This window comes from Polypterus senegalus, chromosome 5 (genome assembly GCF_016835505.1).
Source record: "Polypterus senegalus isolate Bchr_013 chromosome 5, ASM1683550v1, whole genome shotgun sequence".
In the NCBI taxonomy this organism is placed as follows: Eukaryota; Metazoa; Chordata; class Cladistia; order Polypteriformes; family Polypteridae; genus Polypterus; species Polypterus senegalus.
The window spans coordinates 69,497,858-69,569,946 of NC_053158.1; the positions used below are offsets into that span (position 1 = coordinate 69,497,858).

Consider the following 72,089-nt stretch of genomic DNA (forward strand, 5'->3'; position numbering starts at 1 on the left):
TCTTCTCAACCACTCAGGTCTGTTGTTGAACTTTATCTGGTGATGCCACCTCTGAGTGCTTTCAAATTTCAGTCCAAAGTGTAGCTCCTGGCTAAACAAAGATACCAAAATAAGGGTCTTGTGCAGGACAGCTAGCCAGATCCTTCATGACAAGGTGAATAATTAAGCAATTAAGGAAAATCTCTGAACAGAACCTCTGCTTTCCTAGATTGAGAGAAGACACTGAAGGTAGTCTGAGCCCATATATTAGCATAGCATCTTGGTGGTGTTCTTGGGAGGCCCTAACCCTAACCCTAACCCTATATCTGTCAACTTCCCTTGGAGTGCCTGGTGATTAACCCTAGACATACTGTAAGAAACTGCTGAGGATAAGGTGACTTGTTCTGTCCTACTCAGTGTGTTGTCATCACAATAATCTCTAAAATAAGTACAGTGAAATTACCAAATTAGAGTAATTAGTAAAACCTTTGTTAATAGCATCTGTTTAACATTATGTGGAAAGTGAGGACATCATCTGTAAATTGGGAAATTGAGAGAAGATACCAATTTTACAGTTAACAAGCAATGAAAGTCTTTCACCTTGGCAGGCTGGAAACAAGACTATGGCATATAGTCGGAAATCGGATCCAGAGAGAGCAATTCTACCCTGGCTATGAAACAGTGAACCAATTCTTTGTTTCTATTCATTTATACTTGAAAGCTTGGAGAAGTGGAGAATTTGTGACAGAGAGCAGGTGTAGTACAAAGTACACTATCAAAGATGGATCTCATCTCCACTTCTGTTGCTGATTTTTGCACCTATGTCACGCTTAGAAAGTGTACCTCTCTTTGCATATCATTAGGCTTCCTTTGCTTCTACAGGTCAAATTTCATTATAGCGAATACTGAAGTAATGAAATTGTCAGAATAACGAATACTTTTTGTTGGCCCAAACAGATGTTCATAATACATCATTTTAAACTAATTTTGTTTTAACGAAATGTAAATTTTCAGTATGACAAACATTTTTTCTAACCAAAAATGGCCACCAAAGATGATAATGCAATACAAAATATGATAAATGCTGCACCAAGTCTCGGGAACCCTACAACAAGCTGTCTCAAAGAAAGAGACAGTCTGTTGTGAAATTTTCAGTCTCGGTAAGGGTCCGCGAGAGTACAGTCGCGACCTCATACATATAGCTGCATTCTGAGTCAGTGCTGCATCGAACATCCATGTGGGTAGTATTGTGTGCAGATTCTGTAGTGTTCATGTTTCAGAGTGGTCCTCAAACCTTTCTTTCAGATGAACAAAAAAGCGAAAAATAGTTTGTTTATACTAAAAGAAAAATTAGCAATCCTGGAAAAAGGATCCAGCTGACATTTTTTGGGCAGCAAGTAAAAATCCTCCTAGGCACCTCCTCCGAGACATAAGTTGACACAAACCCACTCAGAGGATGTTCTGAGAGTTCAAATTTCACCACCTAGACAATTCAAATTGTCTTGTCCTGGTCACTTCACTGAACGATGATTTGCCTAAAACAAACAAACAAACAAAAAAAAATAGAACATAAATTATGACAAGGTAAAGGATGTTTTTGAATACTGCAATATGTAGCAGATCTTTTTTTATTCTTAGGTTAATGCACAAAATAAAAGTGTTGTGGCACAAAGTAATGGCAGATGCAAAATATCAGGAGCATCAGCAAATCGTTGAGTATGCAAAGATTATCTATAACCAAAATAAAATTAAAACACAATGCAAATTTGTTTTGCTGATAGCCTAAAAGACAGGGAGATTTAATCAGGCATTCTTTGTATTCTCACTGAAAATATCAGCTAGATAAAATATGCAATTTTACAATATGTTGTAAAAATGATGAATCTTCCAAAGAAATGACACATTTTGGAGGTTAGTGAATGTGCTATGTTAAAGCCAGGATTAGTTTGCTTGCTTATGTTTTATTACTGCTTTACAGGGTTTGTGGGGTAGAGATCTTTAGGTTGTATTAGTGTTTCCTTTAGGGTTCAATATAGCTCCCTAATTGCAATAAGTTCTTTTATAATTGCGGCATTTCAAGTAACCGAAAAAATATAGAGATATGATATTAAAAGGCGATATCCCTCCCATAGTAATACGGAGGTACAAATCACATAAGAGAAAATAACTTAGCTTTCTTTACTGACGATTTACGCGGCATTACAAACGGAGGAAGCCATGCATGACAATACCAAGGTGGGAACTTGATGTATACAATTTTCCGTCGCTGCGCTGAAAGGATTTTCAGGACGAATGATGATATCACCCATTCATCCTTCGGCTTCAAAGTGTCTGGCTGCTGTCCAAGTCTTTATATACTGTCTTCTCCATATGTAGGCCCTTACTTAGGTTCCAAACAAAGAAAGGAAAGGATTCAATTTCATCTCTAACATACAGGAATAGTACAATGCCTATTTTCGCAGTTGTCCCCTTCACTCTCCAAATGCTTAGACTAGCAGCTTCTAAATGTTGACTGCCCCTGTGTACTAACTTTGGCCTGGCCTGCACATGTGAGTGGATTTATAGAATAATTCTTGTACAGAGCACAGTGACATTAAACTTACATTCTTGTTACAATTAGATAATCTGATTTTTTGAATTTTTGCTCTTGGTTATTAGATCTTTTAATGGTCTGTGACTTTGAACTTGTTTGCCTTGGATTGCCTTTTTATAGGAACATCCTTTTGTCTCATTTTCCTCTTTATTTTGTTATAGTTTGTTCTTCTTTTGCTTATTTAATAAATATTTTTTAATTTAAAGAACATAGTTTTATTTTCAACCTTCATGCCAGAAGGCTTCAAGGTTTTCCTCTATTGTGAATCACATTTTTTGTTTTTGAAACAAACAATGATGCACATCCTGTCTCTGACACACTAACGCTACAAACTTTCATCCAACAAATCATTCAACAGAAGTGCATCAAGAAACACTACTGGGGCTCCTTTATACCAACAGCAATATGCCTACATAACGCCTCACTGTGACTGGGACTGCCCCAGTGGTGTCTGTGCTTCAAACCGGTGCCCTTTTTCAACCCTGTGAAGGCTTTGAAGCCATCCAGTTAAGTCTGGGGTCTTGAAGTCTCTGCTGTAGTTCTGCTATTTTTTGTGGCCTTACAAGCTTTTTGTCCACAACAAAAAGATGCTTTTGTCATCCTCCATTGTTTTAGCCAAAGTAAATTGTCTTGAAACCCTGCACTTCATGTATAGATAAATTTACTGTTTAAAGGAGACATGGATCACAGCAAATGCCTAACAAGAAATGTTCATAAAATAAGATGCAATAATGAAATCATTTTTTGTGATGGCTTGTTATTAGATTTATGGCAAGAAAAATATTTTTTATAAAGGCTGACAATTATTACTAAATAAATATTTTAAGTATACACAAATATATAAGTCAACACAGGGTTGTCTTATCATTTTAATGAAATTTAATCTTTCTGAATAATTAAAGGATGTATATGTTCTGATATGCAATCTGCACACCAATATAAATCTGCATTTAATATTAAAAAAAAAATACCTGTTGCTCATCTGTCCTGAATGCACAATTTTCCCTCTCCTGCACACTTTCCAAATACACGTCCACCATAACAATGTGTTGGTGCTTAAGAGCATCTTGTGATAACCTTTCATGGCTCACCCATCTCATAGGTGACCTTAGTTCATCACAATCCTAAATTATATTTTTCAAGTTTATAAAGACGTTAATGGGTATCATTTACAAGTACTTCAATCTGCCAGTATTTCGGTAAACTGAAAATGCTAAAAGCTTACTAAGGTAATAACATTAATGAAATTAATTCTCATATCAAAAGAAATCATTAAGTCTTGTCTAGGCTGTACCAATTGATTGTTTGCAGCAATTAACTTTCCTGTTTATACAAAACGGCTTTTCACAATCTTACTAATTACAGTACAGAAGCTCGACAAAAAACAAACCTAAAATAAATTCTACATTACATTCTCCTTCAGTGGAAAAGTATATTTTGGAAATTAATTTAAAAAAAATGACATTTATGTCTACAAATAAGCTGTAACAAGATGGCAATGTTTAAATTGCACTTTTCTAATGGGACAATTATTAGTTTCATAAAGCATACATGAACAGGGCCCATATTTATCAAGCATCGCAGAATGAATTCTGGGCATTGCAAGAAAAGTCTCACTAGTATAGGAGTCTGTCCCACTCCGGGGTAGGACTTGAGAAGTATTTATGAAGTGTCCTACTCTTAATACCAACTAAAAGTAAGGGTTTATGCTTGGGAATAAATAGCGTCACAGTTTCACAGCACCCTGAGCCACAAAGTGTTACTCACAATGACATTTTGTAGTTTCCTTGGAAATCATGTTTATGCTTTATAATTTTCTAATACTAAAACTAAGGCTTCACCACAGGTAATATTCAAAGTAGAAAAACTTAATAAAATAGGATATTGCTGTAAGCAGCACATAATTGTTACCATCAAGATTAATACTGGAACAAGCACCAAGATGGCAATCCCAAGACACACACTCGTAATGAAAGTAAAGCCAAGTAACAGGCACATTTATTTAACAATGAATAATCCACAGCTGTACTTTCAGAAGAATCACCTTCCTGCTGTTATGGCCACAGGAAACACCTTGTGAAGCACCAGTTACTGAAACTAGCCAAGGCTTGCAATGTTTCTGAAGTCGTATTGATTACTCTTGCAATAATTCAGTTAATGAAAGACAAAATTAGCGTAATCAACTGCTAATACATTGGACTTTACAGAATAAACCTGCCAGATGTTACTGATTAGCTGGTAGCAAGTGATCCCCTCCCTGCAGCACCTCAATTGTGAAATTATGCAAAATAATGTAGTAATTGTTAAGTTGCTGAGTCACCTTGGATTCAACAGTAGTGATGAGCGAGCATGCTCGGCCGAATCATGCATGTGTTCGTGCGCTATGCTCGAGTCTCCGCCCCGCACGTTTCCCGGATTGGAGACAGCCAATCAAGCGGCAGGTAAGTAAAGCCCTCACTGTAATGCCAGTAGCCATGTCAGGTGCTGGCATTACAGTGATTGGCTGGCCGGAACACGTCATCGGGTGCTATACAGCGTGCACTCGCATATAATGTTTTAGAGCGTCAGCTCACCTGCAGGCACTCGCGTATCATGTTTTAGAGCAGTGAAAGGCAACCTTTTTCAACTTTTTCGAGTTGCGGCGCACCAAGTCCAAAAACGTTCTTTCGCGGCGCACCTGTGGGACTGCCCATAAATAAAGTCGTGACAACACAATCTATGGACCATCGCCAATAATTGGTTAATTTTACAAGTTTTAAAGACATTTTATTAATAAAGGAATCAAAGTATAAATTTTAAATTTAATGAATGTGAACGTTGAGATTGTTTTTAGCACATATGAGATTGATGCAAGGATCAATTTTCGAAAGACAGACGCGCATTTCCTTGTCGATCATTTGAAGTCCCTCGCGTTTCTTAGACTTCATTTCCGTAAGTGTTCCGCTATCTGTTTTTCCAACATAATTTTTTTTAAAATATTATCTTTTTAATCAAGCAAAAGTTAAAACACTAGCAATTTTAAATATTTTACAAAAGTTTTCGCGGCGCCCCTATTAAATTCCACGGCGCACCGGTTGCCCGACAATGTTTTATAGTGTCAGCTCACCTGCAGGCACTGGCATTTGTTTTAGAGCGTCATTCCTGCAAAATTGATTTTTTGGGGTGGTTTTGGGCGTGTTTTTGTCACGTCTGTAAAAGTGACGCACAACTCGGACAAACTAGTGCCCAGCAGCGACTTGGGAGTCCAAGATGCATCCAGACATCGTCCCCATGCTGTTCCCGGTCCATTTGGGTGGTGTTTGTCACTTTCTGACCTTTTCCAATGGACCAGGCATCCTCCCCTCTTCAGAGCAGGGGGTGCCTGGTTGTCTCCCATTGACTTACATTATACTCGAGCGCTCGGTAGAGCACACGAACATCGCAATGTGTTCGGACCGAGCACTTTGGTGCTCGCTCATCACCATTCAAGAGGCAACTACATAAATAGGTAAATATGCATATAAATAAATAATAAACAAAATTCCGACATGTTCTTTTTCATTTTTCAGAACTTTTTCCTTATCTTCTGTGAGACTTTATTTATCCAGTACCTCAGGAGTCTGTACCTGACTTCTTCAACATTTGTGGAATGCAAAGCTCAGTATAACTGTCTATCTGACATTTAGCAATGATCACACATCCAGCCCTGCATATCTTCAGGGTAATATGCTGGTTAATATACAGCACAGTTTGAATTCATGACCACCCTTGTGTTGGTACTGCGATATATCTTGCCGTTTACATATGCATGCTCATCCACACTTGTGGTAAAGATCTTTATGTGTATCTCAATTTGCATGAATGCAGCTTTGCTTTAACATTACCTCATGTGGAGTGGTGCGGAAATTTATTAACTCTTTGAGGGCTGAATATTTTTTCCAAAAAACTCAGTTTTCTGAAAAACATACATAGCAATGGTTTCACACATAAGTCAACATAAAACATCGGTTGCTATGTGCTGTGACTGCTGTTGGCATATATTAGGCATCTCTGGCAGCAGTGGCTGCATGGGGGAATGTCAATGGTTAGTAGGAATGCACGATGAGGCAGCTGCCCGACTGTCTTCACACAGCAGGTGGGTGGCAGTGGCGGTTGTAGTGTGACACACTATCTCTTGACATCATAAGTGGTGGTCCTACCAGGCAAACGCTTTTGTAGGCGCATCAGATATCACAAAAGTATGTATGTATGTATGTAAAGCACTTTGAGCTACTGTTTGTATGAAAATGTGCTATATAAATAAATGTTGTTGTTGTTGTTGAAAAGTGTTCAGCATCACGATCAGCTGGGGACCATTCAGATGATGCTGGTAGCTCACTTTTGTTTTTGATATCCATCTCCAGATCACTTGCATCATACTCGGAGTCTGACGAGTCCTATTCAACGAAATTATGTAAAACGTCAATGGAGTACTTTGCTTTGCACATTCGCTTTGGTCTCTCGCCAGATGTCAGTGCTATTTTAGAGGTTGTTTGCTCTTCGCTACTCATGCATGCTTAGGGAATCGAGGTTAAATCAGCAAACCTATGTAACTTTCCTTCTAGCAAGGAGAGTCAAACTAAAATGTAAGAGTGAGTTTTGTTGCAGTTTACAGCTGATTGCTGTCCTTCTACTCCTGAATTTTGACAAAAGTCAACATCAACCCTGAAAGAGTTAATCTGTGCATTGCCTCATTCATTTGGTGCATAGTTCAAGAAAAGGTTGGTTGTGACGTACCCAAATGATTTCTATTATAAAGTTGCATTTTACATTTAACTTATCAGGAGTTAAAACTTGTTAAATCTTGATGAAATTAGGAGTAGTTTACTAAATTGAGGAAATTCATAAAATGCTTTTACTCCCAATAGTATGGCCAAATTTGTGTCACTCTGAGATTTTTTAGTCAGTTAGGACCGTTTTCCTGCTCTAGGATGCTTGATAAATACGAGCACAGTGCTGGTTGGCTCACACAGTACACAGAACTGCTGTCAATGTGGCTGGACTCTACCTGGGCCTGGCTCCTCATTTACGGTAAGTCAGGTTTCTCATTTGTTACCAGATTAAGTTTATGATTACACTCAATTTGACTGGGTAGATCAGAAAGGGAGCTAATAAACTTAATTAAGGTATAACTACTCTTATAATTGCTTGCAACAGAATATTCAACAATAATATTTATTACTTGATATATAATTAAGATTTGATTTTCTCTGAAGCTCATTCATTCATCATCAAACCAGCTATCAGCTAACTAAATGAGCTTGACTGACTGGTCTCCTCTTGTTTGTCAAACTTGAATTGTTCTTAATCCAGTTTGAGGTTTTGGTGGTTGGGTGTAAAGCAGGAGTTAACTGTAGAAGAGGTACCAGTACATCATTAGAGTTGGTAATTTAGAACTTCTAATTAACCTTACAGTATGTATAAAATACACCAACAAACAAAAAAATGGAATACTAACAAAACCCACAAAGATACAGGGAGAACATGCAAACTTCACACAGACCATGAGCAGGCCAGAATCTAAGGCCAGGACTCTACCTCACAGCTCCAATGTGTGGCCAAACTGTCCTCAAAAATGATGCACAAAAATATTAAGAATCTGAAATTTTATTCAGTGGTAAAGATTAACATAAAGTAATAAACCCGCGCCATACACCATGAAAACAATACATTGGATAATTAATCAGCAGGGCAATTGCTTTATAATGCACTTAAAAAGACTGCTAAGAGGTATCAAACTTTATCAATTTTGTTCTCACCTGAAAGACAACATGAAAAAAAGATTTATTTGTTTAGAAAGATTAGCAATTTAAGTATATTGGTACAATAACACACAACAATCTGTTGATTTGTAGTAAAGTATAATATGCAACTTATTTTTGCCTTTCATTAGATGTATTACCTCAAATATCCATTTAACAAACCCTAATTAAACAGCAGCTTGACGTTGTCGTCATTTTCTGCACTTGCACCGCTCTGGTAGTACAAGGCACTTTTCTCTGACTGACAATTTGAGGCCAAAATGAAAGCAAAGAATTAAGCAACTATGATGAATTAACTGCACAACACATGGAAATGCACTGACACTCTTACTTTCAATATTTTTAAATGGAGTTTTCTACTTAAAAATCAGTTACAATATTTTAAAATGAAAATGTATAAATGCAGTGTTCAGTGCTGCGTAACCTTTATTTCTATTCACTTGGCCATGACGCTACAAATAAACAAATTCATGTTAATTCTTTACTCTAGTGTCTCATTTTTAACAAATAATTGCACACAGCACCATAACATGTTAAAAGCAAAAAACTGTTATAATCCTGCTTGGCTTTCTTACCTAATGATGTATTCTATATTCAGATTCATACTCTGAGGCACACAGTATAAGATGTAATTCCAAAACTGTACCTATGTGCATCACCTAAGTCAGAGTTCTACAACAGTGCCCAGCACTGTCATTTATTCAAATATCTGGTGTTCACGTAAGGTAATAGTAGGTCTGATTATTAAGAAGAAGAACTGCTCTGACTAGTAGCCTAAAAGCAGCATTTTGTAACACTTAGGCAGAAAGTTAGGGAAGAGGAATGGGGTATTAACCACAATGTTACAGGTTGAACCCCACAGTTAGCTCACAGTACGTTCCTGAAAAAGTCCTACAGTATTAAGCCATTCACTGCACCTTTAAATAGTTTTTATAATAAAGAATATTGGATAAAATATTAATTGATACCATTGTTATGTTTTGCTATAAAGAACAGAACAAAGAGTTCATTTTTGAAGTTAAGATTTAAACCTTATTTCATCAAACACTTAATCCCCCCTGATAGGGCAATACATGATTGTGATAGGGGAAAGAAATAACAAACTGTTGCCCATCATTAAATGAATGTAAAAAAAGAAAGACTTTGGTCAATATTCTAATCACTGGGGAAACTTTGACTTTTGAGGAAAAAAAACAACATTATGAAGTATGGTGCTTTTATCTTTCATTATATTTTCCAGACACAAAGAAGTATACACAAAACATTTACATACATTATAATATGCTGCATCACAAGCATGTTTCAGTAGGGATCCAGCCCCAGTAAACTTCAAATGAATGAATAAATGAATGATTATAGTTTGTACCTAATATACCTAAAAGCAGGAATCTTTGTGTAAAAGAAAAAGATTAAAACAGAATAATGCTATGATCAAAAGCATTTATATCATACATTTTAGCTCATGCTAAATGGATGCTTTCTTTAATTTCATTTAAAGTGGTGAATTAAGTGGTAACTCACTTATACTAGAAAATGCTAAAACTCAAAAGTATTTAAATTATATAATTTTTCACTACTTTAAAACGATTTGTTCATGACCTTTTTTGCTAAAACTGGTATTAAACATACATTAATGTATACAGCACTGTTTCCTATATAATACTGTATATAAACACCACAAACTGAGTGCTCAAATTCCCAGTCATTTTTAACATAACATTCAGAAAGATGCTCGGTCTGATTCAGGGGTGTGAAGGGGGCTGGAGCCTATTTCAGTCTAGTTTCAAGGCAGGTTAATGCAATTAATACTGTAGTCCAGATTTTAATGCAGTTATTCACTAGCTAATTGATTCAGTAATTCCGGGATTATTTATATATATATAATTGTTTTAATATATGCAAAAACAGTATAAGTTTAAAGCAAACTTTACACAATCTAAACTGGCTTAGAGCTTCTGTTGCACACTCACTTAAGATGAATGAATTCAACAAAAAAAATTGACACAATAAATATATATGGTTCATGGGAGGTCTTAAGCAACCTAATGGGGCAAAAGTACAGTAATAAAAGCAGATTCCTTACAAGGATGTCCATCTGACATAGACTACCACCACCCAACATTAGCTTAACTTGATAAAGTTCCCACAATTTTCACAATATCACATAGGTAATATTTATTGCTTTTTGGGATTGAAGTAAGTGAGGTTCTCAATTCTTTATAGACTAGAACAAATCATCTTTATGTGTAAATGGCGACAAACTCAAAACAGGCAATATTTTGTGGTTTGTCTACTGAAAATCCAAGTCCATCAAAAATTGCCCACTGGTTTACAATAAAAATTATCTCACCTTAATGAGCCAAAATGAACACCTAGTGCCCCCAACAGGGGATTACATTATAGAAGCAAAATTTATTTTTGCAAGCACTTTTCTAATATGAGGAATACTGCATTATTTATAAATAAAAAAGGCATCTAACATTAATCAGAAATGATAAGCACATTCCTGGATGCGCTAAAATACAAAATAAATATAAAGTAAATTTGTTTATTGTACAGTATAAATATGGTTATACATAAGAAAGATGCACACAATTACTATAGGAATGACTATCAATGTCGCACAACTAAACTTTTGCAATTAGTGTTTTTACTTTTTTGTTGGATGTGCAATTAGTGGACGATTAGATATTACAACTAGGGTTGTGTCAGTATCAGGCCTTTCAATACACCACATTGTCATATACAACAGTTTATAAATAAAACACGTTTTCCTTAAGTAATGACTTTATTGATATAAGTATTAGTTTGAGAAAACATTACCAACTGGTAGGAAACCACTACTTATTAAATTGCTTCTATTTAAATCTTTAAGCCTGCTTCTGTGCCAGTTTATATGTACCAGTAATAACCTAATAAAAATATCTATGTATTGTGCAATTAAAACCATTTTCACTTTTACCAGAGTAATACTAGAACCTGAAAACATTCTAATTAGTTATTTATGGCAACTTCATAAGGTTCAGTTTTATTCTTCATTGGGTGATATTGTGATTTTCATGTTGATAAAACTGGTTCTGAAAGCTTAGGGCACTCTTTACTTAATAATCAAATACTAAATAGAAATTATGTTCCAAAACTGTAACTGTATGTCAAGATACAATTAATTTTTTTTTTTTATTTCTAAGTCCACTATGATTCCATGTACACAGCTACCCCTTTTTAAACCTGCTTTGACCACGCCTTTAGTAATATGTTTGTTGAATTAATTTAGTCTTTATATTGAAAAACTATAGAAATAAAACTAGTTCAAAACAAAGTCTAGACTTCAAATTCAAAGAAGAAGGTGTTTAGAGGAGAGGGCGTACTGTGCTCTACACCAGCAAATTGATAACACAATTGATAGTTAAATGAAACTCAACTGAAAACTCATTCCTACTACAAGTTTTCAAGAGCCACCCACATCTCATATTTTACAAGCATGAGAAATGCTATGCATAGAGTGCTGAAGCTCATCCTAGCAGAGCTCAGTTGAGGAGTTTTGGTTCACAGTAAGATTTTTCTAGTTTGAAAAATGCCCTTTATTCAATATAGTTGACTTTACTAGCAAATGCTTGAAAGAGAACTAGCCTGCCTCACTGTGCTCCTATTTCTAGCACCAGCACCATGGCACACCTCCTACCATGGCTATGAAAGCAGCAGCTGGTAAGTGGAATAGCAATGCCACTGCTTGTAAGACTAATTCAATTAACCTTTCAAAATGACACATAAAAATGTCTGTTACAATCATTCCACAAGAGAATTCTCACAGTGGAGACACAGTTACATACTGTAGTATGCCTAGAAAGGGCTGGGCAGTCTTTAGCCCTAGAGTCTTTTGAGGTTGATTTTCCCTAGTACCAGCCAGCTACAACTTTTCTTCCTTTCGTGTCTTAACTGGCCATCTGACCATAGCATTTGTTTAAGGTGGATGTTTTGTTTCTCATTTGTACCATCTTAGCCTCTCTGGCATTATATTTGTCCTGGAAAAACGAGCCAAAAACATCGTTTTTTTTTTTTTTTCCCCAACAAGAAAAAACGTTATATAAAACAGAAGCATGTAAATATGAAAACATTAACATAAATACAGAGGAAAGGCATGTCTAGTGTCCACTTCTATATTAAAGCAGATTTAGTATGTCCAACATGTAATAAGTTTTGAAAAAGTCACCAATGCACAGCTCAAGGTTGCAATTGGGACTACAGAAGTGATTCTTTGTACTTATAACACTTTTTCTGTCCTTGTGCATGAGATTGTAGATTTTCGTGCTTGATCTGTACGATCGATGGACCCACTGTGTTATTGTAGACTACTACATTTATATTTGTGACTTCCAAATTTCCCTTTATATGAACATTGCCAGTTGCTACATTGTGAAAAGTACTTGGGAGTGACGAGTGCTAACATCTTGCTTGTTCTTACACTTGATCACAATTCATTTTGATTTTCCTACTCAGCAACTGTTACAACACAGTGAATCGTCACACAACCGAAGTCGCCAAGCATATCATAGCAGTTTGGTTGTACAGTGCCACATGCAAGAGTTTTGCTTTCTCTGTCAATGTCTGATGACCAATTTACATTTCATCACTAGCTCTTGATGCAAGGAATGGTTCAATTTCAGTTTGATCTAAAACTGGCTTTATGGCTTTTCATTTGCTATTGTGTTTTTGGTTTAAGACTCAGCCGCACTCACAAATATTTATAATTTACAATAGAGTTAACATAAAGTGGCAGAACATATAGAAATATTTCTGATTTTATGCAGCATGATATTTAATTTACTAGATGGCAGCAGAATATTGTCCATTGTCCATATTGTCCAGAACATTATTCAGGCTTTACACTAACGTGAATCATTACACTCACCCCGAGTCTGACTGGGACTTAACTGCACACAGAATTCCGGGCCAGAGTCATGCTTGGGGTTATTACCAAGCAAGTTAAACAACCTTTTAGAAATATCTTTTTTTTAGTTTTTCACCTTTTTCGTAACTCACTTTTAGTTATTACTAGCTGTCCCCCATGACTCCACCTGCATAGTGGTGAAACAGGACAAACTTTAAAAATCAATTAAAAAAAAATAATTAATAAACTGTATTGAGAAGAATTTATGTTGATAGCTTTCGTATCTGAGGGCCTCTTGATATAAAATATTTTTGGCTTTGCTATCAGAATGTAGCTGTGAAATTTGGCAAGGCACCTCTGGCCAAGCGGAAGATAGGTACGCTCCAACGTCAAACGTTGCTACTGTATCTGATTGTGCTCATCTCTGATGGGAGAGCGTCCCCTGCGTGAGGAGAACAGCATGTGGCTGAGATATCTCTGCCAATGAGCAAGTACCCTCTAAAACAACCGTAGCTGTGATCTCAAAAATGTCAAACACTACTCTTTAACAATCTTTTGATGATGTCTGCTGAAAAAAGAGTTATCACTAGCTAAGCAGAGGCAATGTATGTTCTAATACATGGTGAGAGGCAGAGCGACTCGAACGGAGGCTGGCACATAAGTGAGGAGGGCCCCACCCAGCTCCATACTCCTGAGGTCCCGCCTCCTCCTTCCCGCGCCTGCAGACTGTCTCTTGGATTCACGCAAACAAATCAGGGTCACAACCGAACAATAATACTTAGCGCGATGAAAATCAACCAAAATGTTTAGTTCTCTCATGAAAAGCGGGCAGAAAGACAGACGGATGTTGAATTATATATAAAGATATTTTATATATACATATATATGTATATAGATATACTAGAGAGAGAGAGAGAGAGAGATTATATTAAAGCATGTATAAAATGTTGAAAATCATGCTTAAGCTATTGGCTGGTCTGTGAACAGGTATAAACATTAAAAACTATGAGTAACTTAAACAGTAGCTATTTCTGCATTTAAGTTGTGCACAGCAGATGTAAATTTGTATCCTTGTTTTTTCTGTTTTTTGGATGCTATTATATTTTAATGTTGTCAGTCCTGGTATAATTTTGGGAAACTAGCACTTCTTCAGTATGGTATGCTGCACTTGTTATCATGGCATGTGTCACACATGTGTGAATAGGAGACAGCTGAAGGGCTTGGAGAATAATGGTAACACATCTGCCCAGGGGGTGGCGGTGTGCACTAACGCTCTTTCTAAGTTCCCTGCAGACCTTTCCCAGGAAATCCAACCTGGAGCCACTGCCTTGACTCGGGACACTCCACTTCCGGCTCCGAGGATGGCATCACTTCCGGCCCTGGCCCCAAGGACGGCATCACTTCCAGCCCCAAGGTCGGCATCACTTCCCCCTGACTTCCTATAAAGCCTCACTCCCATCCTCTGGAATTCAGTTCTGTTTTGGACTCTGTCTTGTAAACTTTACTTGCTACCAACCTTTTTACTTTTTGCAGCCTGGAACACATTATACGTGTGGCTGCCCCAAACCTTTGCAATGTCTCAGGCCTCTTCTTGTCACACATGTTGCATTATTACCTGTGATTGTTCTATTTTGAAGGTCATGCAAAACCATTAAACTCCTCCAATAATACAAATTAATTAGCAAAATTATTAAATAGTAGTGCACAGACATTATCCATTTATAAATGATTATAATGTCACAATAAAGAATGTTCTTCATAAAGCACCTTACTACACCTATGATCTTTTTCCCCATTCCAAGTACTGTAAGTAAGTGGAAGCTATTTTTATTAACATATATGGAAGAGCAGGTAAAGCACATGCAGAATTTCATGTGGTGGAGCACACTTTAATTAACTGTTCCCATTCAGGAGGACAGAAAAAACACTGAGAAAAAATGCATCTATTTCAAACAGTGCTCCACTGTTTTGAAAGGTGCAAACTACTCCTTCCCAAAAGCAGAAGACAGAAATCTCACTTGCCTTTTTTTAATCATAAAAATCTGCAAGCATAAGCACATCATCCATAGACATTTCTTCCATCTGCCCAAATGTCCAATATTAAAAAATATTTGTAAAATTTCTAAATAACCAGTTCTTTATCCATGTGCTCATATGATTGATATTCTGAAATACTCTACCTAATCACTATTTCACCAGGAACTACTTCATTTCTAGTGCAACTGTCTATATCTTGTTATTAATTAAAGAAACAGAACAACGAAATGTCAAACTCAGTCAGCCCCTAGTATGTACAGTGAGCATATATATATATATATATATATATATATATATATATATATATATATATATATATATATATATATACACATACATATACACCACAGGTACATGTTGTCCAGTGTTTACCGCATTGGTATCTTGGAACAATATAGAAACAAGAGTGTTAGTTTGTTGTTGCCTACAAAATTCAAACTGATATTGCTCTACCAATAAAAAAAATTGTCCTCCTTATAATGAGACACTGCACAGTGCCTATATGACTGTGTTAAAGTTACTACCTTAAAAGAACTCCTATTATGGTGTGGAATTCTATAGAAAGTGATGAGACTTGTGGAGCAATTACAATATACATTAGCATGTTCCCAGATTCCAAACTGCTTCAACTAGAAAATTTTAATGACTTTGAATAACTATGGAAAATTAACAATAATAAAAGCAAGTATAGTTAGTACTGGCATACACACGTTTGAATCGGTTTACGTTGCTTAACTACTTTTTTGATTCGGTTTATGTAAATACTTTTCTTCAAAAACAATTTCTCCACTCAGTTAACAACATGCTAAAAAGGAACTTTTTCTCATTCCAAAAGTAGCAAAAGCAATCTAGTCTGCAAAACCTTAACACATAAAAATATAAAAACAACAATAATAAAGAAAACAGTGGTTTTCTTTTACATTTTTCAAGTAAAAAAACATTTCTGGAATTTTGATTTTTGTGTAAGCTATGGTAAATAGTATACTGATGTACTGCACGTATCCAAGGAAAAATCGGCAACTATATTGAGAATGCAAAAGTTTAATTAATGTAGTTGTTGTGCATTGTTCTATTACTTTTAAGCATCGTCTTTTGTAATAGTAAATTAAATCTACCAATACAAGGTCATTTTATACAGTTACTAATTTAATTAAGGGAAAAAAGAAACTAATTGGTAACTTTTTTTTAAAATACTGCAAGATAAGAATAATATATGCTCAAAATGGATATAAAAAAGGAAAGAAAAAATCAAACTCTGCGGTGTGCGTTTATACTAAAATATAGGGATAAGGAATGTAACACAAACACAAATCTTTATTTAATGACTCTTCCAATTAAGACTATGGAGTGATTTCCTCACTGTAATGCCTTTTAAAATTTCCCTTAATTGAAAATGCGGCATTTAAGCTTTCTAGCTACTTCACAAAGGAATGCAAAGTAAAAACCCGTGACTTCAGAGACACTTTGTGTTGTTAACAGCATCGTTTGCTCGATGCAGGTGGTGGCCGTGTCAGTTTAAAGGCATCAGTCTTCTCATACTCTTGAGGATCCAGTGGGGGAATCTGACGGCCTGAAACAAAAGTTATGAAGATTAAAGATTTCAAGTTACTCAAGTTAAACTGTAATATATATTCAAATACTGGAACAATCTTTAAACTTTATATATGTGCACTGATGTTCTGAGTTTTATCTGCAATTTTCAAACAATAACAAATAAATGATAAAATACTACAACTAGAAATGGGACTGAGATCCGCACAGTATAATAAAAGAAGGATGAATAAAAGGAATTCCCACTTCAAAGTGCTTGAATTTTTTTTTCCAAGTTCAAGATGTTTTTAATACCAAGTACATTAATTAATAAAAAGTGAAGGTTAATAATTTCTTGCAGGAATTTTTCGTTATCATATAATAAACAAAGAGGTCTACCTAATAATTCATTCATTTTCTGACTACATTTAATTCCATATAGAGTTACACAAGTCAGTATCACCCCTGGAAGTAAAGTAAGTACTGGTCCTTTGCTAGGTACATTGCCATTCACTTACTCGCGCTCTCTCTCTCTCTCTCTCTCTCTCACACACACACACACCTCACCCTCCACATTCATCTTAGGTAAATTTAGACTCTGTTCAAAACCTCAAAAGACACTGGAAGAACATGCACACTTGACAGTGATAATGTCCAGGAGTGGGACAGGAACTTGGATTACAAGTGGTATAAAGCGGCAGTGATAACCTGACCATCCCTTTTTAAATTAGCTGCTTATAATTTTTTAACTACCACCATCACAATCATAGAAAGCGGATTGTGATTAAAACTTATAATCTTGATAAAGTGCCCAAATTCATCTAGGATAGGATTTAATGCTCACACCTTTAACATAGTACAGTATGTATTCCCTAAAGCTTATACTGAATTAGATATGATAATGAACATTAAAAATAATTCACAAGTGTCTTTACTCTTGTTAAATTAATGTGGTTTAGAAAATCACTATCATAGGCAGTGGTGTTTTTGTATTATGGGTGAGTGGTGCAAAGTGAGCAATTAACTTTCATCAGGATTTAACTTATTATTAAAATGTTAAAAACAATCCTCACTTTTGTCTTCTTAAGCATTTTTTTCAATCTTAAAAAAATATTGATGTAATAATAAAGTATGTGAAATTGTTTTCATGCTAATTGCACCAAGCCAGTGTCTAGCTCTATTTGCCCTACAGCACTCTAGGTTATGGCTTTAAGGTGATGGCCTCCTCCTCTTGACATTAAAATGAGGTGAACTTTTTTGAAAAGTGCAGGATAATTAACTCTCTTAATGTTATGTACAACAATTTGAAACAATAAGAGAAAGGCTCAGCTCAAACTATGAGGAGCCTGAATACATTAAGAAAGTACTGAAACCAATCAAAAGAATCCTTCCACTTTTAATAAGTCAACGGCCAGTTTGTAGAAGCGTTAGAAAATGTCAACCTGGACTCCATTCCCTGTATAAGTGTAACATGTGAGGTCAACATGTTCATCATATTCAAGAAAGCTCACTGAAAGTCTGGTCTTTCTCACTAAATGATGCCTTTAGTAATGACCCTTTCGTGTAACCCGGTTACATTATGTGTTCTGATTTTCTCTATTACTGTGTGGTATTTGCAAGGTTTCTGCCAAGGGCAATAAAACACTAGAGAGATAATCATATACAGCTTCTAAAATTACTGAACACCATCTTTCCAATGTGTATTCATTTTGTTCTTCTAGCCTAAAATGTAAAGATTTAAGGATATTATGTGAATATCCGTAACAGTCATAGTAAACTCATTTACTTTTCACTTTCTTTCTGTGTGGTTAACAGCTTAGGTCTTTCAAAATTAGCACTACCTGAACTCTGAACTATCAAATGCACCAATTTATTGCTGAAACCATGAACAATGGCTACACAAATAATGAATATGTCAAAATGTTTTATTAAGTTGGTTGCTTGGGAAACTGTTATTATTGTTGTGCTTATGTTATATGCTATTACTAATGTTCTTCTTATAAGAAAATTAACAAAGCCACATTCCAGGTGTGTCTTACTATCATGGCAGTAAACTAATCAAAATGTACCAAGAGAGACAGATCAAGAAAAAAAAACATTTAAAAAGTTTTCATTATTTCTCCCAAATATACCCAGACAATGCACAAGACTGTACTTTATTTTTGATTTTATATGATGGCCTTATTTTAACATTTGTCAGGCAAAGTTGTAAACTACATTTTTAATTTCAAAGTCCTCAAAAAAAAAACAGTTAATAACAGCCAGTGACATATTTTGGTTAAAAAAAAGCTTGCCTTAATTATGGGTTGATTATTTCCTACAAGTTGTTTAAATTCACTGTATATCTCAAAAATCATAACTCTGTACTTAAGCAGGCGGCACGGTGGCACAGTGGTAGCGCTGCTGCCTCGCAGTAAGGACACCTGTGTTTGCTTCCCGGGTCCTCCCTGCATGGAGTTTGCATGTTCTCCCCATGTCTGCATGGGTTTCCTCCGGGTGTTCAGGTTTACTCTCACAGTCCAAAGACATGCAGGTTAGGTGCATTGGTGATCCTAAATTGTCCCTAGTGTGTGCTTGGCGTGTGTGTGTGTGTGCCCTTCAGTGGGCTGGCACCCTGCCTTGTGCCCTGTGTTGGCTGGGATTGGCTCCAGGTGACCCTGTGTTAGGATATAGCGGGTTGGACACTGACTGACTGACTGACTGACTGTACTTAAGCCAAATGGAATTCTACTAATTAAAGATGGACTGTCAGCATCTTTAATTCTCCAAAATATCTATTTATGAAAGGAGAAGTGTATTACTGTGTACAAGAAATCCCCTGCTATAGCTGCTAACCCATCCACATAATTCTCAAAAACCACTGATTCCATTATTTAGTCACAGGGTCCGCCAGCCTCTCCTTGCTTCATTAGGTACAAAGTATGAATCAACCCTGGCTGAAGGCCTATCCCATTGCAGGGCACTCTGGCTCACACACCCATTCTTGTTAATAATAATTAGCTTTGAAAGTACATTTTTGTGATATTAGGGGGGTGGGGGGACCAAAAACGTAGGAATAAACATGCAAACTGCAGAACATGCAAGTAGGATTTAAAGACCGTGGAGCTGTGAACTACAACACTGAAATTCATATTAAATAATTAACAATGGTAGTTTTGAATGTAATATCACTATGCATTTTTAAACAGAAATACTGTCATAAATGCATCAGTACTAAAGTATTTTGGGAGTTTTTTGATGCTATCATGACTAACTCATTCAGGATTGAATTAACTGTGGTCAGGCAAAAAACATGCAAAATACACAGTAAATTAATGATTGAATTTCATATGAAATTTAAAAAGTCACATCTGATGAAGACACTATACTTGTAAAGTTCATCTCAAACTATATCATCCAAATGGGCTCACCACCAAATTTCTAAACATATGTCAGTATTAAGTGCAATTTTTGCAATTGTTTCCTTAAGCTTGTCAATTATGCTAAATTGCAATATAAATATATCATACTAAAAAAATATTTGATGAAATTTATATGTGGAGCTATTACTCAAAATTTAACAAATGTAATAAGTGCTTTATATGATTCATTTTATAATTAGAATAAAATGCAACAATATATTTCTTCAATAAATACTTACTGATTTTCTGGAACAGCTCTTCAATATTAACTGCATTTCTTGCACTTGTTTCTATAAAAATAGCTGAAATTGTTTCTGCATATTCTTTTGCTTCTTTTCCAGGAACTTCCCTAAACAGAGAAAACAAAACACATAGCCTACAGTAAACAATGGAGCAGCATTTATAAATAATTCTGTTTTCACAAAATTACATTGGTTTCCAAGACTGAATTAATAGCATTACCATAACATCTGACAGTTTAAAAATTCTTCAGAGCAAATGTATCCATTACATCAAACACACTTTTCACGACCAATGAGGTGTTTAGAGATTCAGAGATCAAAAAAACATCTCAGAGGTCACCAAATTGTGAGCTAATGTTTAAAAGAAGCTATGTCTCAGACTCTGCAGCACTATACAGCAGCTTAGTATGCAATATCTGAAGTTTTATCTAGGCAAACTAATATTCAGTTGCGAGTTGGACCTATTCTTGCACAGACCAAATCCTTCTGTAGCTTGTAATAAAGAAAAAAAGAACGATTCCCTCTATTTGTGAAACTTTTAAAATACCAAGACTGGCAGAGAAAGCAACATACGTAACCTATACAGTATTTGCCCTGCCTGTTAAGAAGACAGTACTGCGTCAGTAAAGCAGACCACTTCCACAAGCTCCAAGACTCAGTCTCCATTATATAGCTATTTTTAAAATCAGATCAAAAAGGTGAATGTTGTAAAGATTTGCAACATTCAGCATTTAAATATCATTATGAATGTTTACTTTTTTAATTCTAAAATGTTTAGGAAATCATACATTTAAAGTTTAATGTTAAATAATGAGGCTCTTGTATCTAACTAAATAATGTCACATATTACACAAAAAAAAGGACTACATTACCTTATGTCACTAAGATCACTTTTGTTTCCAGCAATGGCAACAACAATATCTTCTGGACCATGTTCCTTTAACTCTTTCACCCACTTTTTGAGGGTCTGAAAAGTGTCCTGAAATTAAAATAGTAAGTAATCACAAAATCATCAAATTTTCATTGGGTACAGTATATCACTTATAAGGCAATCTTGATTGAGGCGAATCAAAGGAGCTTCTGAAACAACTGGGCATTTACTAATCTGAGCAAAATAATTATTTGTTTATTCATTTTATAATTATAATATGATGCACATTCTGGCATTTCTACAGTGTAAGATTGATTTAAGTCTAGGAATCAGCTTTTTGTTTGTTTTTTGTAAGTACACCTTTGGAGTAGCAGACGTTTTTCACAAGTGTTCTGCAATCTCTATTCTACCTATTATCCTATAGGTGCACCACTCTGCAGCATACATGTGGCTAAATACTAACTTAGACAGAACATTAGTGACCCAGTCTATAATAATGAACAGTACTCTCTACTTCTGCATTCTGGAAAAACCTGGGGATTCACACAAGCTCTGCATATATACTTCCAAATAAAAGCAATCATAAAAGCAAAGCATTTAATATTGTAATAACTATTGATCAGTGTCGTGCATTATGTAGTTATAATTAAAAACAGATAAATAAACCCTGCTGCACACACACATTCTACCAGGAATTGATATTATCCCAACTTAAGGGAGTGGAAGACGTGCTGAATGTTACGTCTATGTGAGTGTTGACTGCAACATAACATTTGCTACTAGAAACCTGATTTTTGTTGCCACTACAGAGTCATGCAGTATTTGTACTTCTTTTATTCCTGCATTTGATGAAAGGTAACTATGCTTTTAGGGGACTTGTGTTCAAATTGTGTAGCATGATGTAGTGCAGTGCAGGTGATAGGAGCCAACAGGACAGGAAGTGAAAAAAACAGTGGCTGATAGTAAAAATTAAACACAACTGCCTAGCAAGAGAAAAATTAAGATGTAAAAAGCAGTATGTAGAAGGACATTAATTTTAAGTACAATATACACTTACCTAAAGGATTATTAGGAACACCTGTTCAATTTCTCATTAATGCAATTATCTAATCAACCAATCACATGGCAGTTGCTTCAATGCATTTAGGGGTGTGGTCCTGGTCAAGACAATCTCCTGAACTCCAAAGTGAATGTCAGAATGGGAAAGAAAGGTGATTTAAGCAATTTTGAGCGTGGCATGGTTGTTGCTGCTAGACAGGCCGGTCTGAGTATTTCACAATCTGCTCAGTTACTGGGATTTTCACGCACAACCATTTCTAGGGTTTACAAAGAATGGTGTGAAAAGGGAAAAACATCCAGTATGCGGCAGTCCTGTGGGAGAAAATGCCTTGTTGATGCTAGAGGTCAGAGGAGAATGGGCCGACTGATTCAAGCTGATGGAAGAGCAACTTTGATTGAAATAACCACTCGTTACAACCGAGGTATGCAGCAAAGTATTTGTGAAGCCACAACACGCACAACCTTGAGGCGGATGGGCTACAACAGCAGAAGACCCCACCGGGTACCACTCATCTCCACTACAAATAGGAAAAAGAGGCTACAATTTGCACGAGCTCACCAAAATTGGACAGTTGAAGACTGGAAAAATGTTGCCTGGTCTGATGAGTCAGAATTTGGCGTAAACAGAATGAGAACATGGATCCATCATGCCTTGCCACAGTCACCAGATCTCAACCCAATAGAGCATTTTTGGGATGTGGTGGAACGGGAGCTTCGTGCCCTGGATGTGCATCCCACAAATCTCCATCAACTGCAAGATGCTATCCTATCAATATGGACAACATTTCTAAAGAATGCTTTCAGCACCTTGTTGAATCAATGCCACGTAGAATTAAGGCAGTTCTGACGGCGAAAGGGGGTCAAACACCATATTAGTATGGTGTTCCTAATAATCCTTTAGGTGAGTGTAAACTGGAGTGCTTGGATTGAAAGAAAGGAAGCAAAAATGAGGGTTCAACTTTAGGAGAAATATTGCATTATAAAAACTTCTAATCTAAGAAAGCAAGCAGCAGAAAGAAGAATAAAATAAATCCAAAGACAACAAAGCAGGCAGTCGGGGAGTGAGGGTATTACAGTTGCTTAAAGGAGCTAGTAGTTGTTAAATAACTACTATTGTTCACTTGAAACAGATATTTGATTTTTTATGTATGGCTCAAATCTTTATGTAGAACACAAGGGCATATGTTTGTAGCTTCTTCTGGAGCAAACAGGACCTGTCCTGCTGTGACAGTTTACATTTACATGAACCAGTCAGGAAACAAGATACTTGGGGGGCATACATGTAAGTTAGTTAAAGACTGTTTAAACTAAGGAATATGGGGGGGACAAGGAATTTAGGACAGGCCAGGTTTACAACTTCACATAAAGGGACAGACAGTATCCCAAATATTAATATACAGTTAAAAAGCCTAACTAAAATGACCAAAACTTTAAATATTGCTTGCATTAATGTTAAGAATATCAGGAATAAAACAAGTGAGTTGGATTTATAGGTAGCTGCTGTCATATATGACAACCTTGTGAGTACCATACAGGGGAAAAAAATTAAGGGTGCACCAAGAGGATTGGAAAGTTGCTTACACCTATTATAATAGCAGTTTATGTTCCATTCCCAGGACAGAGGAAGACCCATTTGAGAATTACTGATGCAATGTCTAAATTTACACAACTCTGCCTTTTTCATTCTAGCCTAAGTAAAACTTAAAGAAATAGGAAGACGTCATCACTTACACCACAGGAGCCTTGACATATGATGTGTCTTTATCTATTCACAATACCTTACACGATGGCAACATTAAAAGGGGTTCTCTATCTTGGGACCCCAACTCGTTGTGTAACTCAAAACTCAATTTTTTTTTTTTTTTTTAAACACTGCACATCCATCCATCCCGCTATATCCTAATTACAGGGGTCTGCTGGAACCAATCCCAGCCAACACAGGGCACAAGGCAGGAAACAAACCCCAGGCAGGGCACCAGCCCTCCACAGGGAGTGCACAAACACACACTAGGGATAATTTAGAATCGGCAATGCACCTAACCGGCGTGTCTTTGGACTATGGGAGGAAATCCACGCAGACACAGGGAGAACAGGCAAACTCCACACAGGGAGGACCCGGGAAGTGAACCCAGGTCTCCTAACTGCAGCGCTACCCACTGTGCCACCCGCAACACTGCAATAATAATAGCCATTTATAAGAGAACACCTTTTCCTGATCAGCTGGGACTGCACCTGGTGACCTTTCTACAGTCATGTCGATGTCACCCGCCTAATACTCCTGGTGCATCACGAGAAGATTGCCACAGCAACAAAAATGTCAGTAAAAACTTTTCAGAGAAGTTACACCTCTGAATTCTGTGTCAGAAAGCCTACAGTAAGAAATAAAACTGAATTTTATACCAGATGGGAAATGCAAAAAAAGAGTAAAATGTGCCATCATAACAAAACATCATGTGGAAGATGTATTTGCAGTCAGCATGAATTTGGACAAGGAAGATAGTGTTTCAGCATTATGCAGGAATTTTATGAGAAACCAACAAATATATATATCTGACCAAAGTGTGGTATTTGATATTATTCATCTGGATTTTCAGACGGCACTTGATAAGGTACCACATTAGGGGCTAATCATTGAAATACAAGTTGAAATTCAATGCAATATATGCAGTAGACAGGTGCAAAAGTGGTGTACACACCAACAACAAAAGAATCTTTTTTGAAATGGCTGTGGCAACTCAGTAAACAGGAGAATCTCCCTCCAACTGGATTAGAATACATTAATGGTGTAGCATAAATACTTCTGCGAGTCTTAATTTACTCATTTCAATTACCTGTTATTCAGCAAGTAATACCCATATGTAAAATTCAATTTAGTTCCACCTTTTGCAATGGAGTATTTTCAGAAACAGCAAACAAATTGGGAGTCCCCCATCCAAAATAATTGACTTCAGAAACTCAAGTACTTCTAATAAAATGTTAATTTGGTAGTTTTTTGAGTTAAATGGATTGTGTAGATGTATAAAATTAGTCTACTATAGGCAATAATAAAATTCACCATTACTTCATCCTCTGTTTTAGAGCCAACAAGTCTCCCTTAATAATATCATAATTCTACTCTGGAGATGAGAGTTTTTTAGAAAAGAGAAAAGAAAAAAAAAAAAGATTTCAGAGTTTTCCAGTATCAAGAAAACTATGACATAGTAGACCCATTGCAAGACTGACTACATCTGTTCTCATTTTAAAGGGCAGACAAACATCACAGTGAGTATTAAGAGTATTAAAAAATGTTTTTCATCTTACCATTTTTGTAATGTCATATACTATGACAGCTGCTGCTGACCCTCGGTAGTACATAGGTGCTAATGAATGAAACTGCAAAAGTAAGAAAGAAACATTAGGCACAATAAAAAAAAATATTTTTATTTATTTTTATTTCTATTTTGCACTTTTGATTTTTTAAAATACATATAAAAATTAAGGCGGCACAGTGGCGCAGTGGTAGCACTGCTGCCTCACAGTTAGGTTCGCTTTCCGGGTCCTCCCTGCATGGAGTTTGCAGGTTCTCCCCATGTCTGCTTGGGTTTCCTCCGGGCGCTCCGGTTTCCTCCCACAGTCCAGAGACATGCAGGTTAGGTGGAATGGTGATTCTAAATTGGCCCTAGTGTGTGTTTGTGTGTGTCCTGCAGTGGGTTGGCACCCTGCCCGGGATTGGTTCCTGCCTTGTGCCCTGGGATTGGCTCCAGCAGACCCCCGTGACCCCGTGTTTGGATTCAGCGGGTTGGAAGATGGATGGATATAAAAATTAAGCTCTCACAGCATTAAATCATTGTCTCAAAACCTGCAGCACTCTTATTCCTCCATCATTTAATTATTAAGCTTACTTTTCAGTCATTACTTGGACAACTTCCCCTTTAAGGGCAAAGTTTTTTTTAGTATATATTAAACAACAGACTGGTTGTAATAAAACTGCTTATATTGATGTGGTGTTCAAATATTGACAATAAATGTTAACTATAAAACTTTTTTTTTTTTTTTTTCGGACAGGTTATTGTCCGTGCTCAACAATTATTCTAATCATTTACAGTATTTCATTTATTCTACATTCTTGCTGAATGTAAATGCTGCAGATATTGACAATATGTATAAGGAAACTGTGAGATGCTATTAGCAAGGCTTCATAAAGCAAAAAACATACATTTTTTGACACCCACATTTATTGTATTAATTTAAGCATATACTGTATTTAATTGTTTAAAATAGTACAACAAAAAGATATACACTCTTGCAAGGAATACTTCAAAATATACTGCTCAAAAAATTGAGGGAATACTTAAATCAAGCATTGGATCTCCAAGAACAGAATATTCAAGTGGAAAATTTTCACTGGGTAATGCTGTGCAGATTGTTGAGAATGAAATGATGTAACAATTGTCAATGGAAATCAAAATACACAACCCATTGAGGGCTGGATTCAACATCACACTGAAAATCAAAGTTAAAAATTAAAATCACAGGCAGATCCAACTTGGGTGAATTTCATCATGGCAACTTAGAATTTGGCTCAATAGTTTGTGTGGTCCAAAACGTTCCTGTATGCACTCCAGACAATGTCTGGGCATCCTACTGATGAGACTCCTGATGGTCCCCTGGGAATCTCCTATCAGACTTGGATCAGGGCATCTGTGAACTCCTAGACAGTCTGTGGCACTACTTGATGGTGTTGGATGTACGGACAGATAATGTTCCAGAGTTTCACAATTGGATTCAGGTCTCGAGGACATGTGAGCTAGTCAATGGCATCAATGCCTTTATCATCCAGGAACTGCCTATACACTATGGCCACATGAGGCTGGGCAATGTCCTGCACCAGGAAAAAACCAGGGCCCATTGTACCAGCCTAAGTTCCAACAGTGGCTCTGATGCTTTCATCCCAGTACCTAACAGCAGTCAGGATACCATTACTGACTCACCGCCAAACAAGTCATGCTGAATTATTGTTGCAGGCTGCACAACGCTCACAGCAGCATCTCCAGACTCTTTCGCGTCTGTCACACGTGCTCAGTGTGAACCTGCACTCATCTGTAAAGAGAACAGAGCACCAATGGCAGAGTTGCCAATTGTGTATTCTCTGGCGAATGACAATCAAGCTGCATGGCGATGGGCTGTAAGCGCAGGTCCATTAGAGGACATCGGACCCTCATACTACACTAATGGAGTCTGTTCCTAAAAGTTTGGTCAGAAACATGCACACCAGTAGCCAGCTGGAGGTCATTCTGAAGGGCTCTGGCAGTGCTCCTCTTGTTCATCCTTGCACCAAGGAGCAGATACTGGTCCTACTGCTGGGTTAATGCCTTTCTATGGCCCTGTCCAATCCTCCTTGTGCAATGGTCCATTTGCTGGTATCTCTTCCACCCTCTCGAGGCTGTGCTGAGAGACACAATAAACCTTCTTGCAACGCCACATATGACGTGTCATCTGAAGGAGATGGACCACCTATGGAACCTGAATCAGCTGCAGGTACAGTTTCATTCTAGAAGTAGTGCCAAGGACACCAGCAAGACACAAAACTAGAGAAGAATCAATCAGGAAGGATAAGTAGAGAGCATCTTTAATCTCCAAAATTTTGATTTATTTTCAACCTCCTCAATGGATTCTGCACATTAGAGCATCTAAAGAAAGAATAGCTGTGAGATTCAGCATCTGAACATAGAAGTATGCACATTAAAGAAAACATTCCACTGTTCCCTGTACACCAGTGGCAACTGATGGAACAGAAGGCACTTCGAAGGCCAATTTGTATATCATGCAAAAGCAAATTATGGAATCTCTCAGTACACCGGCTGATGTGATAAAAAAACAAAACAAAAAGAAGAAACCTGCACTTTCTGGTATGCATCTCATGATGCCTTCCACACACAGTGATACTGCAGACAGTATTAAAAGAGAAAAAAACCCCAAAGAGCTGAAATCTCACATTACTGAGTAAAATGTGTTTTACACAGCTGCTCCTCTGGGGTCTGCCAGAGATGAGAATATGTAATGTCACTACTAGTCAACTTTTTAAAACTGGTGCAACTGTATAAAATTACAAATTTATGTAATCACCAAGCAGCTCAACATCATTATTATTTAGCATACACTATTATTCAAGGAGATTTGAATGATTAGCTGGGTATTTTGACTTACCTCACTCACTTTTTGGTCAGAAAAACAGGCATCTTTGCCCACTGTCAGGACACCTGTTCCCTTGTATCCTGGTTTGTGGCGGTGTCCCTTATCTAATAGCCTTTTTTTGCCAGTCAGGCACTCTTTCACAAGAGCTGGTTTAGAAAAATGGTTCTAAAATATCTGTAGTATGAATCACCTACAGTTACGTGTTACCTTTGTCTTTCATTCCACTCAAACAATGCAACTAACAGAATTTAATTTAATCATAATTTATAAATTTTTTTAAAATTTTGAAATTGAATATTTTTTGCAATGCTGTCTTTTCAAACATCTTTTTGTAAAGCCTGATAATGTATGTAATCAGCTAAAATAAAATATGATTTTCAATAATTATTCAGTTTCCATTATAAACTGACCAGTGAACAAGCTTGCTGATGAAAGTTTTAATTAGTCCAGCGTAATGATTAAGTGCATCATGGCTTTATTATGAAATAGACCAGGCAATAGAAATTCTAGCTTTTATTTTGAAGAGTACATAATTAACATTTACCAGCAACAAAACTAGTACATGTATATACAGGCTTAATGTACAGACTGTGGTATGCAATTATAATCAGAACCATGTTTCAACTGTTTGCCATATGAGAATAGTTTTGATGATACCACAAATGAAGTGATTCAATCTAATGCATTGTAATAGTTTAAAAGTGAATCATTGTTTGTATAAACATCAAATCATAGACTGGTAGTGAATAAAGAAATCACATTAATTTTCTAATTAACATTAACATTCTCTAATCAACAAATGCAAGTCTCACAAGTCTGCAGATATAAAAACATGAAGGTAACACTTATTATAAAAAAACAAGCAATGAATTCTAGTATTTGACCATAGAATTTTTTCTGTAATCTTATATTATAAATGTTATCCTTTATTTTTACTCATGATCACAGGCTGTCCTGGTTAAGATGGAATATCAAACAATTTCAACTACTACCTCCTGAGAAGGACTAATATATTTAAAAATAACTTAATGTGAGTGAGGAATTTACAGGCAGACCATATCACAGGAACTAGCAAGTAAGAAAACAGGCCTTCCTCTGTGAAACTACAATATGTACACCCTACTCACCATTATATCCTATAAGGTACTATTATGGTTCACTAGGTTGTTATCAGTAAATGCCATTTATGTATGCATTGACAGATAAATCAGAATAATAAAATATATACCTTGGTTTAACAGCACATAAAGCTAAACATTTTTATTTCAGTTGAATTTCATTACCAACCAATTTCAATCACTGATTGTAAAATTCTTATAAATTATTACAAAACTATACCTCTTTGAAACCTCAAAATACACATTTGAAACAACATTTTCTATTTCATTTCATTATTATAGTTTAGTTTTTATAGAAACAATATATTCTTTATATTTTAAAGCTGAAAAATGTTCTATGAACAGATGGTCTATGTTTTAATTTCTTATTATTCGAAAACCAAATAGTTTTCAAACATTTTCATTAAAAAACAATCTAAAAATAAATAGGTAGAAATTCTGAACTGACAAGAGAAACATCCACTTATATTTCCCATTACAAAAATGAGTTTTATTTAAAACAATCATGTGATCAAGGTCTTTTATAAACTCTTATAAATCTAGAGATTTAAACCAAGGTTTGGACAAAATACAAATTAGCTTAAAATTGCTTGTGTCTAAGATGTAAAGTGGAAGCTTGGAATTTAAGTAGATTTATTAGACAGTAACACACATGCTTTTGTATTTTGATTTGGACTTTTGTTGTTGCAATAAGCTCTGATTAAAAGGCAGGTATATTGTGAGTTCAAATGTGTGAGAAATCATCGAGCCATGACTCCTAATTATTGCGATAGATAGATAGACAGATACTTTATTAATCCCAAGGGGAAATTCACATAATCCAGTAGCAGTATACTGATAAAAAGAAACAGTATTAAATTAAATAGTAAAAAAAAAAAAAAAAAATGATGTTAGCATTTACTCCCCCGGGTGGAATTGAAGAGTCGCATAGTGTGGGGGAGGAACGATCTCCTCAGTCTGTCAGTGGAGCAAGACAGTGACAAGAGTCTGTCACTGAAGCTACTCCTCTGCCTGGAGATGACACTGTTCAGTGGATGCAGTGGATTATTCATGATTGACAGGAGTTTGCTGTCAAGGCATGCAAAACTACTGAGTACATAGAATTTCCTTCACTAGGCTGATTCTGAACAGAGAAAGTACTCCTCAAGTAGATATATCAAAATACTTTCCCTTGATATGGTCTTTCAATTGGAGTATTTTCTTATGATGAGGTCTTTCCATCAGGTATACCAATTACCTTTTCGTACATTATAAAGACTGAGTCTTTTGGAATCCAATGTAAAGTTTTTTATTATTCTCTGCACTGCTTCTGTTATTTTTAACTGCACTAGGGGCTTTGCCCCCTGCTCGCTTCGCTCGCCAACCCCATGTTTGGTTTTCCGGATACACACTTGTAAGATTTTTTTTCTTTGAATTGTTGCTATTTCATCAGTTTCACTTTTATTTCAGAACTTCTGTAAAACCAATGTTTAGGATCTTTCCTGTCCCAATATGCTGAATCTTTTAAATGAGGTCTATGAGACTTATGTTTAATGACTTTGTACCATAATTTCAGCCCAGACAAAAAGATCCATACCATCAGCAGTTAATAATTTTTTGCAAAGTAACCAATAGATGCATTTGAGTTAAACCCTGTTTTTGAAATTTTCTGACTTAAAACTAATTTCCTTGTTTTTTGTCAGTGCAATCTGTGCCATCTTTTTTTTTTTTTTTGATACTGTAGCGACTGACGTAATAAAATGTTACAAAAGTTCTACTTTAACAATCACCGACTGCGTAACCTCAAACACAACTTTCTAGCACCCTCTCCAACCCCTCCTCCCACGGGTGTCGCCTCCCCCTTACCGCATCAATCAGCACCCAGCTATCAGTATGCCATGCTGTACTCTGCCCTCCCTCGAGCGGACCTAACAGTCACTTAAAACAAAAAAGGCTTCAGCTTGTCTGGGATGCTACAATACTTTCGCCTGTTACTGCTTTCACATTCTGTACCTTTCTCTGCATATGTATCGCACCTTGGGTGTCTGTTCTCCACGCTGCTCTTTCTTCTTTGCTAAAGGCACATGACTGAATGCTTTGCTGGCTGTCCGTGGTCTTATTTGATAAGAAGGGCGTGTCTTGCAAGAATCTTATGTTCTACGGCCCCGCAAGACACTCCGTTGTCAGTCTTTTTTGTCTCGCAGGTCTTTAAAATGTCTTTCGAGAACTTCTGAGAAGATTACGTCTCGTCGCCTGGCTTTTAGATTCCAGGATTTTCTTTTATAAAATAAATATAAGTCCAAGGTCAGCAAGAGAATGTTCTCTGGCTTTGACTGAAAATCAAGCATTAAACTGCAAGAAAAGGTCAGGCATTTTTTCTTAGCTCGGCAAACAAGCAAAGCAAAAAAAAAAAACTGGCCTGACTGGCCATTTAGATAATGCAAAATCAAAAATGACTTGTATTAAACGTATTCTCTGAAAGCTTGTATTTCCCTAACTCTGCATTCAGTTAATGCTACGTATTCAGTAAAATACTGGATGAAGTGATCCATAATACTGGCAGAACAATATTATTCACGTGGCAACAAATTATTCATGTGGCTATGTTGTTACAAAGTAATAAATAATACAAATTTCTTTACTTTTGCTGTATATCATATCATCCCCTACAGTAATGTCAATAACTTATTTTCACCAAATTCTTCATAAACTGTCAAAGCTACTTGGAAAATTCTAGTGATAGATTTAATATATTTTGTAATTTTACACAAATGTCAATTTTAGATAGATAGATAGATAGATACTTTATTAACTTTATTTAACAAAAATTATACAAAAATACAAACCCTCTCTTGTCCTGCTGTATCCCAAATCAGAAATTTATGGAGCTCCTTACCACACGGTACTGTCTTAGTTAAAAAAGATGCCCTAAAATAAAAAAAAAAAAAAGACAGTGTGTTAGCAAATGCACAAGACTTATTTTTAAGCCTAATCATGATACAAATACTATGTTATTTTTATTCTGGATTCACTACACAATATTCATAATTGGAGAATGAAGAACTTGGGGCAATGCCTAAGTTAAATATATTTTAACTTTGTTGTTTCAGGTTACAATAAATGAAAAAAATATATATGTATATATATATATATATATATATATATATATATATATATATATATATATATATATATATATATATATATATATATATATATACACACACACACACACAGTGGGTACGGAAAGTATTTAGACCCCCTTCAATCTTTCACTTGGAGTATGCTAAAAGACACCTGAAGGACTCTGAGATGGTGAGAAGTAAGATTCTCTGGTCTGATGAGACCAAGATAGAACTTTTTGGCCTTAATTCTAAGCGGTATGTGTGGAGACAACCAGGCACTGCTCATCACTTGTCCAATACAGTCCCCACAGTGAAGGATGGCGGTGGCAGCATCATGCTGTGGGGGTGTTTTTCAGCTGCAGGGACAGGATGACTGGTTGCAATCGAGGGAAAGATGAATGCGGCCAAGTACAGGGATATCCTGGACAAAAACCTTCTCCAGAGTGCTAAGGACCTCAGACTGGGCCGAAGGTTTACCTTCCAACAAGACAATGACCCAAAGCACACAGCTAAAATAACGAAGGAGTGGCTTCACAACAACTCTGTGACTGTTCTTGAATGGCCCAGCAAGAGCCCTGACTTAAACTCAATTGAGCATTTCTGGAGAGACCTAAAAATGGCTGTCCACCAACGTTTACCATCCAACCTGACAGAACTGGAGAGGATCTGCAAGGAGGAATGGCAGAGGATCCCCAAATGCAGGTGTGAAAAACTTGTTGCATCTTTCCCAAGAAGACTCATGGCTGTATTAGCTCAAAAGGGTGCTTCTACTAAATACTGAGCAAAGGGTCTGAATACTTAGGACCATGTGATATTTCAGTTTTTCTTTTTTAATTAATCTGCAACAATTTCAAAAATTCTTTTTTTTGTCTGTCAATATGGGGTGCTGTGTGTACATTAATGAGGGAAAACATTAATTTAAAAATGATTTTAGCAAATGGCTGCAATATAACAAAGAGTGAAAAATTGAAGGGGGTCTGAATACTTTCCGTACCCACTGTATATGTGGAGATATGTGGCCATTTCTATTATAACTAAGCATCAGTTGTATTTCATTAATTATCTGTATGAATTTTTTTTTGTTTCTTAACAGGCGAGTTTACAATTGGTTTACAATTTCCAAACTAAAATAAAATCCAATAAAAAAAGTGGTCAACCCTTAAAAATATGCAATTAGTCAGAGTGAATTTTGTATTTTCTAACATTACAGTGGAACCTCGGTTTGCGAGTAACTTGATTTACGAGTGTTTTGCAAGACGAGCTAAATTTTTTAATAAATTTTGACTTGATAAACGAGCGATGTCTTTCAGTACGAGTAGTATGGATACACTTTGTCTGCTGAGTGTCATGTGATCACAACTGAGCTGATGGTGGTTCTCTCTCTCTGTCGCTCCTTATTTCGCTGGCTGGTGCATGCATCCATCCGTCCGTCCCTCCCCTTCTCTTCTCTTCTGTTGAGGGCAATTGTCTCCTATTCTCCGTCTGAGTCTGCGTGCCTCACTCATATAGTCAACATCCGTACGAGTGTATACTGTTTACTACAGCATTGTGACTGTGTGTGTGTGTGTGCTGTGAAGTGCGAGTCCCCGTCTTGTGCCCCAAAACATGAAGCTGAGTCTCAGTACTCTAACAACACCTGCACTGTGATTGCTTTGGGACGCTCTTCCGCATGTCGTCCCGTTGGGTGGAATCCCACAAGAGTTTAGAAACTCACTCACACCAGCCATGATTCTTTTTAAAGGTAAAGTGTAGGTTAATTTGTTTTATGTATGTTTACTTTATATTTTGTATTAATCATTGTTATATGAATAGTTTTGGGTTGTGGAACGAATCATCTGAGTTTCCATTATTTCTTATGCGGAAATTCACTTTGATATATAAGTGCTTTGGACTGCGAGCGCGTTTCCGAAATGAATTATGTTCGCAAACCGAGGTTCCCCTGTACACTGTTTTGAACAGAGACAAAGGAAAAGAATAAATTGCAAGAATTTAGCAGTAGGGCTCACTAAATACAACTGGAGTATTTGGACGATAATTTCATGATGTACTCTGCTAAATGGTCATGTAAATACCTCAGTCTGAGAGAAAAAAAAAATCTGCCTTATAGTGAATCTCTACTGAGAGAGATTTAACCAAATCTATACATAGTAAATATCAAATGAATCTATTGTTTGTTTTTGTTTGAAGTTTTCTGTCATTATTACAAAAATGCTGCCACTTTAGTCCATGTAATGAGCCCAGGCACGTGTGTATGTTTACCCTTATGTTCTAAAATATATTGAATGTAATTTTACAGCATTCAAAACAAATTACTCAAATTTTAATCACATTCTCTGCAACAAATGAACATCATTTATAGAAACTATCCCAATGAATATATAATAAAGCAGGCCAAGCATTTTTAAATATATATATTTTTTTAAATTAGTCACTCTTTGGAACTTCATCCATATTACTGTTCCAATAACAGGCTGCAAGAAAGATAGTTTTTTATAACCCAATTTGCATTCATGTTAAGAAACAACCAAAAATAAAATTATATAGTATCCTACAAGTTGCGACTGAAAACACAAAAACATTCACTCATTCCTTTCCAACACGCAAATCTTAGCATGCACAAAATTAGAGAAAATCCACTGGTACAGAAGTAGAATGTGCAAACACCACACAGGAAATTACATTCAGGGTTTTGGAGCTGATAGCAGCACTAACTCCTGTGCAACTGTGCCAACTGTTCATTTGATAGTTTAAATACTAGATTTATAAACACATACATTTGGTTCACATAATGCATTACTAGTCACTCTTGTAACACTTTCAAAGTAGATATTGACAAAAGTCAATATAAATTGTAGAATGTGGGTGCTGAAAAAAGTCAGCATCAAGGGATAGAATGCTAAATGTCAAGAAGGCACCTAGATATGTTATACAGTTCTAACCACTAGATGGCAGCAAAGACTGCAAGGTAAACTTCCATCAGCCTACATCATGCTTAACACTATGAAATCAAGTACCAGCAGTTTAGTCAGTCAGTCAGTCAGTCATTACCCAACCTGCTATATCCTAACACAGGGTCACGGGGGTCTGCTTTAACTCTCATCAAAATAAATTGTCTGGAGAAGATGTTTAATATAATTTTGATGACCTGGATTCTGCATTGTCAGATGAAAATTTTTGTGACAGAAGTACTAATGAGTGTTTCTCAAAAACAGCATCAGCACTGCAACACATATTGAAAAACAACATGATGTAGCATTGCATGCAATTTGTTGCCTTAAATGGCCTCATTCAATTCATAATGAACAGGTGGAGAGTGTGAAAAGTACAGCTATAGGTTTTCCCCAATCTGACTCATAAAAAGAGATGTTGACATTTTCACAAAAAGTGAGATTTTTCAAAAAAATAAAAAATCAGCCACAAAAGAGTTAACATGACAAAAATGTGCTAAGCAATCGTACAAAAGTCATGGATTAGATTAATAAATCACATTAGGCAGTGAAAGGTATAAGCTCTGTAATGGAAAAGATATGAAATTCCAACAGACTGTGCTTGGAATCATCTGCAATAATTTAATGCACATCCTGAGTATTAACTGCTTATGAACTGAGGCCAACACTTTTTGAGTAGACACCATTACAACTTGGTTGATGTTTAAAGGTTGCTTTAGATTCTAGTAACAGTGGCATTGACAATTTACAAAAAAATAGGTTGCCCAGTCACAAACAAATTGTTAGACAGATGAATATATCAATGTTTGGTAGGACATCATATATTGTAGTGAGTTTTTTTAAAGGTCTTCTTTTAATGGGCTGGACAGAGGATAGTGATTGAGTGGGATAAGGTAAGAGAATTCATTATTTAGCTTTCAACATATTACGAAGAAAAAACAGATTGCAAACCACAAACAAAAAACATGAATCAAAACCAGTACCTATTTCCCTAAGTTAATTTGCTTTTTGTTTGCTGTCTGAGCATAATTCTCTCAAAAGGGTTTCCTTTGTGTGAGTCAAGGTTTGGACAACTGTACTTACTACACCTACACACACATACACACACACACACACACACACACACATACATACATATTGTCAGGGATGCCAGGGGCAACGACCCGGCCAGGACGCCGTGAGGGACTGGAAGAGGGTCAAGGCCCACCCTGGATCACATGGGGGCGGCCTTCCTGGTTGCTCTGGGGGCCATGGGTTGAGGGCATGGAAGCCCCACCCTGTAGGGGCCCGTGGTCACCGCCAGGAGGCGCCCCAATGCCTTGGGGACCTGTTACCTCAGCACTTCCGCCACACAAGGAAGTGGTGGGGGGAAGAATAAGGACGATACCCGGAGAGCTGCTGGGAGAACAGCCGGCACTTCCGCCACGCTGGGGCGTGGCCAACGGGGGAGTGTCGGAAGCACCTGGAGCTCATCCGGGTCATGTATAAAAGGGGCCGTCTCCCTTCATTCAAGGCTAGAGTCGGGTGGAAAGAGGACAAGGCAAGAGAGGAGAGTGGAGGCGGCCCGAAGAAGAGGCATTTGTGGCCAGGACTGTGTTTGGGGTGTTTTGTGCACTAGTGGACTGGGAATGAGTGACCATATTTGTAAATAGTTGTACAGTAATCCCTCCTCGATCGCGGGGGTTGCGTTCCAGACCCCCCCGCGATAGGTGAAAATCCGCAAAGTAGAAACCATATGTTTGTATGGTTATTTTTATATATTTTAAGCCCTTATAAACTCTCCCACACTGTTTATAAATATTCCCGCAGAGTTATACAGCATAATCCCTTTGTATTCTCTTAGATATTAGGTAAGATTCATTGAAATTATGTATATAAACACACTGTTTATATACAGTAAAACCTAAATATTATTTTAAAGATATTGAGTGTCTCCAATATCACATGTTACAGCCATTACGATAGACATGCCACCAGCAATAAATACGTACAATACAAGAAAAATAGTATACAGTAAATGTGTGTGTACAGTGACACTAAACGTACGTACATGTACTAAGTACTGTAAGTAGAAAATTAATTATGGTTACTCACCAACAATGACACGATGACTTGTCCAATAACAATGAGTTTTATTTTACTGCACAACAAAGGAGAGCGTTACAGCCCTTAAAGGAGCCACTTCAGGCGATTGTGTAGCACTGCCGTTGTTCTTCTTCTGGCAGTCTTCAATCCAAATCCCTAAAGCAGATTCCATCCAGACTACTGCCTTATTACATCCACTTACAACTTGTTTTGCACCCTGGTTAAAAGGACACTGCAGCCGTAGATCTTATATTCCTTTCCTACTTTTTAAATAAAAAGAATTGTAGCCTTCAACAAATCCAAAACATTTACCTTTTCGCAATCGTTAACATCTTCCGTTTGTGCTTGGGCACGGCCCCTGAAGCAGTAGCAGATCGTTTTGGAGCCATAATGAAGGGCTTGGCTATGCACAAAGATAAACACAAAAGAGCACAACTCTTTACACAGCGAAACACGTTGATGCTGAATGAGCGAGACGAGACTTCCTGGTTAACACTGCATTCAGCAGGCAGGAACTTAACTGCGTGCTCTGAATGGTTAGCTTCTCAGGCAGGAGAACTTAACTGCGTGCTCTGATTGGTTAGCTTCTCAGTCATCCGCCAATAGCGTCCCTTGTATGAAATCAACTGGGCAAACCAACTGAGGAAGCATGTACAGGAAGTAAAAGACACATTGTCCGAGAACCGCAAGCAGCGAAAAGTCTGCGTTATATATTTAGTTATGCTTTCATATAAAATCCGCGATAGAGCGAAACCGCGAAAGTCAAAGCGCGATATAGCGAGGGATTACTGTATAATAAACATGTGGTGGTTTGATGAACAACATGTCCGCCTGTCTGTGTCCGGGTCGGCTCCACAATATATATACACACATACTGTATATGTAAACTGCTCAATAAATTCAAGAAACACTTCAGATCTCAATGGGAAAAAAATCATGCTGGATATCTGTACTGATATGGACTGGGTAATGTGTTAAGAAGGAAAGGATGCCACATCGTTTGATGGAAATGAAAATTATCAACCTACAGAGGGCTGAATTCAAAGACACCCAGAAATACAAAGTGAAAAAATGATGCAGCGTGCTAGTCCATTTTTCCAAAATTTCATTGTAGCAACTCAAAATCATACTCAGTGGTTTGTATACATGCCTGACAACATCAGGGCATGCTCCTAATGAGAAAATGGATGGTGTCCTGGTGGATCTCCTCCCAGATCTGGACCAGGGCATCACTGAGCTCCTGGACAGTCAGAGGTACAACCTGGCGACGTCGGGTGGACAGAAACATAATGTCCCAGAGGTGTTCTAATGGATTTAGGTCAGGCGTGCGTGGGGGCCAGTCAATGGTATAAATTCCTTCATCCTCCAAGAACTGCCTTCATACTCTCTCCACATGAGGCCAGACATTGTCATGCACCAGGAGGAACCTAGGACCCACTGTACCAGAATAGGGTCTGACAATGGGTCCAAGGATTTCATCCCGATACAGAGGTCTGTGCATCACTCCATGGATAGGCCTCCCCAGACCATCACTGACCCACCACCAAACCGGTTATGCTGAATGATGTTACAGGCGGCATAACGTTCTCCACGGCTTCTCCAGACCCATTCACGTCTGTCACATGTGCTCAGGATGAACCTGCTCTCATCTGTGAAAAGCACAGGGCGCCAGTGGTGGACCTGACAATTCTGGTATTCTATGGCAAATGCCAATCGAGCTTCATGGTGCCGGGCAGTGAGCACAGGGCCCACCAGAGGATGTCGGGCCCTCAGGCCACCCTCATGGTGTCTGTTTCTGATTGTTTGGCCAGAGACATTCACACCAGTGGCCTGCAGGAGGTCATTTTGTAGGGCTCTTGTAATGCTCATCCTGTTCCTCCTTGCCCAAAGGAGTAGATACTGGTCCTGCTGATGGGTTAAGGACTTTCTACGGCCCTGTCCAGCTCTCCTAGAGTGACAGCCTGTCTTCTGGAATCTCCTCCATGCCCTTGAGACTGTGCTGGAAAAGACAGCAAAACTTCTGGCAATGGCACATATCGATGTGCCATCCTGGAGAAGTTGGACTACCTGTCTGTGCAACCTCTGTAGGCTTCAGGTATCGCCTCATGCTACCGTAGCCAAATACAAAACTAGTGGGAAAAAAAAAAAAAACGGTCAGAAAAGATGAGAAGGGAAAAATGTCAGTGGCCTCCACCTGTTAAATATATATATATACACACACACACACACACACACACACACACACACAGACAGAGTACTTCTGTCTATCTATCTATACCTATATACTGTATATCGCCCCCACCTTCATCAACATCAGGAATATCCTTTGAAAGTATTTGTGATACTGTAACTCTCCATTGATTGTGCTTGTAGCCCAAAATATTATTGCATCCTTCAGCCTAACTTCCTGACCAAACCTGACAAACACACTTGAGCAACTTCAACACTATCTACCCTGCATGATAAAGCCTTTGCTACTGCAGACATGGATGGTTCATATTAACCATTGTCATTCCCCAATGATAGTTTTCTCATTTTGTACCTCTGAAGTAACTATATCCAGGACAAACACTAGACACAGTAGCCCCAACCAGTACTAGTTTACTCAAACTGGAATTTGAAGTGGCTTTCCAGTCATCAGCATGAAATTCCTTAAAACATGAAGTCTGCCATACTCTTCCTTATTGTGTCCCAGTACTGCGTTCCTACTGCCACCAAACAAACTTAAATTTATGACACAGCTGGCCCTATTTTACAGCAACTGTAGGGAAAAAAAAACTCTTGCTCTCTCACTGGAACTGTGGGTTAAACAAAGCCAAATAAATTCTTCAATCATGCAACACAGTCATGCACTGTTCCTCCTGAGTCACATCATGAGCTGCTAATAGGAAATAAAATGCTAACATTCTTTTTACAATATTATGTGCTCTCCAATGTTTAGGGCGCTGTAACTTGTACACACATTCTGTTCTCAAATAATTCCCTTACCCAGATAGCTCCTTCCTTTTGGTCAGTGGTTATTTCTCTCACATTTTATTTTTTAATAGCAAAAGACCCAGACTGAAACATACAATATAAATCAGGGATAGGTGTGTTGCAGGTGTCTCACATCTAGATTTAGAATCCTATCACTGGGCTTATGTCTTACATCGAGTTTGGAACTGTGCAAGCCTTTAATTCTTCTAGTGTGGTCTTCCTTCAAGCCTTTAATTGCTCTCCCCTATTAACGAAATTTAGTTATATGTGAGAATTTTAATCTTAGAACCACTAAACTCCATCTAGGGCCCATTATAATATTTACTAAATAAATTAGGCAACATACCCAAATGTGATATACTCTAGCCCAGGCATGTCAAACTCACTACCATTGGTAGGCCACTTCGACTGCCATACGTGCGTCAGTGGGCCGCAGTGTAACAAGTACCATTATACTATTATAAAAAGTTACTGTAGCTTTCTTTCCAATACTGAAAACTTTAAAAAATGTAGCACTTAAAGTTTAAAGAAAAGCAATTTATTTCCATACAATCTCTGTACAACAGCGTACAATTAAGAGTCTTAGCCTCTTAGCCAAGTCCTTATATTATTAAATTATATTCATTATATTATATTCATTGCTTATATAGGAGTCTTACAGTGTGAGATTTATTTCTTTTGTCCCAACACTTGGCATCACTTGTTAGTAACCAGTTCGTCAATATCAAGCTTGAAATCTTGTGCGACTGAAACTTTTATGAGGGATGACAGGTGCTCAGCAGTAAGTCTTGAGCGATGTGGGGTTTTGGTAGCTTTCATTAACGAAAACAATTGCTCACAAAGGTAAGTGCTTCCAAACACAGACAGTACTCTCGATGCCAACTTATGGATCTGCACATACGAGGGTGGCAGGTAAGCATACAAGCCTGGCACACCAACTTTGTTGTATTTTGCCATCAGAATAGAATCTGACTGCAGTTCAATCAATTCCATTTGGATATTCTCAGGCGCATTCTCAACGTTGTAAGAGTATGGTGACGTAAACAGCACAAAGTCCTCTTCGTGTGAACTGAAATCGCGAAAACGCTCACTGAATTCATTGCTCAGTAATACATGTTGGAAAACAAACAAAGTTAATATTGTAAAATAAGCCGATATGCAAAAAGCCCACTGACCTACACTACTTATACAAACTCAAAATCACAAAAATCTGTTAATAAACAACTCCCCAACTTCTCACGTCCACTTCAGATCTTCAGCTGTAGTCTGCACTAACTGTTCGTTACAATACTAGCACAAAATTACATACAACTATAGCAAAACAAAAAAAAAAAAACTTGAAAATATACGAGCTAATACTACTCGTGATGGTCAGTTCTGCCCAGTGGCCAGTCTCAGCAGCCCAGCCAGTAGTGTAGCCCAGTGGTCCGCAACCTTTTCGACACCAAGGACAGCTTTACTGGAAGCAAATTTTTCCAGGGACGGATGGGTTGTTGGAGGTTGGAGTTTGTGGGGTGATTATGGGAGGGTTCGTAGGGCAGTTTTATACACAATTTACATTACATTTCTATTATTATTAAGTTATAATATACTAATAGAAATTATACAGCTTACCATAATGCAGAATCAGTGAAAGCCCTGAGCTTGTTTACCTGCAACCAGACGATCCCATCTAGGGAGGATGGAAGACAGTGACACGCGAAGTGTGTTGCCTATGTTTAGTCTACTCCATAATCTCGTTTTGGTTGCTGTCACTGCAGAAAACGTGCTTCACAAAGATAGGATGTTGGAAACAGAAGCAGCTTCAATAGCTTCTTTTACGTTAGTTTAATCTTCTCCTATCAACAAGTTTTACTGACGAGACTTTTTCTCAGCATTTCCTTGCAATAATACACTTTCAGGGTGCGAATGATGCCCAAATCCAATGGCTGAAGTACTGCCGTGCAATTGGGCAGGAGGACTTCAACACAAACATTATCTGAATGTGGAAGCATGTTGTGGTCAGCACAGTTATCCTTTTCTTCTTCTTCATATTGTGAGGTTTCTGAACTCTTTTGGGATCTGGGATCCACCCCACCCAACGGGAACAACACGCTGAAGTGCATTCCGAAGCACTATTGCCACGTGTGAGATTGTTTGTATGGGTCCCAAGAGAGTTTAAAAACCTCATATTTTCTTGAAAGACTGCTGCATTAATTGGAATGTTTCTTGAACAAGTATCACTGCAATCACATAAAACGGCTTTTTCGGCATCTTCAAATGCAGCAGTTCGCATACGTTTGCGACCCGAGATTTTTTTTCTTTTTTGCATATAGCAAGTATGCCGTTTCTATAGAAGGGTGACAATGAGTTAAATTACAATGGATGTTTTTCAAATGTTGATGAGCAATAAGGAAAAGGTATCACTTAAAACCACACAAAACAAAAACAGCAAAAAAACAGTACGAGGAATGTTCAAAGAAAGAACATTTTTTTACAATGTTTCTGTTTGTGGATCGTTGTGCAAATGTCCACAACTGAGCTGTGACCACAAAACTAACTGCTCTGTAGATGATTCATTCAAGCATTTCATGGTCACTTTGTTGTAATGAAAGTATCTGCTGCTGAATGTACTTCGTAGTAATGAGATTTCTGCGGGCTCATGTCATATGGGGAAACTGTCAGAAACATAAAAATACTTTGTTGTAATACTTTCTCACCGCGGTTTCTCCTCTCTCTGTGCCGCTGCAAAGCCCCGCCCGCCTAGTGTTCTGAAAAGTGTCTTCAGTGAAGGGGGCAGCCTTTTTGAGTATCCGTTGCTGGTAGTTCTCTAGCAACTCGGTAGTGGGCCGAGACCGCAGCCTAGCACTTCAGTTGTGACGTTGCGGCTCATTAACTTTGGTCAAGGCTTGCGGCTATACTAGCAGATGACATTTCCGGCACTGTAATACCATGGGAAAACGTGCTTTTGTCAGAAGGCAGAAGTAAGAAAAGTCAATAAGTAATGCCGAAGATTCAGAATAATTCAATCACAAATGATAGTAATCATTTTGTACAAGTTTAGTGCTAACTAGGATCTGTCATGCGGGCCACGCAGATTTCTGTTGCGGGCCGCGTGTTTGACATGCCTGCTCTAGCCCATCTTCTTATATAAAACGCTACCATGGCTGTCCATTTGTCTGTCCAGGATTTTAAATCACCTGTAGCTCGCAAACCATTTGACCTATTGACCTGAAATTTGGTGCACATACTATGTGATCTCTGCTTTCCACTTTCGGGCTAAATTACGGCTAAATTATTCTTGAGGAAGATTGAAGTCTTAAGTGCCAGCTTAAGTGAAAAATTAAGACAACACAAAAACTGACCTAATCAGTTTTAATGCAAAAAGATGCCGACGGAAGAAGAGAAGAAGCAGGCTGCAAGAGTGGAGAAAACAAGAGCTGCTCACGAAGCAGTAAGTGCATCAACCTCTGAGCAAACGAATGCCAAATGTACAGAGAAAGAGTATGAAGACTATAAGTCAAGTGTATTCACTGCATGTTATCGTGCAGTACACTGTTACTGGTCTTTAATAATCACGCATTACTATTAGGTGGTTTTCTGTCCACCTGGATGCATCACAATATCAGTTGTTTGGTGAATTGTTCGGTGATGCCATTCCCAAATCATTCCAAATTTTTCAGTCTCACATTGGCATTCATTCTTCTTCCTTTTTCAACTATATGTAATTTTGTTCAGTACCCTTGCATCTTCTTTACCCTTTCATCACCTGTTCTTTCTTGGAAATTCCTTGTATCTTCTCAGAAAACCTGATTCAGTTCTTTACTCAATATTATTAAAGACTACAGGGCTCCACCCCCTGCTCGTGTCACTCGCCCACCCCGGGGTTTGGTTTACCGGATATACAATTTAAAGAGATTGTTATTTTCATGGGAATTGACTACATATGCATTATTTTCACTTTTACTTTAAAAATTTTGTAAAAACAAGATTTGTCCTTTATTTCTGGCATCGGGCGTGGTTAAATCTCTCTCTCTCTGCTTGTCGTGTTGTGCATCGATCATTTAAAATCCTGTACACCAGCTGTCCTTTTGCCACTTTGCATCTCTGCCACTCGCATTGTGAAGGGGGGGATGGGGCGGCTGAACACACACGAAGGAGATGCAGTCAGATCATCTGCTTGTCATTGTTTTAAGAGCCAGGAGCACATGAGGTGTGTCTGCCAAAAGCATTACAACAATTGCTAGGTCAGATGATCACGTCTCATTCGCTTTATGTGTCTCACTGCCTTGTCTCACGGGACGTTAAAGTGTCTTCCGAGAAGATCACATCTCATCTCCCTCGTCTCGCGCCTAAGATTTTTTTCTATAATAGAGAGACTTTTCTATAACACCTTATTCATCCTCCCTCAGTGGTTTCAGGATCTCACGTCATCATCTTCTCCTTGCTGGGATGCCATTTTCAAAGTATCAAATTTTTCTTCTCAATCATTAATTCACTCAGTTTAAATTTATGCACAGGTTACATCTTACCCCTTGCAAACTACATTTAATGGGCCTCTGTCCAGATCTTATTGTCACTTTTGCCTATATGATGCCCAGGGATGTTTATTTACATGTATTGATGTTGCCCTCCTGTTCTTTTGCACACTTTTTTCAGTACTATCACTTATTATTTATCCATTACCATATACAGTATGCTTATATTCCTTGACCTTTCAGGCCATTGTGTGCATTCCACTGGACGACTTGACATATGGATTATGCAAAACTAGTAGTGAGGGATTTTTTGGATGTTTTTGATATGGTTTGCAGTTGTCCGACATTGGTCAACATTCAAGATATTTGGAAAGGTGCCCCATGGACCCCCTTTCAAACTACAAGAAAAGGTATGGTATTTTTAAAATATGCCAAAGTAATGTAAATACCTCCACTGTGAAAAATAACTTTTAATTGAAAAATACCAAATGTAATCAATTAATGCTCACTGGACCAAAATATAGTCTTAGGTGTTGTGATTAAACAGCTAACTCCCGGTGTTTGTTGTAAAGGGTTTTTAAACTTCATTAGTAATTCACAGTCATTCTGTCATTCATTCACACAAATAAATTGTTAAGTTATAGCATTTTGCATTCATTTTTAAGTGTAAAATGCCAAAACTATGTAAGAAAGCTTTTTTATAATATCTTCCATGATTAAATGAAAGAACTGTGTAGTAATTATGTATACTTTAATTGACACCACAGGTATACAATTTGAATGCTATCTTGCTAACTTGCAAAAACTGTTTTAAACTGTAAAGTTTCATTTTTAATCACCATGTATATTTCAGTTTTTACTTGCAACTGCATTATCAGTAAAAAAAGCAGTATCAAACAGAATGTGGCACAAGCAGAAATACACAAATAAAAAAGGCATTACAATTATGTAATGTACTATGTAGAATACCTATTACAATGCATATGGTATAATGCAGAACAACATTAATAAAGAGCAAAAAATAGCATGTTACCAAGCAAAGCAAGGCAATCAGGGATTTGTATTGGCAAATAAAAAAAGAAACTAAATCTGATAGGTCTTCTCCTAATGTGATTTACAGTCCCAGATTTTTTGAAAGAATTTAGCTATATTATGATGGCTTTGATATATTTGAAAAGCAGGTGACCCAATCTTTCAAGAAAATTTCCAGAAGTCACATAATCCATTTTTTCTCTTGAAGGCAGGCAGTATTTGATGTAAAACACTGGCAGTAAATGGCATCGTATTTTTACTTAGCTATATTTATGCTAATATAATTTGAATAACTAAAAAAAAAAGCAGTGTTTCCTCTACCAAAACTAAAAGGAAGTCTGCCCAGTAGCATAATAGCAACTCTGGATGTGTGTGGGTTGCATTGCAGAATCATATCTTGAAGTGAAGAAAATTAGTTTATCATTGTGAATTTTTGAAAGGGGCACTTTCACTTTCAATTTGTTTATTTTCACTCAATGTTTCTGTTCTTAGTCTGCTGTTCTTCAAGTCGATTTTCTGCCCAACTTTCCTTAACAACGTGTAAATCATGGCAAATTATGCAACATTGAAACATTATGATAACTGAAATAATCTCATAATTATTCACATGCTACAATTCACTGTGGAATAAGATGATGGTGAGATTTTAGTAACTGCAGGCCTTTTGAAATTTGAAACATTTTTGTTTATTTTACAGAAACAAATCACTTTGTGTACTAAATACTTTTTATAAAAGCAAGTCCTATACAAAAATAATAGTAAAGACAGAATGTAACTGCATGTATTAGATCATTACATCAAACAGTTTAAAACTGAGTCCAAACAGAATATAAGCATGATGCCATTTTATGCTTTAAATATTGTGGAAAAATAATTTGTATTCTGTATTTAAATATTTATTATATGTAATAATAACAGTAAAACCACTGCTAAGGATATGTGATAAGACCCAGAGGCATTTTATTCTATCCTAAATTAGGTGTATCACAATATTTTGAAAACTCTGCTAGATTTCATCCAGACTCTCTTCCCCATCCCCATGTATAAAATTAAATTACATCACTGTGAATTCAAATCTTAATTGATAATTCTGTTTCAATACTGTAAAAAATATGGTTTTTGATTTGCTTGGACAAGTAAGCACTGTGTTAGACTGCCACAAAGAATGTAGTTATCTACGCATGTTTCTAAGGATAATTTAAGCATGTCTCACACACCTCCTTACTCATCTCCTCTTATTTTCTGCAGTTATAACAGGCTTAGCAGAGCTAACCAAAATTACTTCCTGCTAGCAACAATATCCAGCTCCTACTGGGGAACTGCCAGATTTTCCAAGGCAAGCTGAAACAGATTGCCTGGGGCCTGGGTTTGCCTTTGCAACAATTCCTAGTGTGGTGTGCCATGTACAGGCTCTGCTGGAGAATTTCTGACAGTATTCTCAATAGTTGTCCAAACAAGCTCTACTGGCTCTCCTTAGGAAAATCAGTACCTCTGCTCAGAGGTCTTTCCATTTGTCCAGCTCCGCATCCTATCATAGACAGCGAGCCCTCTTTCATGCAAGGGAATTTCATTTTAGTTGCATACATCCTCAGTCTCATTTTTTCATTCACTACCCACAAGCCATGCATATCGGTGAGGATGAGAATATTGACTCGCTGGTAAAACTGAGACCTTAAAGGAATCTTAAAGAAAGAACTGAAAATTATTTATTTTCTGCTATAGCAAACAGTATCCAGTACCACACTTATAGTTCTGCTGTTACAGCACAAAAACATTATTCTTTTTCATAATCTACCCTAACTGTGAATTCATGCTTTTTCTGATGTATTTCTTTATCCTTTTTTCATTATTCTAAACATAACAAATTCAATTTTTCAGTTAATTTTGTTTTGTATCTGTGATATGGCATAATGGAAATTATTGTTTATTTTTCTGCAATGCCATTTTGTTTTTGTTATGGGCACTGCCATTTTCTACAAAGATGTGAATACATGTTAGCTGGGCAATTGTCATGTTGAGCAACATTATTGAAGCAAAAATATTTAAGCATGCTGCTTAGTACATTCACTGTCCGAGTTTGACTATTACTGCTTATGTTATTAAAGTGTGTGGCGTATGGTCAGGGCCCTTGCTCAGCCGAGACGTCTATACACTGAAAGGACCGGTGGAGGGAGCGTATCCAGAGCATTACATTTGGTGCCTGTGGCCAGAATGTCTACCATTGTTAAAACCTGGTACAGGTATAGACAGATTTCTGGCAGTATGACCATTTACACACTCTTCAAGTAGCACCAATGAAGCCATGTTGTGCCAAACCATTAAGCTATGAAGAGGAAATGAGATTTATTGCTTTTTGTATGCAGGGAATGAAGCACACCTGTGATTTTATTTAATACAATTCTTGACAAAAGGTGATTACTTGGGTTTCCAATCTTGAAAACTGACAACAGGTAGCCAATATAAATTAAAGAAAAACCAAGTAAGTTGTTCTATGCAAATAACACTGCATTAGCCCTCTAAACAGGCAACTACAAAAGTGTCCAGATAAAGAAGTTTGGTTTGTTTTTTCCCCCTCATTTGTTCAGCATTTCGATTTACTTAAGAAATGGATTCACTCATGTTACCTATATTCTAGCAACTTTATCTGACATATTGACTGACGTTCATACCGATGGGCTAATCATGCAAGGCTTGAATAGTAAAAAATTAAAGTCTAGACTATCTCAATTATTTTGCAGAACTTTATTTTCCTAAGTTAGCGGTTTAGAAAATGCTAGGAAGTTGAGAGGATTTTGAAATAGATAAGCTATTCTCCATCAAAGCTGAGGAAATACTTATTAACCCCAGTTATCCCCATGCATAATTGTGTGCCAGTTTCACAGATGAAAATTGTCACCAGCAAAAACAGTGCAACACTCTGGCGTCTGTGAAGCAGCAATGAAGCCTAGGGAGACAAAATGTTTAATGCTTGAATGTGGAAATTGTTTTTATACACATAACTGCCTCGCATTTGGTTTTCCATTTCTGATCCATACTGTTGTTTATAGCTCAGTTGCATCTTTGTGATTTGAGTACATTGTGCAACATAATAAAAAGAAAACATTCCAAACATGACCACTACTGCTTATAAATTTATTTTCTTTTACAGAAAAAAAAAAAGTTTCTAAAGGCTGAAACCTACTCTTCTGGGAAATTACACCAATATGTATGAAGGAGGGAATACCAGTAAATTCATGAGATAATTATCCAACATACAGTACTTCACAGGTTACATGTGTGAATGGAACACTTTTCTGGTGTAAAGAGAGGGAGGAACATTAAATGCTATGTGCAGAAGACTGGTTATTGATTTATTAATAATGCACAGCTCAGACATCCCAACAATATTTACTTCAATTTGTACTTTAGCTGTATTGCCTTTACTGTAATAGGGTTGTCAATGGAGAGCTTATCCAACTGTAATCTCAGCCACCACAACGGACGCAACCTTTCGAAATTATTCCAACAATGGCTTTCTGAAGGGAGTATTTCTTAAGAGTAGTGTTGGATTGGTACTACAATTCGGACCACAGTACCAGGACCAAAACGGTAACAAACCAAAAACAGATAACTAAACCAGTCTCATGACAGTCTTCAGGCTCCACCAGACAATCATGTGCCTTCCTGCTTTGCAGCACTCTGCAAATCAATACAAGGAGTGCGGGCAAGAAAGACCCTTGTAGTATTCAGCAAGTTTATATGAATATGTGCATTCAAAGAGCAGGGTGGGAGATGCCCCTTGTTCTAGATGTGCTACAGTATATATTTCTGGGGGATGGGAATTGAGATCACGCTAGTAAATGAATGAGAGTGAGGTGCTTCAAAACTACTATTTACTTCTACAATGAAATTAACAAAATACTAGTACTGTAACTTTTTAAAAATTAAAATTTTCAATACTATATACTGCACAACCCTACTTAAGTGCTCAGGGCTCCTTCAAAGTACTCTTTGCAACTCTAACAATGTCCTATTTCAAAATTTCCATATCCTTGTGGTGAACAATCAGGACATAATCCCACCTACTCTTGAACTGTCAAACGTTTTTAAAGGACCTTTGACATTACTGCCACCTTCTTGTTCAAATAGTTTTACTTAGTCAATTTGAATACCCTCTTACTAACATTGCATAGAGGCCTAATTTTATTTACTACTGGCATTTAACAATGGATTCCACGGTTGTTGTCGCAACAGGCACCAAAGTCTTTTTTAGCTAGTTTCTCACAATCACATCTTGAACACAATATATTCATTAAAATGGGCCTTAATAAAGGAAACCTAGCATCTTTTAGCAGGCATTGCACTTGATATCCAAGCCTTCACGCTGCAGATAAAGATTTCCATCTAACTTCTTAGGGCTGATTCTAATTGGCTACAAGCATTAAATGGTCACTAGGCACCAACCAAAAAATAGGCTTCTGTTCCTACTCCAAAAAGGTTTCTAGGCTTTTGTGTAACCAGAAGCACAAACCTCATGGCAACATAGATAAAGAATCTCTAGGGCAACAAGCCTCTCCATAACTTAAAGTACAAATTCTAGTTGGTGCCACTTCTTATTCGTAACAGGATTGTTTAGATTATCTCCCCAGTGAATTATATTTTGTAGGTTTCTTTTATGTGAAAAAAAGGCAATTTATTACAAAGGATGTCTCACTATTATAAGAATAAACTCCTGGGACGAAATGTGACTTTTCAGATAGATACTTTCATGTCCTGCGAGACGAGACTTTGTGACAAGAGATTTAACCACGCCCAGGACCGGAATAAAAGACAAACAGTAGATGACGAAGTAGAACATCGTAAAGAATTCCAAAACGCTGGCGGGATACTAATGCACAACAGGTTAAAGATAATGAAAGTACTAAAATTCAAAAGTCTCAAAAAATGATTGTAAAGATCGCATTAGTGCAAACAAACAGAAATTATTACTCAGTGAAATAACGGAACAGTGAAAAGAGATTGAATATATTGTTCAGAGTTAAACTTTAAGTCGGAGACTTGTAGATCGTCTAATTCGTGTTGCCACCAGGGAAAAGTAGTGTTTCTTCCCAATGAAGAGGCGTATCCGTGAGAGTTAAAAGATTTGTTGTTTGGTGAAAGTGCAATCCACATACGCAAGCAGCAGAGATGCAAAGTGACTGGCGCGTAGTGCCAGCAGGTGGGGGTTAATGGTAAACGAAGCAAGCAGGGGGTGAAGCCCCCTAGTATTTCTTAGAAGAAAATTGTAAATGGAAGACCATTTTTTTTTCTCCTAAATAAGACATTAAAATACATACTCTTTTTTCTTGTCAACTAATACACAAACCAAACAGTGAATAAAAAGCTCAAAACAATCATTGGAATTTGTTAAACATTTAAAACCCATAACCCCTGAAGCTGATACTTCTATTTTTTATCCTGTTATACATTTCACACAAATACGAAAAAAAAAAAATTTTGATCAGTCTATAATTATACTGTATGCCTATACTGTGTAATGGAAACAACTGACATAAATGATTATGCATTTATTCTAAAAATACAAAATATTTGAACCAAATGTTTTGTGTTACAAAGGAAATCACCATCTATTTGGCTTTATTTCACTATTTCAGCAAGTGGCCATACTACATGCACTTCACAACAAGTCATCAACTTGATGAAGCTCAGAATGTTGGGCCTGACCAATACCCGGATGGCGGACTATCTAGGAAATGTTTGGGTTGGTGCTGGAAGAGGTGTTGATGTGACCAGCAAGGGGTGCTTACCTAGTTGTCTTAATATGGATCCCAATTCCCCAGTGCAGTGATGGTAGCGCTGTGCTGTAAAAATAGCACCATCCTTCAAATGAGATGTAAAACTAGTGTCCTGACTACCTATGGTCATTAAAGATCCTGCTCTTTATGAAGGATGGCTAGGGGTGTCTCCCGATGTCAAGGCTAAACTGCCCTCCATGGCCTTGCCATTCTGGTCCCCCTACTCATCCCCTCTCTCTTACGGTCTATCTCTCTCTCACCACTTCACCAGCTAATAGCTCATGTTTGGTGAGCATACTATTGCATCATCTAGGAGGATGCTACACATTAGTGGTGGCTGAAGCGGCTCCCCATTCACCGTGAAAAAAGTGCTTTCACTACTGAGAAAAGCGTTCCACAAATGTAAAGAATTATTATTACTACTATTTAGTTTTGTAAGGCACAAGGTCAATAAATAAAACCATTCTTCTTAACCTAGAAAGTCTCAAAGATGTCTGTTTGAAAAAAAAAAACTCATATAGTGGCATCTAATGGAAACACTTCAAATATTCTGTAAAAAAACTTCAAATTGCAAGCAACACAATCAGTTTATCATTGCCAAATTTGCATACTCCTTTTCTGAGGAAATTATATGTGATGGAATAGAACTGTAATAAAAATAGTTATTGTTAAAAAAAATAATAAAAATAGTGAACCTACAGCAAATAACCTCAGAAAAAGCTCTCAACTGTCTGGCAATAAATGTCTTTTTTAGTTATGTGTTCAACATTTCTTGTCGTCCTAAATTTACATAGATCGTTGTAGGCACAGAACACACATGAAATGTATGTGTTCCAAATAACAATATATTATTTACCCTATACAACTCCAGGGTACCTCACTCCCAGATAAACAAGACTTGAGCTGGGAGAACTTTTGCCCTTTCTGTGGCAGTGGGGAGATGAGATAGCAGGCTGCTTCCTGCTTGTGCTCATCCACACATTTACAAAACAAAAGACGCTGATGGAGAGGTGTGAAGGAATTTAAGGTGGGCCGTGATTACAAGTTTATTTGTAGGCAGCCGGGATTCTAGTGTTAGAGAAATATGGCATTGGCCCAAATGCAATTCGATCACAAAAATGCCATTTCTGGCTCAGCAGGTTGTATTTTATTTTATACAACTGACTGAGGTAAAAGGTCAGCATAACCTCACAATTTGGAGAATTTGGGTAGCTTTATTTTTGCTGAACTGACTCAGTTTTCCTGTCTGTCTGTAAGCAGATGAATGCAGCATTCTTTCAAGCTTTTCTGACAACTCCCATTGTCCTACCAACCGTAACCATATCAGGTCATTATGTATACATCCTTATGCACTGTATGATGGCATAGAGACATGTGAAAAACTACATAACCACCACATAAAATGTTAAAACGTGGACATATCAGGATATCATTTAGATTAGAAAAAATAAGCACTATTAATGCCAAGGGGAAACTTAGGTGCTTACAGAAACAGAAACATAAGAAAGATAAAGATTCTCAGTATAGATAATACAATAAAATAATCAATAAATAAAAAAATAAAAATAAATGTGTATTGTACCAAAATAAATTAATGTTGTTAGCCAAGAAAGAATCACTGACCTGCCTGATGGCAGCAGTCAGAAAGGTTTCCCCAGAGGCTCTTCTTAGCACACCATGGAGGAATAAGCCTATGGCTAAAAGTACTCCAGGACAGTATCTCCTGGAGGAGGATGGAGGGTTATTTTTTTATGATGGCATACAGTTTTGCTACCATCCTCTTATCCACAACAGATTCCAGTATGCACAGTGGAACCTCGGGTCACAACCGTAATTCGTTCCAAAACTCTGGTCGTAACCCGATTTGGTCGGGACCTGAAGTAATTTCCCCCATAGGATTGTAAATACAATTAATCCGTTCCAGACCATAGAACTGTATGTAAATATATTATCTTTAAAGATTTTTAAGCACAAAAATAGTTAATTATACCATAGAATGCACAGTGTAATAGTAAACTAAATTTAAAAACATTGAATAACACTGAGACAAACACCCAGGCTCCCTGCACGCACGCCTGCGCTCACTCACTCACTCGCTCTCTCTCTCTCTCTAGTGCTCGCTCACACTCTCTCTCTCTCTCTCTCTCTCTGCACCGTCTTCCTCCTCCTGCTTCCTGCCTTCTCCTGCAACCTCCCATTCTTTCCTGTTCTCTTCTTTTTCACTATAGCAGACTCGCGCTTCTATTTATGACGAGGACGTGGTAGTCGTGGCAATTACGGATGCGGACCGCTTCTAACCTGTGCACTTAGGTGAGAAACGCCCACATCATGAACTCCTCAGGAACTTCTTCGGCCACACACCACCACACCTCCTCGCTAAGCCGCAAGTGCGGTGACTATTTATTAAAACTGGCCTTTTTTGATGGGAGCTGTGGACCTACTATACCACAGGAGGAAGCTGGGTTGAGAGAAGTTTACAGTTTTGAGGGACAGTCCCTCTGCGTGATGCACTGAGAACAATGTACAGTACAGGGAGAGACTGAACACGTGCGGAAAACTGGCTTGTTCATCACTCGAGTGTGTGGTCGTGAACAGATGCAAAAGTTTGGCAAACTTTTTGGTCATAACCCGATTTGTACGTGTTCAGAGACGCTCGTGACCTGAGGTTCCACTGTACAGGGTTAGCCCTGTGATAGCATTGGATTTCCTGACAAGTTGTTTTTTTTTTTTAATCTATAACAAAGTGAGAGATATATATATATATATATATATATATATATATATATATATATATATATATATATATATATATAGATATACAGTATATATATATATATAGATATAGATATACTGTAGATATAGATATAGATATATATAATTCACTAAGGTAAGACAACCATGGAAAGCACACCGGAAGGGGCATGGATTCACTGAGCCGCCGACAAGCAAGACACCTATGGCGCACGCAGGAAGGAGCCACGCCGGAGGTGAGTCTCCATATGCAGCGTGTAAAACGGTTTGTGACCATGAGATCCTTCAAACAATCCTTTTCAACTGAGGTTAAAAAACAATGAAGTAAGCATTCTTTAAAAACCGAGTTTTCGGTTACGACGCACGACCGCGTGCATCATAGCAAACTGTTTTACACTCTACATACAGCAATTCGCATCCGCGACAAACGTGCGTCTTCTTAAATGCTCCTGCAGGAACACGGAAAGTCCACGTGAGTCACAGGTGCATCTGGACTGTGCAAAGACGACAACGACTCAAGTGACGAGTTGGAGGTGAGCACATGAGCGATGGCAGTCCGCCAGTTTTCAGTCACATACGATTGTGTGTTGGTTCGTTCCGTGCATTGTTACAATGTTGCTTTTCTTGCTGATTTATTACATTACCGATTTTTCAAATGTTAATTTTCTCCCTGTGCTTAAAAATCATTAAAAAACCGGCCTGATTATGCGGCGTATGGTACGCCGCGGGTTGGCTAGTATTTAATATTGCTGTCAATCCAGCAAGTATAAAGGATGCATAAATCAAGTGTTGTTGTTGGATATCTTCACACACAAGATTTTACCTACCTATATATCTATAAACAGTATTTATTAAATTATTTCAGTATTATGAATTTAATTTCCAAGTATTTTGGTGCACAATGCACCAAAGTCTGTGTGGGGTTTGATTCCCATACTTGGATCCTAAAGATCTGTAATGTATGTTTACTACACATTCTAAAATACAACATACGAGTAAGTATGAATTTTCCAAGGACGCATTTTGCCTCCTGTCTTGTTTTTGATTTTCAAGGACAGGATATTAAGGCAAAACCAAGGTCTGAAGAGTACCTTGTTGCAATACTTCAGGATATTCAGGATTGTATCTCTGCTGTTTATAGGTAATTTGGCCTGGAGGCACCACACACTGAATTGGTACAGAAGCTCAGAGGGACTCAGGATGAAGATAATCACTCAAATCTGACACCTTGGTCCTGTAACATAGACTAGTGGCTAGCCAATCTTAGACTTTGGTTTGGTATCATTCATCTTAAATGAAGACATTTTCTTTACAAATAAGAATAGGGGGAATCTTAAATCTGACCAACAGATTGGTTCAGCTTCAGCCACTTGTGAGCTTTATGAGCACAATATACTGAACAGTTCCCAGAAGAAGCTTTCAATTTAAATGTCACTCAACCTTTACATCCTCCACCATTGCCACAATCTCTGAATGGCATCCAAAAGAATCAAATTATTGAACAAAAACTTTGAAATTAACCTGCTTTACTGTTATGCTAAAACTCATGCTATGTGACAGAGTAAGGAACTCAACAATATAAGAAGACCTTAAACTAGAATGACAATAATCCAGTCCAAGATCTGCATTGTCCAAATTAGTACCAGGCACCTATGACTGGGGATCCCGAAATATATTGGAAATATGAAATCTCTTGACTGGCCTGGAATTTTCTCAGGAGGAAACAAAGAATACTGATAGGGAAAGGGTGGTCTAGGCTGGCCCACATCATGTATTTCCACTGTAGTCCTTACATGGGCAAATAGTGAGGGTGTCAATGACTGAATTAAGAAGACTGTTTATTTTTCATTATATACCCTGTATTCATTTCATTGTATTTTGATGAGGTATGGCACAAAAGCAATAGGTGTTGTACTGTAGAGAAACATACTAAGGTGATCTCTGCATAAGAATGGAAAACCAGAGGATTAATGAGTGAAGAGGTGTTCAATTAAATATCTAATGATATGAAAACAATGAGTCTCACACCAAAAGATGCTGAGGACTATAGTAGAGTGAACAAAAAAGATTTGGGACAACCGGCTAATCTAGGTAATCACAGAAAATGACAGTTAAATCAATGATGACAATGTATATTTGTAATCACTGTATATCACTCATTATGGAACATGGTGTTAAAGGTTGACTTACTTAATGACTGATGTTTCTTGGACAAAAACATTAAAGAATTTGTCCTCCATTACTAACATGATTGGATTGAAAAGCCATAGCCAGAATAGTAATCAGTGTGAGAATCTGTAAACCATGGCTAAGATGACAAAACTACTAACTAGTGATGTTACTTTAAAATTGTTCTGGAATTTAAATTTCAGCCAAAGCACTCACCCGATTGTGGGGCTGATGTTGTGGTCGAAATGATCCTGTACGAAACGGCAAACAACACTTGATTTCCCCACCCCTGTGTCCTAGAAAAGAGAGACAAAAGTGATAAAAAAGGGTTACAGCAAGTGAAAACGAAGACACAGATGGCCCCCCTAATGAAAGAGCCCTTGTGGAGTTGAGCGCTGACGCTCTGGAGCGAGGGACTATGTGACAACTTGCTTAACGCAGAAGTGGTCTGCTCGTCAATGTTTCCAAAAAAGACCTGATGCGGCAAGATTTTTTTCTTTGCTGCCTGCCAGTCCCATTAAAACAACCGAAGAAGAAAACGTAAATCGGTGGTTGAGTAAACTGTACCAAGCACTCTGAAGCAATACTTTACAGAGTTGGGAGCTAAATCCCGTGTTTTAATACAGGCTTATACAGCTTAATAACGTAAACAAGCCCCTTCCCTTCTGAGCAGCACATCACTCGCCCCAGAGCTGGGCCCTGACGCAATAATCGTACTATTAACGGACGGCTTCTCCGTTTTCACAACATACCCATCCGATTATTTACGTCCAGTACTTAATCGCAACTTTCCAGTTGGATAAGAACTTATATTCTTTAAAGGAAGCAAACCTTTAACCAAGTATAAGTTGTATAATACACTCAATCACCCCCGAAAAAAAAGCTAAAAGTTAGTCATTAAAGCACTATAATACCAACGTATTAATAAATAAAACCGCAAATCTCCCTAAACAAGCGTCCGAATCGAAATCCTTACCTTATAGAATTGCCTTTATGTTTCTGCGTGAAATGCCAACCGGTTCCAAAGTACAAAGCAATAAAAAATCGACTGAGCAGAAGGGCTTGTTTTTAAAAGAACTGAAGTTTACTACTACTTACCCCTAGTAAACAGACTTTTAGTTCTCTTATAGCCATAACGCTGTCACCGAACGAGCAACATGCCCGAGAAGTCTTCACCACTTTGGTTTTCTATCCATGATCAGTGTTTGACGCTTTCTTCCCCTTCTTTCGTGTCTTTCCTCGGACGCAAATCGCTTCCCTATCGTGCCCTCCTAACGGAAACTAAAGGGAAGCGGCTCGAGCCCAGTGAGCTTCGCTAGTCACATGGCGCGTGCGCCTCTTCAGTTCTTCTCCGCTTCGCCGGCTTTCCCTGGTGCAGGTCATTTTGCGCTCGACACATCTCTTTCTCATTGAACGTTCCTTCCGCAAAATCATCGCGAATGCAACAGTTTCATAAGAATGTTTTCATTGTTGACTTTATTGTTTGATGGAAAATTTTAACAAGTGCCGTTGACTCTTGCCTCGCTTTACTTAGCCGAACTAAAATCCTTGAGCAGGTGAACTGCTCATTTACTTGATGCCACCCAGCACTTAACTGCGAAGCATCTGGCACGTGCATTTCACAAATGAGTTCAAAAAGGTTTGTCACGCGTAGACTCTTTTTGTAGCTGGGTATTTTCTATTATTTATTGCTTAATTTCATGTGCATTTTATTAAATCTTTAAATTTGAAACCAGAATAGGTATACACGATTTATAGGCACAATAAATATTAGTTGTGGTGGGCTAGCGCCCTGCCCGGAGTTTGTTTCCTGCCTTGCGCCCTGTGTTGGCTGGGATTGGCTCCAGCAGACCCCTATGACCCTGTAGTTAGGACATAGCGGGTTGGATAATGGATGGATGGATGGATAAATATTAGTCTATTGACCTGCGTAGTTTAGGCACTGTCTTCAGCCTGTCATTACGGTGAGAGGTTATTTATTATACGTGTTCAGATTTAACTAACATTTTATACTGTATGTCTGGTGAAGTTTTTTTACTTATCTTTTCAGAACTGTGCCCATAAAGCAGAAGGCACAAAACCAAGCTCCTACTGGTCAAGATGTTGTTAAAAGGTTAAGAAAACTGATTTATGTATGATTAAATCTAGGCATTGATTTAAATATAGTATGTTTTAGAACAAAGGACATTCTCAAATCAACATAATCCAATTCCCGAATATGGAGAGCTGGAAATGACCAAACTGGACAGTGCACTAGTCCATCACAGCACGCTGTCACCCATAAGCCACATAAGAGAACTTTGGAAATGTAGGAGGAAACCCACATTGACACAGAGTAAACACACAAACAGAACAAAGACAACAACCAGCCATGGAATTCAAATCCAGAGCAGCTGACCTATGAGAGAGCAGCACTAATATACCACTATATTCTAACATTTTTGCCAGTACTGGGATATATTTCATCTAATATCTAAAGTCAATTAGTTATAGACTAATTTTTTTTTTTTTTTTAAATTCCGGCATGGCTTGTTTTATTTTAGCAGCAAAATTATTTTTTTTTATTTAGGAAATACTTTATTTGCTTAGATAACTGATTTATGGATCAAAACATTTCAGACCACTACCATAGATTTATTTAAACATTTGTTCATTCTGTCAATTATTTTTGGCTACTTCATATAAGTACAGTTTTTTTTTTTAATCTAGGCATGGTAATAACATACACTTCCATAACAAAAGCAAACCATAATAACCAGAGTAGAACCTTATTTAATGATGTTCTAATAATTTGTATCTGCTTCTGTTTTTAGGTATTTGAGGTATTGACACATATAAGGATCCATCCTTTATCCAACCCGCTATATCCTAACACAGGGTTACGGGGGTCTACCAGAGCCAATCACAGCCAGCACAGGGCGCAAGGCAGGAACAAACCCGGGGCAGGGTGCCAGCCCACGGCAGACATATAAAGGATATATGTGGAATATCCATGTATTTTTTTTATTATACACTGGACCACAAAATGTAATTGTGACATGATGTTTGTTATGGTATATTATAGTATATCATCCTTATCTAGAGATTCTATCTAACTGAAGGTCAAATCTTGATATGTTGACATATGTTAAAAAAGAAAGAACATTTCATGGGGTATACTTACTTCTTCACATGTGGAATTTCCATTAATATTTATTTAAACTGTACAATGGACAGCAAAATGTAAATGTGGCATGAAGTACATATGTATCATGTATACTGTATATAATAACAAGTTTTTTAAGTTTTATTCAAATAGAAATGTAATAAATTACCAAGAAGTGTAAGAGAGAGTAATAATTTAGGCACATTTAAAGCTGACTATGCTGTTTTGGAGAAATCAGGTAAATAGCTTGTTGGGCTTATTAATTATCTAGTTTAAACTTTAAGTATCACTACTTCATACTACCTGTCTAAACTAAGTTTGACTTTTTAAAAGAAATTGTGCTTTTATAGCAAATCAGTTCCTACTTAGGCACAAACCTCTTCCACTTAGTCCTTCTTAGTAACTGAACTAAACGTCTTATAGAGAAAAAGGGAGAAGAATGTAGCAAATAATTGATGAAAGACAACACTTGGAAAGTGCATAAAACAAGTCCATCACCTCTAATGGTGAGGAGTCTATTACTATGAAGAGGTAGGAAGAGTGTTTTGGTTCACTTATTTCTGCATTTTTAATTTATTCTTATATACTGTATTCTTCCTAAGATATATGTGCTTGAATCAAATTTTGTATGGCATTTCATTGATATTTGGTTGGATTGGAAGATACAGGTTGCTCTAGTTAAAAAGCATTCCACATGGTTTGTTTTATTATCCGACAGTTTATTTTAACATTTGTCAGTGCCATCTGGAGCACAAATGGAGGAAAGACTGATCCTCTCAAGCCTTATGCACCTAGAGTTTTAGCCACTTTCTAGTAATTACAGATTAAATAAATTGGTATATAGGTTTTAAGAAATTGCACCTACTATAGCTTTTTAGGTTTATTAAAATTTATATCAAAATGTTTATTGCAAGCTTTCATTGGGTCTATATTTCAGCAATTTACAATAGGAGGATATGTATTTGCTCTTTAGAGAAGTCTAGATCTGCTTTATCTAATCACCATAGTAATTCAAGAAGCATGAGCATTCCTACTGACTGGCAATAATTCAATATCCTTAACTAACTTTATAATAAGTAAGCACAATTTTATGTTCTTTTTTCCTTTCCCTTTTTCAATGCATTCATTTTATATTCACATTTTGATTAGTTTTATTTTGTTGAGCTCAGACAGAAAGGACAGAAAACTGAATAAATAAAATTAGGGTTAGGGTTAGAAAGAAACTGTATATTCTAAACACATTTGTGCTGTGCAAAATAAATGGGAGGCATAGGCTTATAATTATAGGAAGAGGAAAAAATTAGAAGACAATTCTTTGTGTAAGACTTGGAAAGCAGAATAAAAACATGGAAAAAAGACAGTGATTGACTGGTAAAAGTAAAGATAAAAGCAACAACAATAATATCAGCCCACAATGATTATAAAATACCTGTAAAAAGAGGAGATAAGAAGAAATTAAAGCTTACAACCTACAGTGGTGTGAAAAACTATTTGCCCCCTTCCTGATTTCTTATTCTTTTGCATGTTTGTCACACAATGTTTCTGATCATCAAACACATTTAACCATTAGTCAAATATAACACAAGTAAACACAAAATTCAGTTTTAAATGATGGTTTTTATTATTTAGGGAGAAATAAAATTCAAACCTACATGGCCCTGTGTGAAAAAGTAATTGCCCCCTTGTTAAAAAATAACCTAACTGTGGTGTATCACACCTGAGTTCAATTTCCGTAGCCACCCCCAGGCCTGATTACTGCCACACCTGTTTCAATCAAGAAATCACTTAAATAGGAGCTGCCTGACACAGAGAAGTAGACCAAAAGCACCTCAAAAGCTAGACATCATGCCAAGATCCAAAGAAATTCAGGAACAAATGAGAACAGAAGTAATTGAGATCTATCAGTCTGGTAAAGGTTATAAAGCCATTTCTAAAGCTTTGGGACTCCAGTGAACCACAGTGAGAGACATTATCCACAAATGGCAAAAACATGGAACAGTGGTGAACCTTCCCAGGAGTGGCCGGCCGACCAAAATTACCCCAAGGCGCAGAGGCGACTCATCCGAGAGGTCACAAAAGACCCCAGGACAACGTCTAAAGAACTGCAGGCCTCACTTGCCTCAATTAAGGTCAGTGTTCACAACTCCACCATAAGAAAGAGACTGGGCAAAACGGCCTGCATGGCAGATTTCCAAGAAGCAAACCACTGTTAAGCAAAAAGAACATTAGGGCTCGTCTCAATTTTTCTAAGAAACATCTCAATGATTGCCAAGACTTTTGGGAAAATACCTTGTGGACTGATGAGACAAAAGTTGAACTTTTTGAAAGGCAAATGTCCCGTTACATCTGGCGTAAATGGAACACAGCATTTCAGAAAAAGAACATCATACCAACAGTAAAATATGGTGGTGGTAGTGTGATGGTCTGGGTTTGTTTTGCTGCTTCAGGACCTGGAAGGCTTGCTGTGATAGATGGAACCATGAATTCTACTGTCTACCAAAAAATCCTGAAGGAGAATGTCCGGCCATCTGTTCGTCAACTCAAGCTGAAGAGATCTTGGGTGCTGCAACAGGACAATGACCCAAAACACACCAGCAAATCCACATCTGAATGGCTGAAGAAAAACAAAATGAAGACTTTGGAGTGGCCTAGTCAAAGTCCTGACCTGAATCCAATTGAGATACTATAGCATGACCTTAAAAAGGCGGTTCATGCTAGAAACCCCTCAAATAAAGCTGAATTACAACAATTCTGCAAAGATGAGTGGGCCAAAATTCCTCCAGAGCGCTGTAAAAGACTCATTGCAAGTTATCGCAAACGCTTGATTGCAGTTATTGCTGCGAAGGGTGGCCCAACCAGTTATTAGGTTCAGGGGGCAATTACTTTTTCACACAGGGCCATGTAGGTTTGGATTTTTTTTTCTCCCTAAATAATAAAAACCATCATTTAAAAACTGCATTTTGTGTTTACTTGTGTTATATTTGACTAATGGTTAAATGTGTTTGATGATCAGAAACATTTTGTGTGACAAACATGCAAAAGAATAAGAAATCAGGAAGGGGGCAAATAGTTTTTCACACCACTGTAGAATTCAGAAAATACTGGAGAAAATAACTAGAATTCAAATTCTACTAGAAAAACCATTTGAACAAAGGTACACATGTTTACAACAAAGGTACAGTGGTAAGGGTGTTGATTTTTAAGACTGAAGATGATACTGTATGTTTTAATTCCAGTGTGATTCTGAGTAAGTCACTGTGCTCTGTATATAATTTACACATATGAACAATTGTAATGTAGCCAAGTCTTGTTAGTCGTTCTGAGAATGGTATCTAAAATCTATCCATTTTCTTTAACCTGCTTACTCAGTCAGAGAACAACACCAACATAGGGTGCCAGTCTAACAGAAGGTGAATACACACAGGTCAATTTAATAATGCCAATTCACTTTGACTGTGGGTGGAACCTAGAGGAAACCAATTTGGAGAGAACACTGAAAGTCCACCTAGGACTTGAACCCCAATCTTCATACTGCAAGGTAGTAGCACTACCACTGCACCATTACTGTATGTCACCCCATGATTTCTGTCAAATCCCATATATAATTTGCCTTATTACACCTGTTAGTTTGCATTATCTATGTCAATCTGTTACCATCCCTTATGAATATTTATTGTTTCAAACAGTTAGTGTCGCTGAAGAGTGACAAATGTAATAATTTTCATAACAATTATAACAGGAGTAGCTAAAAATCAGTAATACTGTTATCAAAGGAATATCTCATTGTATCTTAAGATTACTGGAAGCAAAAAATAAAATATATCTTTCCTTCTCGTCTTTTCATAGTTTCAATTTTGTAAATATTTTCCAAACAGAATTTAATGGCAACTAAGGTTTAGAAGTTACCTGGGAAGGCTACAAAGTATAATCATTAGTGGAACAAAGGTAGGCCAAGATTCACAAGAACTACACAATTTGGAACGGTTGAGCTGTTTTATTTATTTATTTTCTCTTAAATTATACATTTGCTTTTAACTTGGTTGTAGATTGTTATTAAATCTGAAAAAATCATTATTCAGTATTAAATCTGATATGATTAATCTTGAGTTCAACATTACATCAACATGTTCACTATTTTTACTTTGTGTGTCTTTAAAAGTTAATATCAACAAAGCCACATCTATTGCCTTCAAATTAGTAAGTTAATCACATCCATTGATTCATTGGCAAAATGTCAGCTCCAAATGTGTTGACAACATTTTTAGTTCCTATACTCCTATAATAGTGGATTTCCACATGGTGTGTCTTATTTCTGCAGTCAAGAGTGTTCTTTCCCACAGTTTCTTTGTTTAACAGACACACTCTATGCAGTGTGTACAGGTGGGCTAGTGACTATAATTGGTCACAAAATATGAGATTCCTTACCTTAATGATGAATTATGCAATACTCTTATTACTATTTCACTCCAGGGGCCTCATGTATAAATGGTGCATATGCACAAAAATCTTGCATACACCAATTTCCATGCTCACATAAAAACTAAAACTGGCATAAAGCCATGCACATTTTCACGACAGCTTCCCCCCTTACGTATGCACTTTTCTTCAGATTTTCATTGTCAATGCAGGATTTATGAAATACTCTACCCCTAAAATAATTTCATATCATTTACAAATATAATTAACTTGATTGTAATCATTCTGTAAAAATGTAATGGTGCACAGAATGAACAAATTATTCCAAATACAATAGCTGATTTAGCGTCATTACTCTTAGTGTACCACTCAGAGAATTTTAACCCACTGTATGTGTGTGTGGTATCATGGCTGCACAGCAGATGATTGGAAAACTCTACAGAGCGCAGAGGATTATCGGAATACAGCTTCCAGCCCTAGAGGACATTTATAGCAGACTCTGCCTAAGGAAAGCCACCAGCATCTACATTGATTCCACTCAGCCATGCCACAATCAATTTGAACTTCTTCCAATTCGGCAAACGCTTCTGAGCTTTTCCTGCGCGGACCTCGAGGCTCAGAAACAGTTTTATCCCAAGACCTATAAATGCACTTGATCAGTCCATCAAGTGCTCCCAGTAGAACTGCGTGTACTTATAATTACAATTAGCTCACAGTAAACTTGCACTACAAATGTAACATTGCACAACCTGAGCCTCGTTATGAACCATTTGCACTACCTGCACTGTATGTACATATTTATTGTACTCATGCCTTCACATTGTACATTTTTCATTGTTTTGATCATAAAAATGTTTTGATCATATTATTATTATTATTATTATTATTATATCATTTTATAGAAAAATAAGTTAGAGGATTTTCATATTAAATCTCATTGTAACATAAAATGACAATTAAAGAATTCAGTTCAATTCAATAGAAGAAAATGCATATTTATAGATGATGATGATGACTGGCTTCTAAGTCGATTTAGATTTCCAAGGGCTATCCTCTTGGAACTATGAGCTGTTAGAATACTAGGATGTGTGCTTGATATCATTTTTATGATGAAGTCCATTAAAGTATGCATATTGCATTTACAGATAAATCATTAATTTAAATATTATATACTGTTAATAATTAAACATATGAGGGTGCAGTCGCGCAGTGGAAGGAATGAACTGGCGCCCTATCCAGGGAATGTTCCTACCTCAAACTTTATGCTTGCAGGGACTGGCATAACACTGGATGAATGGAATAATTTAACATGTATTACAAAGATTTTTCAATGTTCCACAAAAGTTTTGAAGAATCTGCATTCTAGGCTTACAGCTGGTTTTACATTTATTATAGAGCTCATTGTATGGCGATTGGTTACATGGATAAAGAAAATGGAAGGACAGGAATTGGGGGATGTTATATTTGACATAGATAGTACTGCTGCATTACATTTTTCCATTCAGGATCACACGTGTCTCAGCAAGCATCTTGTGTGAGAGGCAAGAACAGTCCCTGGATGGGGAAGGCAAGAACAATCCCTGGATGGGGCACCAGCTCATCGCTATTGCTGGGCAACTGTACCCCCACATGTTTAATACATGCTTTAATGCATTTCCTCATGAAAATGATATCAAGTATACATCTTACTATTCTAAAATGTTCAGAGAGCTGTAATATCACGAATGTAATGTAGTCTGTGTGGCGATCACTGGCTGTGTGCTCCTGTCTATGAAAGAGAAAGCCCATTTAAGAATCATGTAGTGATTAATGACTGGGTCAGGGAACACACAAAATATGAAGTATTTAACATACTGCTTTAGTTATGATGGGATTTGAGAAACTCTAGTAAATTAAATATTGATTTTAACATGAAGTTTATGACAGTCTACTTTAATGACAAAATAAACTACGAGATTGAAGTAGAAATTTTGAGATTAAAGTCTACATTTCAACATTTTTATCTTCACTGTGTCCCTCATTTTTTTTATTTTTTCTCTGTGCACTAATATGCTTCCATATGACACTCTGACAGCTTTTCACCTAATTTTGATATTATTTTTTATTTTGAGCATTGTGCAACTTTCTGATTTTGAACTTTTGACTGCTACTCCATCAATTCCCTTTTGTTGCTCATACCACTGCCTAAGCCACCAAAAAGTATGTTTTTCCTTGCCTCCACTTCGCATTTGCTTAAGTTTTTTTTTCCTCCATGCTTTTGCCATTGTCTTTTCACAGACCACTGAACATAAGGGGCTATTTATATTGATTTGCATATTCAAAGGGGCATAATTCTGGGAGTAGCCGGGTTGGGGTGGACAACGCGTGCATGTATGTTAAACTTCACGGTGACCAGGATTCATGAACCGGAGGTCTGTAGAAGTTGGTTTACACACAATTTTGAACATCTGAATTTCTTTTTGCGTATGTTCATTTCTACGTTTTGTATGTATGCCATGTTTTAGTGTGAATTCTATGCACAGCATTATACACGAGCCCCCAAGTATGCAGTTCAATCCATCTGTGTGTCAAAAAAGAAACTATACTCCACACTGTGTTTGCTTGTTGTATTATTCTGCTCAAGTGGAAAAGTACAACCTATCTATTAGGATGCAATGGCAAATTATGTCCCATACGAATGAAAATATACACTAGAAGAATAATTCAAATAATAAGAAAAATCTCCACCATGTAGCAGGTCCTAGTTAATGCTATCATTAGCGATTTGCTCTTTCCACCCATTAAGTTCAGCTGCTAGAAGCCCTTCAAACACATTGTACATTTACCATACTAACCTTTACTATATATATATATACTGCTCAAAAGAATTAAAGGAACACTTTTTAATCATAGTATAGCATAAAGTCAATGAAACTTATGGGATATTAATCTGGTCAGTTAAGTAGCAGAGGGGGTTGTTAATCAGTTTCAGCTGCTGTGGTGTTAATGAAATTAACAACAGATGCACTAGAGGGGCAACAATGAGATGATCCCCAAAACAGGAATGGTTTAATAGGTGGAGGCCACTGACATTTTTCCCTCCTCATCTTTTCTGACTGTTTCTTCACTAGTTTTGCATTTGGCTACAGTCAGTGTCACTACTGGTAGCATGAGGCGATACCTGGACCCTACAGAGGTTACACAGGTAGTCCAACTTCTCCAGGATGGCACATCAATACGTGTCATTGCCAGAAGGTTTGCTGTGTCTCCCTGCACAGTCTCAAGGGCATGGAGGAGATTCTAGGAGACAAGCAGTTACTCTAGGAGAGCTGGAGAGGGCCATAGAAGGTCCATAACCCATCAGCAGGACCAGTATCTGCTCCTTTGGGCAAGGAGGAACAGGATGAGCACTGCCAGAGCCCTACAAAATGACCTCCAGCAGGCCACTGGTGTGAATGTCTCTGACCAAACAACCAGAAAGACTTCATGAGGGTGACCCAAGGGCCCCATGTCCTCTAATGGGCCCTGAGCTCACTGCCCAGCATTATGCTGCCTGTAACATCATTCAGCATGAGCAGTTTGGTGGTGGGTTAATGATTGTCTGGGGAGGCATATCCATGGAGAGTCACACAGACCGCTACAGGCTTGACAAAGGCACCTTGGCTGCCATTAGGTATCAGGATGAAATCCTTGGACCCATTGTCAGACCCTATGCTGGTACAGTGGCTCCTGGTGCACGACAATTCCTGGCCTCATGTGGTGAGAGTATGCAGGCAGTTCCTGGAGGATGAAGGAATTGATACCATTGACTGGCCACCACACTTTCCTGACCTAAATCCAATAGAACACCTCTGGGACATTATGTTTTGGTCCATCCAATGCCACCAGGTTGCACCTCAGACTGTCCAGGAGCTCAGTGATGCCCTGGTCCAGATCTGGGAGGAGATCCCCACAACACCATCTGTCATCTCATTAGAAGCATGCACCGATGTTGTCAGGCATGTATACAAGAACACAGGGGCCATACAAAGTGCTGCGTACAATTTTGAGTCGCTGCAATTAAATTTTGGCAAAATGGACTAGCCTGCCACATAATTTTTTCACTCTGATTTTTGGGGCGTCTTTGAATTCAGGGCTCTGTAGGTTGATCATTTTCATTTCCATCAAACGATGTGGCATCCTTTCGTTCCTAACACATTACCCAGTCTATATCAGTATAGATATCCAGGAGGCTTTCTTTTTCCCATTGAGATCAGATGTGTTTTCAAAGTGTTCCTTTAATTTTTTTGAGCAGTTTATATATATATATATATATATATATACTAGGGGGCTTTGCCCCCTGCTCGCTTCGCTCACCAATGTCTCTGCCACTTGCGTATGTGGATTTCACTTTCACCAAACAACATATCTTTTAATTCTCGTGGATACGCCTCTTCATTAGGAAGAAACACTACTTTTCCCTGATGGGAACACAAATTAGACGATCTACAAGTCTCCAATTTAAAATTTAAATCCAAACAATATATTCCATCTCTTTTCGCTGTATCATTATTTCACAGAGTGATAATTTCCATTTGTTTGCAATAATGCGATCTTTACTATAATTTTTCTGAGGCTTTCGAATTTTAGTACTTTCATTATCTCTAACCTGCTCTGCATGTGTATTACACCAACATTTTTGAATTCTTTACAACATTCTACTTTGTCATCTACTCTTTGTCTTTTATTTCCGGCCCTGTGCGTGGTTAAATCTTTTGGCACAAAGTCTCGTTTTACGGGATGTGAAAGTATCTCTCTGAAAAAGTCACATCTCATCCCAGGATAGTTTTATTAAAAAAAATATATATATATTGTGACAGATAGGGAGGCACTATCACTCCCTTGACCCCTTGTCCAATATGCCAGACACCAGATAAAAGTCCAAAAGATGACTTCATTCATATGCAACAGTGCACAAAGCATCCTAATCTCCACTATACTCATCAATAACCACAATAATAAATCAATAATCACAATCCACCGCTCCCAGACGCGTTGCCACCCTTCCACCCAGCTCAGCTCGTCGTCTGGGAGCTCCCACAGTCCTTTTATATTCCCTGACCGGGAAGTGTTCCAATCCCCAGTCCATGTGATCTCCTATCACTTCTGGGTCAGATAAAAGTCCTTTTTTTCACTCCGGAAGCACGTCATTCCCCTTGTCCATGTGACTCAGACGTACTTCTGGGGCGTAGGGTAAATAACCATCGTTCCTCCCTGCAGCGTCATCTAGTGACCCCCACGGTATCCAGCAGGGCTGTGGATAAAGACTCCAATGTCCATGATGCCCTGCTGGTCTTCGGGGCACCTCCATGCTGCAGGGAGAGCTCCACCTGGCGGCTTGGGGGGTACTGGCCGGGATGAACGGCCGGCCATACACCACTATATATATACTATATATAGTTTATATATGTGGGTTGTATAAGTTATATATATACTGCATAGGTTATATAGGTTACAGTTGTGCTTGAAAGTTTGTGAACCCTTTAGAATTTTCTATATTTCTGCATAAATATGACCTAAAACATCATCAGATTTTCACTCAAGTCCTAAAAGTAGATAAAGAAAAACCAGTTAAACAAATGAGACAAAATATTATACTTGGTCATTTATTTATTAAGGAAAATGATAGAATATTTCATATTTGTGAGTGGCAAAAGTATGTGAACCTTTGCTTTCAGTATCTGGTGTGGCCCCCTTTGCAGCAATAACTGCAACTAAACAGTTCTGGTAACTTTTGATAATTCCTGCACACCGGCTTGGAGGAATTTTAGTCCATTCCTCCGTACAGAACAGCTTCAACTCTGGGATGTTGGTGGGTTTCCTCACAGTAACTGCTCGCTTCAGGTCCTTCCACAACATTTCGATTGGATTAAAGTCAGGACTTTGACTTGGCCATTCCAAAACATTAACTTTATTCTTCTTTAATCATTCTTTGGTAGAACGACTTGTGTGTTTAGGGTTGTTGTCTTGCTGCATGACCCACGTTCTTTTGAGATTCAGTTAATGGACAGATGTCTTGACATTTTCCTTTAGAATTCTCTGATATAATTCAGAATTCATTGTTCCATCAATGAAGGCAAGCCGTCCTGGCCCAGATGCAGCAAAACAGGCCCAAACCATGATACTACTACCACCATGTTGCACAGCTGAAATAAGGTTCTTATGCTGGAATGCAGTGTTTTCTTTTCTCCAAACATAACACTTTTCATTTAAACCAAAAAGTTATATTTTGGTCTCATCCGTCCACAAAACATTCTTCCAATAGCCTTCTGGTTTGTCCACATGATCTTTAGCAAAATGCAGACGAGCAGCAATGTTTTTTTTGGAGAGCAGTGGCTTTCTCCTTGCAGCCCTGCCATGCACACCATTGTTGTTCAGTGTTCTCCTGATGGTGGTCTCATGAACATGAACATTAGCCAATGTGAGAGAGGCCTTCAGTTGCTTAGAAGTTACCCTGGGGTCCTTTGTGACCTCACTGACTATTACACGCCTTGCACTTGGAGTGTTCTTTGTTGGTCGACCACTCCTGGGGAGGGTAACAATGGTCTTGAATTTCCTCCATTTGTACACAATCTGTCTGACTGTAGATTGGTGGAGTCAAAACTCTTTAGAGATGGTTTTGTAACCTTTTCCAGCCTGATGAGCATCAACAACTCTTTTTCTGAGGTCCTCAGAAATCTCCTTTGTTCATGCCATGATACACTTCCACAAACGTGTTGTGAAGAGCAGACTTTGATAGATCCATGTTCTTTAAATAACACAGGGTGCCCACTCACACCTGATTGTCATCCCATTGATGGAAACACCCGACTCTAATTTCACCTTCAAACTAATTGCTAATCCTAGAGGTTCACATACTTTTGCCACTCACAAATATTTAATATTTGATCATTTTCCTAAATAAATAAATGACCAAGTATAATTTTTTTGTCTCATTTGTTTAACTGGTTTCTTTTTATCTACTTTTAGGACTCAAGTGAAAATCTGATGATGTTTTTGGTTGTATTTATTCAGAAATATAAAACATTCTAAAGGGTTCACAAACTTTCAAGCACAACTGTATATACAGTTGTGGTAAGTTAGCCCGGACACAAACAAGCAGACACAGGATGTCCCGAAAACACAAACGTTTATTTTATAAAGTCCCGCACACAACACAGTGCCCCTACACCAAACACCCATTCAAAGTCCGGGCCTCTTTCTGATCCTTCTTCCACCACCTCTACTCCTCTCCTCTGAGCTTTGTCTTCTTCCTTCCAACTCCGGCTTCCATACTCGAGTGAGGCGGCTTCTTTTATAATCACCCGGATGTGCTCCAGGTGCTCTCTGACTAAATTCCGGCTGCACTTCCTGGTGTGGCAGAAGTGCCACGTGAGCACCCAGAAGTACTCCAGGTGTCCCTAGAATTCCTTCCGCCAGCAGGAAGTGCTGACATCCAGGGCTCCACAGTCCTCCGGGCGCCCCCCTGTGGTGCCCACGGGCCCCAATAGGGTTGAGCTTTCATGCTCCGTTCCCATATAGTCCCTCTCCTGGTCCTTCCAG

At 37.6% G+C, this 72,089-nt stretch overlaps 1 protein-coding gene across 1 annotated transcript; it reads right to left on the bottom strand.

Annotated features, from left to right (window-relative positions):
- Positions 1-16,302: 16,302 nt before the first annotated feature.
- rab31 (RAB31, member RAS oncogene family) lies at positions 16,303-58,392 on the bottom strand. The gene is made up of 7 exons (XM_039754767.1): positions 58,067-58,392; positions 57,185-57,264; positions 32,498-32,579; positions 25,681-25,752; positions 21,323-21,429; positions 20,448-20,557; positions 16,303-16,847 (listed from the first exon to the last, which is right to left on the bottom strand). The coding sequence occupies exons 1-7, from the start codon at positions 58,100-58,102 to the stop codon at positions 16,750-16,752; spliced, it is 585 nt and encodes a 194-aa protein (XP_039610701.1). The 5' UTR covers positions 58,103-58,392; the 3' UTR covers positions 16,303-16,749.
- Positions 58,393-72,089: the final 13,697 nt, after the last annotated feature.

Coding starts and splice junctions, on each gene's coding strand:
- rab31 (XM_039754767.1), bottom strand. CDS start 58,102: ATGGCTATAAGAGAACTAAAAGTCTGTTTACTAGGG. Junction 57,265..58,066: donor TAAAAGTCTGTTTACTAGGG/GTAAGTAGTAGT, acceptor TCTCTTTTCTAG/GACACAGGGGTGGGGAAATC. Junction 25,753..32,497: donor ATACAGCAGGACAAGAGAGG/GTTTGTATTTTT, acceptor TTACTTTTGCAG/TTTCATTCATTAGCACCTAT.